This window comes from Mercurialis annua, linkage group LG7, assembly GCF_937616625.2.
Source record: "Mercurialis annua linkage group LG7, ddMerAnnu1.2, whole genome shotgun sequence".
Taxonomy (NCBI): domain Eukaryota; kingdom Viridiplantae; phylum Streptophyta; class Magnoliopsida; order Malpighiales; family Euphorbiaceae; genus Mercurialis; species Mercurialis annua.
The window spans coordinates 14,124,514-14,196,602 of NC_065576.1; the positions used below are offsets into that span (position 1 = coordinate 14,124,514).

The 72,089-nt window shown below is 33.5% G+C and overlaps 4 protein-coding genes and 2 long non-coding RNA genes across 11 annotated transcripts; 3 read left to right on the forward strand and 3 right to left on the reverse strand.

Moving 5' to 3' along the window:
• The first annotated feature begins 14,260 nt into the window (after nt 1-14,260).
• Nucleotides 14,261-25,287, forward strand: LOC126656360 (uncharacterized). Of its 3 annotated transcripts, none has more exons than XM_050350910.2 (8): nt 14,261-14,339; nt 21,109-22,906; nt 22,998-23,088; nt 23,191-23,348; nt 23,430-23,481; nt 23,568-23,647; nt 23,736-23,829; nt 24,473-25,287. In XM_050350910.2, the coding sequence occupies exons 2-8, from the start codon at nt 22,025-22,027 to the stop codon at nt 24,979-24,981; spliced, it is 1,866 nt and encodes a 621-aa protein (XP_050206867.1). In that variant the 5' UTR covers nt 14,261-14,339; nt 21,109-22,024; the 3' UTR covers nt 24,982-25,287. The 3 variants fall into 3 exon arrangements, with proteins under 3 accessions (XP_050206867.1, XP_050206868.1, XP_050206866.1); XM_050350911.2 differs by lacking the exon at nt 14,261-14,339 and adding an exon at nt 20,506-21,016; XM_050350909.2 differs by lacking the exon at nt 14,261-14,339 and having other exon boundaries at nt 20,506-22,906.
• Nucleotides 25,288-25,704: 417 nt separating this feature from the next.
• Nucleotides 25,705-26,755, reverse strand: LOC126656361 (ATP synthase subunit epsilon, mitochondrial-like). Its single transcript, XM_050350913.2, has 2 exons — nt 26,461-26,755; nt 25,705-25,795 (listed from the first exon to the last, which is right to left on the reverse strand). Exons 1-2 carry the CDS (start codon nt 26,642-26,644, stop codon nt 25,746-25,748), a joined length of 234 nt encoding a protein of 77 aa, XP_050206870.1. The 5' UTR covers nt 26,645-26,755; the 3' UTR covers nt 25,705-25,745.
• Nucleotides 26,756-34,370: 7,615 nt separating this feature from the next.
• On the forward strand, nt 34,371-38,215 carry LOC126654565 (uncharacterized). Of its 3 annotated transcripts, none has more exons than XM_050348471.2 (6): nt 34,371-34,635; nt 36,184-36,269; nt 36,560-37,147; nt 37,249-37,467; nt 37,560-37,684; nt 37,783-38,215. In XM_050348471.2, exons 1-6 carry the CDS (start codon nt 34,621-34,623, stop codon nt 37,866-37,868), a joined length of 1,119 nt encoding a protein of 372 aa, XP_050204428.1. In that variant the 5' UTR covers nt 34,371-34,620; the 3' UTR covers nt 37,869-38,215. The 3 variants fall into 3 exon arrangements, with proteins under 3 accessions (XP_050204428.1, XP_050204426.1, XP_050204427.1); XM_050348469.2 differs by having other exon boundaries at nt 34,373-34,635; nt 36,536-37,147; XM_050348470.2 differs by lacking the exon at nt 34,371-34,635 and adding an exon at nt 34,989-35,259 and having other exon boundaries at nt 36,536-37,147.
• Nucleotides 38,216-48,520: 10,305 nt separating this feature from the next.
• LOC126657565 (uncharacterized) lies at nt 48,521-51,847 on the reverse strand. The gene is made up of 2 exons (XR_007633371.2): nt 51,537-51,847; nt 48,521-48,847 (listed from the first exon to the last, which is right to left on the reverse strand). It is a non-coding gene; the product is annotated as an uncharacterized LOC126657565 (long non-coding RNA).
• Nucleotides 51,848-56,189: 4,342 nt separating this feature from the next.
• On the reverse strand, nt 56,190-59,595 carry LOC130014607 (uncharacterized). Its single transcript, XR_007633372.2, has 2 exons — nt 59,202-59,595; nt 56,190-56,512 (listed from the first exon to the last, which is right to left on the reverse strand). It is a non-coding gene; the product is annotated as an uncharacterized LOC130014607 (long non-coding RNA).
• Nucleotides 59,596-63,993: 4,398 nt separating this feature from the next.
• Nucleotides 63,994-69,006, forward strand: LOC126657653 (uridylate kinase PUMPKIN, chloroplastic). 2 transcript variants are annotated; one of them, XM_050352368.2, is made up of 7 exons: nt 63,994-64,281; nt 65,595-65,739; nt 65,836-65,889; nt 66,398-66,489; nt 67,887-68,113; nt 68,233-68,409; nt 68,621-69,006. In XM_050352368.2, the coding sequence occupies exons 1-7, from the start codon at nt 64,103-64,105 to the stop codon at nt 68,719-68,721; spliced, it is 975 nt and encodes a 324-aa protein (XP_050208325.1). In that variant the 5' UTR covers nt 63,994-64,102; the 3' UTR covers nt 68,722-69,006. The 2 variants fall into 2 exon arrangements, with proteins under 2 accessions (XP_050208325.1, XP_050208326.1); XM_050352369.2 differs by having other exon boundaries at nt 65,598-65,739.
• The last annotated feature ends 3,083 nt before the right edge of the window (nt 69,007-72,089 follow it).

The following is a 72,089-nucleotide window of genomic DNA, read 5'->3' on the forward strand; positions in this document are numbered from 1 at the left end:
TAGAGCTTAATTTGCATAAAAACGGTGCAATATGAAGAAATTTTTATTCTTATATATAATGATTAGACTTTGATATATATTTTTTAATCTTTAATACTTTCTCCGGTTTATAATAGTTTTTGCATTTGAAAAATAATTTCGGTTCATAATAATATTTGTCACTTGAAAAGTTTAAACTATCAAAAGAGTATTAATTTTCAAACTTACCCCTATTAATATATTTAAAAATATATACAAATATAAAAAAAAATGAATGCCAATAAATTTCAAGATAGAGTAGATCTAGTGAAAGTATTTATTAATTAAGAAATAATAATTATTATTCTTAATTTTTTATTTAAATTAAATACGATAATATTATAAACCGGAAAGAATAATATTTTATACTCATCCAAATTGTGTAAATTTTACAATACAGTAATATTTTATGCTGATTAATTTTCTTTATAAAGTCTAAGTGTCCAAGCATGTATTAAATACAAAGTGAAAAAACTAATAGTTAACCCAGAAATTTAGTCTGCTATAGTATATCTAACATTTTTCTTTTGGATGTGAGGTAGGGCCCAGGCCATACCTGGCCCTACCTTACATCCTTCCATGTTTATACGTTTGCATAAAGTCATTTCAAATGAAATGCCTGGTTTGAAATGCATACATCATGGATTTGATACCTGTATGAATCCGATGAAACGAGCTATCCTATTGAGCGACAATAGAAACTGTGTGATCACCAGTTAAGATTAAAGGTTCTATAAGCATCAGAAATTAGAATGTTAGAAGCCGGCAGAAATCTTCTTGAGAACACGACATGCATGGGTTGAACTCGGTGGATGTATCTTGGGCCCTATGTCTAGGGAGTTAAACTCGGTGGATTTATCTCGTGACTCGCCTCATGGATTGGACAAAAGATATAGCACTAGTTTAACTCGGTAGAGCTATCTCGGAACTGTTAAGGGAATTACATTGGATTTGGGATAAGACAAGTTAAGGTTTAAGGTTTCACTCGAAAAGTTATACGTGGATGCATTTAATTGTTTGATTTGAAAGCATTGATTTAAATGTTTTTAATAAATACTCATTTGTAAATTTATGAACTCACTCAGTTTCGACTGACCCCCAATAGTGTGTCTTTTTAGGTATATATAGTCTTTTGGTGTGACGGACTCATACCTCTGTTCTAGAAGTCTGCATTTGAAGTATGTACAGTAAGAGAAAGTCTATCAGTAGTGCTGCTGTAGTCAGGGTCCTAATGTATAATAGTAGTTTGTCAAACGGTTTCCAAAATGTTTTGCCTATATTTTGATATGTATATAAGGCTTTGAAATTCCGCTTCAACCGTTTGTTTTGAAAGTGAAACAGACTATGCTAATGAGAGACATCGCATAATAAGATCTAGGTTTCTATATAATGTTTTCAGACGTTTGTAAACGTTAAGTTTTGAAAAACTATTATGAAAACGTTTTATGTATAGTTGTATGATCGATTGTTTAAATGATTTGCAAAAAAAATTATAGTATTTTTAAGACTTGTTACAGGTTCGAGAACTACCATTCCAATTTTCTAGCGCCGGGCTCGGCTCGAGATTTCAGGTCATGACATATGTTTTAAATCGTTATAAGGTCTATTTACTAACCATTCATATGAGACGATTATTCATCATTTTAAATGATTGTATAGTCCTCTGTTTTCAAATCGCTCTGGTTAGTCTTTAGTTAATCTTCTTAGGAAGCCTTCTTTATATTTTTAATCTAAATCCAACATCTAGATTCAGGGAAACTGTTGTTTTCCAGATTACCCTAGTTTTGGGAGGCGTCCAAACCCTATCCTTAGTAACTCCTATAAGTGAATTAAAATGATCTCTATATAACTCTAATTTCTATACTCATCATACCATATCATATACTCTTTATATACCACTTTGATACTATATGGAATTAAATCTTGAGCAACGAGCTATTCGTTTTACAAAATGTAATCACATTTCATCTTTACACCTCAATTATCATATAACCTTTCAATTCTAATATAAATCCTCAAATCATATTCTCAGTAAATCAATCTATATATCAATACATATAACCCAAATGTCAATTACCACAAACATGATATGTGTCATGTCTGGATTTTGACGGATCACATATCACACGTCAAAAACTTACTTCACGAAGGTGCGAGGTATTGCACTAACTCTATAATTGACTAACCAATCATGTTATCACATATCATGATTTTATTCACTCATCATGTATCACATTTTCAAAACTTACACCTTTTTTCGTATATTTCTTTCGTTAACCGGTTATTGATTCTAACTTCAGTTTTTGAACAACACTTTATATCGAATCACTTTATATTTCATTTTCAATTTCATTATTCTCGATGGTCGAATTTAGGCTCGACGCTTAAATCTCAATTTCTGACATTGTTGGCCGAATTCAATAACTCAAGGTCAGACGTAAAAGTTTTAACTTTTCAGCACGCATCTCGGCAGCATATCAATACATAATTTATACATAATATATGATATATATAATTTTTAGGCCATATCGTTCTAAAACACATGTTTTTGTTTTAAAAATGTCCATACACTAATAGGGATACTTTTAAAAAGTTTGGATATAAGTGAAATTTTGGGTAAACGTTTAGTGTTCTTTGGTCATTTGACCTATAATTTGTATATTTTTAGATTATGCGACACATATTATTGATTTGAAATATGCTATAAATACATTTAAGATATAGATAAAACAATTATTATTTGAAAAAAGAATCTATCTAAACTGTGCATGATATGTATTTTTTGAGATGTATCATAGATGTAACAAATACATTGACTTGTTGACATGTTCTGACATGTATTTTGCTGCGAGTTGATGTTATCATCTATTTGGTAGAGTAAAAATGTATATTTTTTTGTTTATCTGTAGGAGCGTAATATATGGGGCTAACTGTGAGCGGAGCAGGGTTTGGGGGCTGCTCACCCAAGGGTTATGGCTGACTTCTCGATCTGGAAATGGTTTGAAAAATGGAGTCGCCGCCTAGTCCAACTAGGAAATGCCTTTTAACCGACTAGATAGCCTTACTCGTCTTCGGTAAGACTATCGTGCATCAGACCAAAGACTAGAGTTCGTGGACCTACCCAAGACTCTTGTGCTTGGCTTATCTGTTACCGGCTTTATTTTCTGGACACATTCGTATTATATCGCATCTCAAAAATATATGCAGTTCACAGGATATGAAAGTTATAAATAAACATGTATGAAAGCAGTAAACACGTTTGACGCGCATATGACTCGATCTGGACTGGCATTTGAGGCAAGTAGTAGGTACTCCTAATCATACATCTAACCTTAGAGGTTTCTAGCAAGTAACATAAGTCTGACTGGTCTGGATTGATTACATGTACAAAGCCTAAAACCGGAAGTATAAGCGTGATTTGGTTGATTTTATTAGGTGATCTTAAAAACCCTATACAACCATTACTACTTTTTCGTATTAGTCTTACGATGTCTAGGTGATGGGCTGAAATTGCATTAATGGGCCAATTTTAGGTGATTAGTCCTTTAACCGGTTCATTATTGGATTTGGATGCTTTTGGAAAGCGGTAAACAGCATCATCATGCTCAAGGGCATTTGGATATACATATAAGGTTAGAGATACTTTTAAACCTCGTTGACTGTGAGCGCCTGGCACTCGCGTGGGCTTTGATCATCGGTCTGATCATAATGGGCTTTTGGTCAGATCACGAAAGTTGTGCGTCTCGTCGATCCGGTTCTACTGGTTTGATCCGGAGTCGATTCCGAGTTCGGGTTAGCCAGGAATCAGCTCTGGAAGTTGCTGGTTTGCTGGACCTCGGGCTCATGGGCCCGATTTATACACTATGTTACATATTTGGACTTTTGAGTCCGTTTTACATCGGGTCTGAACCGTTATATTACAGAATATTAATCTACACTAAATTATATACGTCTAGGTTCAAATTGAGCCTGATTTGGAGTCCGGATGAGCTTGGAAACACGTTTTGAAGTTCGGATCACGTCTGGAAGGATCTGGGACGAAGCTGACGAAGGAGCACGGCGCCGGTTTGACTTCTGGCGCCGCCAAGATGACATGGCGGCGGTTTGATTTACAGCGGTTCTCTGGGATTTTGTTCCGCTTCGTTCTCACTCGTTTTAACTCCGTTTTTCATACAAAAGTAGTCAACATAGCATAAAGTCGAACAAGGAATCCGAAAAAACACATAATCAGAGTGTTTAAAACTCATATATGCAAAAAGTTATTTATTGGCAGCAACTCAAAAATAAGCTTTTTCATAGCAAAAATCACTCAAAAACACCTAAAAACATGCATTCTAAGGCGCCTAATTGATTATCTTCTGGGTTTGAACATTAAAACAGCTAATTATAGTGATTAACATGCTTTTTCATCGATTTCCATGGCAATTTCAATAAAACACATAATTTGGCAATTATTGCAAAAGTGATAAAAATAATCTAATTAGCATCCTAACTCACAAATATTCAGCAAATATGAACAGAATTCATAAAAAACAATACAGGAATAAAGAGGGTCTTCAGAATTACCGGTCTGAGTCCTTGGCTCGTTTGCCAACGAAGTGGATGTGAAATCCGGCTTCGAATCTAGTGTTTGTGCTGCGTTCTTGGAGAATTAACATGTACTAGGGTGTTTCAGGACTGGATTTATGTGTGTGTGTGTGTGTTGTGATTTCAGGTTTGCTATACTAAGATGGTGGCCGAATTTGATGTCTGTCTGTCTAGGGTTTGTGTGCCACCTCTAGCCAGACTGGCTTAAGGCTGTATTTATAGTGGTTAGGGATGCCCCAGGGTTTCCTAGAATCTTCTATAACATTTTAAAATATTTCAGGGTGAAAGTGTGTGAAGTGATAAGTTTTTAGGTGTTAAGATTAGTTTTAAACTCTATTTTTCTATTTAATTTCGTATTAAGATTTAGTGGCTAAGTAAAAGACTGCTAAAAGTGCGTTTTGCTGCCCGAAAGTGCTAAAAAAGGTTTCTCGGGCCTTATAGGTTTGGTTAAGGTCAATTTCAGTCCGTCAAACTTACAAATTGGCTCATAAATTTCTAAGATATGGCAATTAGTCCAATTTCTAGACTTTAGATTACAATCTCTTTGGATTTTTATGAGCTATTTACGCCTAATTGTGTTTTAATACTTTAAGTTTGCAGCTGTGCACAGATTATGCCTGCTTAGATTCCAGCAAGTAAGTCGAAAACTCGTCATCCTGACGGATTTTTCTGGAAATCACACTGGACGCTTCAGTTTTTTTATCACTTTTTACCTGTCCGAGAAATAGCTGTCTACACTAACATTTATTTTTATCCTGCATTTGATATTTAAACTATTTATAATGGTTTCTATATAAAATACAGGTATGTAATTTACTATAGATGGCCTCTCAAAAAAATTACTATAGATGAAATTACAAATGGTATTAATTGAACTTAACAATTTTACTAAAATAAAGTCCCAAATTTAATGAAATGGACTTAGTTAAATTTTATTTAAAATAAATTTTAATTAATGAAAAATAAGAAATATCTTCTAGAAAAGCATTCCTCGATAACCTACTAGGTAAAGTATTATAATATATATATATATATATATATATATATATATATATATATATATATATATATATATATATAAAAGCACGGATGGGGGGGACAGACAAATTTACCGAATAATCATTTTCAGTTTAGTATTAAATAAAGGTTTTATAGTCATTACCTAATTAGTTATTTGATTAATCACTATTGTAATTAAAGTCCTAATTAGAATAGGTAGCTAACTTATCTCCAATTTAGTTTTAATATGTAAAAAATAACTAAATTGTCTCCAAATTAGTAGGAATACCTATCTTTTAGTTTGATTGAACTACAAAATTAAAATATTGTATTTGGTCAGTATATTATTATTTAAATTTCTATCTTATTATTATTTTTAAAGATATTATTAATAAAATTAAATTAATTATTTAATTATGGTTATTATAAAACCAAAAGAAGAATAAATTCAGTATGGAACAAATTTGATAACCGAATATATTATATTTACTTTTACAAAAATTCTTAACTAATTTAATATTAATTATAAATAAAAAATTAATATAATTATAATAAATTTACTATTATGTTCATTAACGAGTTACGTTACGAGCCACGTGCATAGCACGTAATGCGAAACTAGTATATATAAAATGTGTGCGTGTTTTTTTTAAGGGAATAGTACAATAAGACTTAGATAGAAATAATATAAATGACAAAATTTCAAAGATAAAACAAAATTATTATTTATATTAAATATAAAATTATTTTTATATATGAAATGAGATGAGTATGTTTTGGTTTTAAAAATGTATTTCTATTGGGAAGAAAGAAACTTTAAATTATTTTTGTATATAAAATGAGATGAGCATGGTCTGATTTAGAAAATATATTTCTATTAGGATAAAAATAACTTTGAAAATGTATGTTCGAATTTAAAAAATATTTATGAAGTAGAAAAAAATACAGAAATCTTAAAGGGTATAATAAAAAGTATAAACACTAACGACTTATAACTCAAATGCTATAAGTGCTGGGTAGAAAATTGTTAAACTCGTGGGTTCAATTTCTTTTCCAAATACTTCATCCCCAATAATCACAAAAAAAAAATTATAATAAATTGAAATATAAATTTATAATACTACATAAAAAGGAATTAGAGTACGAATTTGTAGTAGATTTTTCAAAATAAAATTACAGGTACTAAATAGTGATATGTCAACTTAAGTTACTAGGAAAGAGAAGGAAAAAGGAAAGAAAGTGTAGGCTCAAGGATTGTTAGAATAATCAAAAAATAGGTAGGCCAAATATATGATCACATGGTCTCGCTGATCCTAGTTTAACTAATGCACTTTACTAGACAAATTTTAATTAACGTTGAGAATCTTCATATTGTTAAGACAGCCTTAAGTGATCTTCATTGATGTTCTTATTATTAGAATTAATACCTTAATTAATTTGAACTAATAGATCGCCACCAAAAAGACTAATTGCCAGTACAGCAAACATAATGAATTAAATATGAGTATGAATTTTTTTGAAAGTTAGACAAGCGGTCTGTAAATTTAATGTGTTCGATTTTGTTCAGTTATATGACAATCCATTGACCTGAACTGAAATGGAGTTTCTTCAAAAACTGAAATGGAGTCGCCTCTTAAAGTTAATAAAAATATATTTTGTACCGACTAGTATATGTCATTCACTCATGGACGTATAAATTAACGTGCATCAGATCAAAATAGCTAGATTCATGGACAATTAACTCTGATGGTTATCGATTTAGCGAAACATCTCAATTATAAATATCACGTTATAGAAGCAATCACATATATAATCTCTAATCACAGTATAATGATAAAAACTAAAAATTGTAAACTAGGAATGACTGGAAATAACTAAAAAGCTAGTATTTCAAAGAAATAATAGATAGCATATGATTCTCATTAACTGATCATGGAAAGCGAGGAACATGATGTGGAACTACGACTATTACCAATTCTCAAAGGAACTGAAGATATCATGATCTCGAGAAAGCTTTTGCAAGGTACAGAGTGAAAGGAAGAGTCTCTCTAGCAACGAAAGTCACTAGGCGTAGTGTCAGTTTTGGCTTCCTCAGGCCACAATCAATCAAGTCGATGTCGTGGGTTATTGATTGTCTCAATATGATCTCCATTAGGAAATTTAGGTTACGTGCTTTTGTCTCAAGTTTTCGGAGCCAAGAAGCAATTTCTTGCCGATCAATAAGGTGATTTCTACCCAATCCATAATGGTGTCTTCTCCTTCTTTCAGGGACAATAGATCATATAAAAAGGTAACTACACCATGCACTGTAGTTACGTATGCTGTTCCAGCTAGGGAAATTGAGAAACCATACACAATGCATTTCTCTATCCCGAATACATTGCTCCCGACAAACAACGAATGAATAGATAGATCTATTATGGTCAGGATTTCTGATATCATAAAGGTATTGCAAGTGAAGAGTTACCTTCAGAATAAAAAAAAAGTTCACTTTCAAAACGTCGCTTTCCTAGGGAGTAATTTGAGTGTTTACTAAAGGCGGGGGAGTTTTTGCTGTATACGGGGCCTTCTTTATTGAATTTTTTCCAATCATTCTCATGGGTATAGAATTTTAACCAAGCGTTTACGCGATTGATATGGGTTTCAATCTCTGAGGGCCTATGTCTTTATGGTCGAATGCAGTATTTATGGAAGTTGGAAATCAAATTGGAGAAACAGTCAAGGTTCATCAGGATGTTATGGAGAAGAAAAGGCTAGACTCAGGCCTTGTTTTTATTTCAACCACCTGCTCTTCCATTCAATGTTCGACAGAGGTGTCTTTTGGAGGATCATCAGCATTATTTCATGTCATGGAAATGACAAAACATGTTCTATTTGATGAAACTTTGGAGATGGTTGAGGAGAATGTTGTCAAGTCTCCTTTTGATGCCTCCTATAATCTTCAATAGAACTTGTAATTCTGATAATAGGACTGTGAAGGGTCTGTTATTTCAAAGGCTTTAAGTTTTATAGAAGTGGAAATTAGTTCTTCTAGCAAGAACACGACATTAGAGATTGATGGGTAAGCTTAGCAACAAGTTTTTAACGACCACATCATTACTCCATTGTCTATTACAGTAGTAAGCAGTCATGAGGAACAAGACACACATTTTCAGTATGTTTTACCTATAATAAGCAACAACTTGAGTGTGGGAGGGAGTATGAACCGTAGAAAGGCAGCAGCTGGACGTTCGACGAAGAAAATTGATTATTTAGGAATTATTCATTCGTGTTCATTAATCAAGTAAAAGGAGGTGAATGAATTACACGATGCGGACATTGCAAACCGAAACAGGCTATTTGACAATATAAAGGAGAATACAACTTCTTCAACACCTAAGAATGAAGTTACGAAAACTTGGAGGATTAGATATGACTTGGGGATTTTTACATTGGAGTCAAAAGAGGCAACATTGCAGGAATTGAACAAAAATATTTATGGCATGGGGGCAGTAAGCTTTCTTCAAGGTTTCAAGGTTTTTCTTTCTTTAATGTCAATGCCTCTTAGTTTTATTTCTTGGAGTTATCGAGGTGGTCTTTTGCATAGTAGGAAGTAGTTGTTTATTCATAAAAATAGTTTTTGATAATTTATTCTTCATTGGATTGGTGGAGTCTAAAAAGGATCTTATTGATGTTTTTTTAATCCAAAAGTTATGGCCTAATTTGGATTGTGATTTTGCTTGGGTTCCTTTGATTGGGGCTTCTAATGGTCTTTTAATTATTTGGAATACGGTTTTATTTGGCAATGATACTGTTTCTATGGGTAAAAAGTGGATTGCGATGGATTTTGTTTATGAAAATGCTTGTTTTCGGCATATCCTTGTTTACCCCTGTAATTTGGCATCTGAGAGACTTATTATGGCACGAATTAACCCATTTACTGAGATGTATGGGTACTGTTCTTATCAATGGTGATTTTAATGAAAATTTGGTTCCTAAGGAGAGGTTGAATGATTCAGGATTTTTTACTTCTATGTTGTTTTCACAATTTTGTTAACAACTCAGGGTTGCTAGATCTCCCTCTTCAAAGAAGGCTTTTACATGGAATTTTTTTTTTTCAAAATTGCGTATTGACAAGTGTTTGATATCTAGTTCTGCGAGTTCAACTTGGCCTAACATGTCTTTACTAGCGCTGCCTAGAGGTCGGTCGGATCATGTACCCATTTATTTTTGGTCGGCAGACAGATTTGATTGGGGACCAAAGTTGTTTTGCTCTGTGGATGCTTGGTGGGATCATAATGATTTTGGATCTTTTATGACTGAGAGCTGGAGTTCAGTGTATGCTAGTTCTCCTAATCTTGTTCAAAGATTAAAGGAGTTGTGCCAGAAGACAAAATATAGAATTTAGAGGTGTTTGGTGATCAAAACAAGAAAATTAAAGAGTTGGTTGATAAAATCCATATGAGGGATGTAGTTGCCGAAACTATTATGCTGACAGAAGAGGATAGAACTGAGACATCTATTTTAAAAGCTGAGTTATGGAAAGCGGAGAAGAGACTTGGGTCTCTTTGGATCCAGAAATTGAGGATAAATGGAATTTGGAAGGGGACATAAATACAAAGTATTTTCATAGTATTGCCTCAACTCACTTTAGAAACAATCACATTGCTTCTATTTCAATGGATGGTATTACCTATTCGGACCCAAAGGATATCAGATTCCATATTAGAGAGTTTTACAGTGCTCTTTTCAGTAAGAAAGTGGGAGTAAATTCTGATATCACAGGTATCGGCTTTGATAAAAAATTTGAAGTGCGGGCAAATTCTCTGATTATGCCTTATGAAGAGTCAGAGATTTTTAGTGCTATTTCTTCATGCGGCAATAAAAAAGCACCGGGTCCGGATGGTTTCAATTTCTACATTTACAAATGAGCTTGACCGATTTTGAAGTATGTTATTGTTGATTTCTTCTCGGTTTTCCACAGATTCAATACTCTTCCTAAGGGTATAAATTCTTCGTTTATGGTTTTGGTGCCTAAGATTGTTGGATCTTCGAATATCAAGAACTATCAACCAATTAGTCTTGTTGAGCGTAATTAGAGTTCAAGGAAAGGGTGGCTTCAGCCTTTACTTCCTTTCTACTCTCCCCTGTTCTTAAACAGGGGAAGGCCTGCTTCGGTGCAGCTCTGGTGCGTCGCACCAGAGCTGCCGAAGCTCAGCTCCAGCGTGCTTCAGCAAGGTGGTGCAGCAAGTCCGGCACCAAAACACCTCCGATCAGCCAACTTACAAAAATCACACCCTAATCATCACCTACCAAACACAACTTTCATGTCCTAACTCAAACCACCATTTAAATTCAACTTAAACTAAATAATCTCATGTCAAAAACATCAATTCTAGCATTAAAACTCATCATCACTAACAACTTCAAACAAAACAAAAATTTACAGCAGAAACCTTAACCTTATATAACAATTTTTACCTTGATTTTCTGGGCTTCATGAGTAGAGAATCTCACGCTCGTTCCGTGGCCCCAAAAATTGCATCAATCAGACTTAAAACAAAGAAGTTATGGCTAATTGAAAATTTGTTACATATTAAGCTTCCAATGAGGAAGATGGTGATATTTGGAGCTGAGATAATTATGCATTTGCTGATCTAAAATCAATTTCTTAGGCTATATATATTTATGGCAAAGATTCTACTTTAATCCTTGAAAATGCCACCTCCTTAAGTTTCAATTTCTAACTTTTCTTTCGTCCAATTTAGTCCGTCGATTGCTTAATCGTTCGAACTCGATAAATGTTGTATTATTTATATCCAAATAAATAATACTCTTCCGCCATCTAATTATTTATATTCCGCTAAATAGTTTCAATAATTTTCGGCTAAAAACGCTCAATTTCCAATTTGAGCGAAAATGACTATTTCCTTCATTTTTTCGTCCTTGTTTTTCTTTGACAATTATCAATATTCAAATAATCGATATTATTATCTTGAGTACCAATTCCCGTCAATAATTTATTTAAATTATATTTTTCGGACAATAAAATTCTATTTTCCAATTTCTTAAGGACTTTAACTTATTTTAAATTACAACTTTTCCTACAATTTTCTTTAGTCCCGCCAAACTATTTTAGGCATTATAAATATTGAAATTTATTCTTTAAATTTAAATATCAACCTATTCTCGTCCTTCTTTAAATATTTCCTTGCCTACTTTGGCAACGCTAGACATACGGGGTATTACACTTTCTGTTTACAGTAGTTCAAACTATTTTGATAAACTCTGATTTGAACTACTATATAGGATATATGCTTTGAAAAGCTGCGTGTTTACTAAAATGCTTAGACCAGTAGTTTGAGACACACACTGATTTTATTTTTATAGCATTTTAGCATTGTATTGAAAACAGAGCAGGTACATCATAAGAGATTGATGTTTGCGCTCTGGTTTCTTTAAATACAATAATGGTTTTGCAATCGCATTTTCAATAAAGGTTTTAAAGTATTTGTGAACGAGGTTGAAAACCTTTTTATATTTTAAACGCGAAAAATTTATAAAAGTTTTTAAGCTTGGTACGAATTTTGGAGCAATCACTCACATTCCCTAGCGCCGGTCTTGACTCGAGTTTCGGGTGGAAATCTGATCGTGACATATGCATTGCTATCTAGATACAAGTTGTAGTTTGTTGAACTACAACTAGCGTCGTACTTCTTAGTTATGACTATATTCTCCAACTTACATTCTTGTATTCTTATGTTGCTCCCTCGAGGATCACTTACAACTTGACCTCGAGTATTTACTTTTGTTACAGAGTCCTGGTCTAAAAATACTTACAATAAAAACAAATCTGTTTGAAAAAAAATTCAATCATCTTTAAAGCACTCTTAAAACAATTTGTTTAAAAACTCACTTTAAGCCCTTTAAAACATCTGCATAATTGTGTACTAGGATGATGATACCTCGCATCCCCAAAGAGTTGCCTCAACTTATTCTTGTCTGGGTGATGCATGTTCTACTGATACATGTATTCATTGATTATTCTCTTTGTTAATTATGTATGTAATGATGCATTACTATCAATGTCGTGACAGCTATACACGTTTATCTCGCGTCTAAGCACAAGTATGCTTGTAAAATCATTTAAATGAATAACCATAACATGTTATACCATTTGGTTTTGTAAGTTCTCCAGAGCTTAAATTTTATAACCAGTAAGATTTCTCTACAACTACTTCACTTTTTTGAATTCATACTTTTTTTGTCAGTCGTCCCTTGTTAGTACTATCGAATGCATCTTCACGTTATTCGATGCTTGATATTCAAGCATTGATATCGATTTGTCTTGATCACAGGCACGCGTATATTGCAGTCTTATATCCCTAGAGGTTAGGTTGAGAACCTATGAAACGTAAGAAAATGTACTGCATAAGACATGACTCGAATCCTATGTGTTGCGGTAGTTTTTATGAGTACCTATGACAGGTACCCCATACTCCAAAATCACGTATCAACAATTATTTCTTAGAACATTAAAGTTCTAGACCATTGCTCTGATACCAACTTTGTCACGGCCCAAATTTCACCCGATGTCTCGAGCCGAGACCGGCGCTATCTAATGGGAGTGGTTGCTCCAAAACCCATAGCAAGCATAAAACCTTTACAATTTTTTCGCATTTTAAAAACATAAAAATATTTTCAACTTGATTCGCAAGTACATTAAAACCTTCACAAACGCAATCATAATATGTGATTGTACCTTTAGACTTCAAGACATAATTGTCACTTCACATAACATATTAACCCTATATAAATACAATGCCAACAATATATGCAAATCAAGATCATATATCACATATGATCTATTTTTAAAAAATACCATTAAAATCTTTCTCTCATTTAACGGAAAATATTTCTGAAAACGGATTCGTAAAACCCTAATTGTATTTCAAAAAATCAGAGCGCAAACATCAGTTTTTTATGACACACTGCTATGTTTCTAATACAATGTTAAAATATTGTTAACATAAAACCAATGTACCTCATAACAACTGGACAAGCATTTTAGATAAACACGCAAATTTGAAAACATATATAATATACAGTAGTTCACTTCAATTTTTTGATTTCGTGGTTATAGTCGGTTTTTGCACACTTTTAGTTATGAAGGATGTTTTCTTACCACATTTAATAGGGTATTAGTGGGGATGTATCATCTTTGATTGAGCAATCTAAAAGCTAGCCCTTTGATGATAAAATAAAATAAATATATACTACTAATAAATTTCCTAATAAACATTGGTTGGTGAGAAAATCCCATAAAATAAGTTGATTTTTAGTAATAAATAAACATAAATGGAGATTCTCCAAATTATAAAGGATAAAACATGCAACTTTTAGAATTAAATGAGAAGATATCAAGAGAAGATTTGAGTGAAGATATGGCCCCTAAATCAATTACTAATACTCTAACTAATAGGGACCGTTTGGTACTTAATTAGGTGGCTAATTAGCTTACGTGGTTTCAAAAAGTTCCATACTTTTTTCTTCTTTAAATAATATATATATTTTTTTGCATTATTTAACAACATTAGAATATATAATCTCTTTATCGTTCCACATTACACATATCTTTTATATTTTCTTTCTTCTTTTTCCTCTCCATTATATATGAGCAAAACTACTTGCCAAGAATAATACTACTAAACAGAAGATTGTTGTTCTTTATCCAAAAAAATTCCAAATTGTTTGAGGTTAGTTGTTTTTTTCTTGCCCTCTAATTTTATTGTCTTTGCAATTTTCATTAATTAGTAGTCTTAACCTTTTAGAATACATATTTTGAATCTTTGAGTTCCCTTGTTAATTTTTATATATGATTTGCATACCGGTACTTGTTTCTTTGACGCATAAATTTTTTGAGCTTTGTTTGTGGAAAAAAGGGAGAAAATGGAAGAAAATAAAAATGCACATATGCTCTATCAATGTAGAAAAATTAATCAATAGATATTTATGACAATATTCTTTTTTCTTTCAGTTATTTGTCAATCAATCTCTTTTGTTTTTTTTTTTTTTGATAAAAGAGACACTAAAAACATTTTATTTCGATTTAAGTTCAATATAAACACTATAACATCTTTCTCGTTATGTTTATGATATCCTCTATTTTTATGGACAATACATTGCAATATTAATCTACGCAAATATAGAAATGATCTAGCTACAAGTGAATAATATTTATTTTTAATAATTATATTATTGAAAGCTAAAATAAGTATAATATCAAAAAGTTGTATAAGAAAACAAGATCCAATGAGATTTGAAGATGAAACTCAATAGGCACTAGAGAAATGCTAGCCACCTTCTCTCTTTTACCTTTGCCTTTTTCTTTTAAATTTTGTTGGCATCTACCATGTTCGATTACCACTAACTTAATTAATAGTTTAGATGTTACATTAATTTATTTAATATTACAATAATGTTTATTATAGGTAAAAAAATCTTATTTTACTAATCAATTTATAGACTAAAATGTTAAATTGCTATATTGGATTGTTTACTTATTATGAATTTGATATTTTTTCTCTTTTAATATAGAATCTTAACATTGATTTTTTAATAGATACTTAGGTATCATTTTAATATATAACTAAGAATAAAAAAAATGAATAATAAATTAGTTAATTGATACTAAACCAATATAGAAATAAAATAAAAATAGAATTTCATTATTACTATTTAACTTTTTCATTTTTATAAACTTAAATAGTATTTTATCAAATTGCTATTTAAATCTTCTTTTTTAAATTACTTTAAGGGAAACAATTATGTGTGTATTATTAGAGCTCGTGTGTGTTGCAGTATTAATGAAAAGCATTGGACACACTCTTCAATTTTTAATTAAATTTTGTAATTTGATAAAGATATGAAATCACTGTCAAGCATGATATGCCACATTAAACCAGCACATTGAGAGTCATTATCTTCAGGGTCTTTTCTTTATTTTTCACACAATTTATTAGTGGAACCACATGATGTCTAATTTCAAGATTATGTTACTATACTTTAGTCTTAAGGGATAAAAACTTTGTCCCTAACAATATACTTTTAATAAAACGGTCATCAATATATTAATAATTTAATGGGTGAATGTCATTTTACACCAATGAATGAGTGTCATTTTAAAATGTGCATAAATTTAAGAAAAAGTGGTAGTTCATGCATAAAAATGAGAAAATTTAACCTGCGTGATTAAAATGAGAAAGCGTATAAAATTTGTGTTTTTTTTACATTAATCCTAATTTAATTAATATTATTTTAAAATTATCAATTTATTTTATATAAATTTCTGCTTAAATGGCTGCTGACTTTTTGCTTCCCTTTTCAGTTTTTCATGTCATCTCATAAATCCATAGAAAACCCTGAACATTTTTTTTTGGATAATTGGGGAGGGAGAGCGCTTATGGGAGGATTTGAACCCACGATCTTAGCACTTGTTGTCCACTACCATTTAAGCTACAGCTCATTGGTAAAAAATCTTGAACATTTAATAACCAAACGATAATGTTATATGTACATATTTTAATATAAAATGAGCGAGTGATTTTCAATTTTTTTAAAAATTATTGAATAATAAATAATTAAAACGTTAATAATCCTTTCCTTAAATTATAATTCAAAACCATCATTTCATTAAAAGTATATAGTTCAGTAACTGCAAATATTTTTAATCCATATTTTTAATTTGCAATCATATAGAAAAAACCTAATTCAGAATAAATTAAAAGATACATGATGCTATTATATGAAATATATGATAATAGGAAAATTATTTCTTTCTAATCATTAGTTGATTATAGGATGGAATTGTTGTAAAGTACTTAAGTATTTAACTTATTTAATATATATTTTGAAATGGAAAAAATAGTCATATTTTTTCTTAACATTTGAGTTGAAAATCACATATATCCTCATATTCCGAAAAGATGTAAAAAGACTACAAATATTTTTAAATGTCTCTTTTAAGTCACTAACGTTTTTCTAAAAAAGAGTCATATATTACCCTAAGGGTCTTCAGTGTTAGAGCTTATAGGAGTCCATTTAAAAACATTAATGACTTATTTTAATTTTTCAAAACTATGAGGGTATAGGTGAATTTTTGCCCAAATATTATAGACATCTATGAAATTTATCCCTTTTAAAATTTTATATAAGAAAATGCTAATTTGTTTTGTTATCATAGCATAACTCATTTTTGAACTGTCATGGCATAACATAAATTATAAATAGATGTCCCAATTAATCAAATATAAAGTCATATTGATATTGGGGCCCTACAACACTTACTACTGTAGCACCATAATCATTTTCTTCCAAATCAACGGTTGAAAAGTAAGCAATAGCAGAGATTGTGACCACTGATTGAGATATTGGAAACTTCCAAGGATTTTATATAATACACACACATACAAATTAGCAATCGTCCATCAATTTAATCAGCCAATCATATAGGGATTATTATTCAAATCATGTGGTTTCGCCAAATTCCTCGGTAAAAAAATACCCCCTCCGTCCCAAATTAATAGGTAGTTTATGAGAAACACAAGTATTAAAAAATTTAGTAAAACTATGCAAAATGAATAATTTTATAAAAACATACCACATTTGCCCTTATTTAATGTGTGTTGACTTTGTTTATTAGTGGATTTTTCTCTCTAATATATACAATTAATGAATGCATATATGTCATTTAAGTATTTAAGTAATAAATTATTGCCTATAATTTAAGATAAAAAATTCAAAATATTGCTTATCAATTTAGGACGGAGGAAGTATGAATTACAAGTCTTTGTTTTTAGGCTAAATAAGTAACTACATCAATTACTTTGCTAATTTATGCTACTAATTTATCTTGATTAAAAGTACAATTAGATTCTTAAATTTATTTATTTTTGTCAAATAATATACTTTTTAAGATTTGAAAATAAACTCACTAGTGTATAATAGGCAGAGTACAAAAAGTGATTTCGAAATTTCATTTTTTTATGGACATCAATGATTGAATGAATACATTGAAATTTATCTATTCAATCATACTATTTTGATACAAAAATCAAATTTAAATTAACTCTATCATATTAAGATAAACCTTTGGTATTATTAGAGAAATAATAATTTACATTATGCTAATAAATTCTTGTGGAATAGGGAAATATTACTAACTATTAGGGTACAAAATAACTAAGGGGGTTGTTTGGGAAAGAGAACACAAATAGAAAATATAAATGGTTTTCTTCTCTTAATTGGATAGCAAAAAAAAGATAAGGGACAAATGAAAATAAATACTCCCTCCATTATTTTTTAGTTGTCCATTTACCCAAATGAATTTGTCTACATTTAGTTGTTCATTTAAAATTTCAAGATAATATTAGCTATTATCTTTCAAATTTAACTCTTTCTAATAAATGACTTTATAACTCAATTTACAAAGCATTTATTACATAATAGGCCTATATTAGTATTTACTCCTATTATTTAAGATAAAAATTCTACTATCTTAATATGTGCAATTTTGACTAAATGAACAACTAAAAATACGGAAGGAGTAATACTATTTCTGCGCGTAGAAAAGTAATTACAATAGAATGCAAAATTGCTAAATTACAAAATGAACAGAGGATCAATTCACTCCTTCAATTTGGCACGTAATATCAAATAAGCCATTTTGGACGATTTTGATACAATTTAACACGCAACTTAGCAAAACTGGATCATTTCAACCCGCAACTTAGCAAAACCGGCTCAAATTCACCCTTCTGATAAAAAAGAGAGAATGGATTTTCTATTTAAAAAAAATTAATCTTAATTAATACTAATTAAAATGTTAAATTAAACACTTAAGAAAAAAATTAGCCCTATAACTCTTTTCTTCTTCCCTTCCACCGCCTCCACCGTCCACCACCCTCTGACAACTGTCGGATCTGCTCCTGAGGAGCATATATGAAAAGACTCAAATATGCTCTTAAGGAGCAGATCTGGCGAGGAGCAGCAGCTCCTCGCCGGAAAAACGAGGAACATCAGCTCCTCTGCCGGAAAAACAAAGAGTTGCTGCTTCTCAGTTTCCAGTGAGAAATGGGTGCAAAAAGGGGAATAAAAGCCCCTCAATTTTAGTTTTTTAAAAAATTAATTTTTAAAGTTTAAAATATAAAGATAAAATATAAGATAAAAAAATTTATAGTGATTAATAAAAAATTTGCATTTAAGTTATCTTTTTCCTATTTAATTTGTACATATAGGGTCCTTTTAAGTGTAAAATGTCATTGTTTCATGCCAATTAGAACGATGTTTTTTTTTGAAATTCCGTCCATAGAAGAACCACATATATGCAATATACATTGTTAAAAGCCTATTCTAATGCAAAATATTTATTAAAGAACACGTGAATAAAAATTAATAGTATTGAGATTTCATATTGAGTTCAGTCCAAAATGAAAGAATATGAATAAATGAGGGACACATAGCTAAATTTAAATAATATAAATTTGATTAATAAGTCATTATTTACTACAAGTAATCCCTTAAAATAATATTTCTCCATAACCAAAAGAAATTTTTTAGTTTAGATTATCATTAATTGTGGATAACATTGGTAGACAGTGGGACATCATCCATCTTGTCAACTCCTTCACTTTAATACTCATTCGCAGCCGCCCATTCACAAATTTATCATCCCATTATGATAGACAGTTAATCATCTTATAATTTAAATCTTTAAAAAAAATATTAATATAGAATTGAATTTTATATTTTTATCACCTTAATATTTATAGTTTGTATATTTTAAATTTTTTCACGTTATGAAATTTTATGTACAGTTTATCTACTATTTTATAAAAAAATTTGAATCTGCCAGCGAATATAATTAATAAATTTGTATTTCTTCATACTATGTAAATATATATTCGCTATGTATCAGCTACGTATCAGCTATATAAATACTATATTCGCTGGCAGATTGAAGAAAAATAAATTTGAAATCACATTAAACCTTTATAATTTATGTATCAGCTATGTATCAGCGAACTTCACATTTATACTTTTTTAAAATTAGTGTGAAAAAAAATCATATTATTTGGAATCACATTAAACCTTTAAACTTTTTTTTAACTGCTTAATGGTAAAAAACCCTCAAATCTTTACGACTTGTTGCAATTTAAATCAAACCTTTTAATTTTTGTAATAATAGGCAAATTGCATTTTTTTTGTTGCAATAATAGCAAAATTGTAATTTTTATGTGAAATTTTTGAGTTTTTTTTTTTGCCACTTTTTGTGACTTTTATTATATTATTATACATCAAAAAATAGTAGTAGCCTAATGTTTTAATTGAAAACAACAAGTTTGACCACCAATTTGGCTATTATTGCAATAAAAAAATGCAATTTGACTATAATTGTAAAAATTAAAAGATTTGGTTTAAATTATAATAAATCGTAAAGGTTTGAGTTTTTTTTTTACCATTAAGCCTTTTTTGAATTAGTGTGAAAAAAATCATATTACTCCATATTATTTCAATTTGAATTAACTCATTTTGAGGTTTCTAAACTTTACATTTTTAATTTATCTAATCCCTGAACTTCCATTTAGTCTTATCTGGTCCCTAAACTTTATATTTTTAATTTATCTGGTCTTTGAACTTTCATTTAATTTTATCTTATCCCTAAACTTTGTTTTTTTTTACTTCCTCGAGTCCTCAAACGGAGAGACTAAATAAACTAAAAAATGTGAAGTTCAGAGACCAAATAAGCTCAAATGAAAATTCAAGGTTCAAATAAACTACAAACGTAAAGTTCAAAGACCCGATAAGACCAAATGGAAATTTAGAAACTAGATAAACTAAAATGGCAAAGTTGAGGGACCTCAAAAATGGGTTAGTCCTTTTATCAGAGGTACATCAGTTATCCCCCAGTTGGGAAGAATACTGAAATTTTTTTCGGCTTACAACACAGAAAAGCTCCTTTTACATGAAAAGAATCAGAAATGTCCGAACTGGATTGGATTTGAATCTTCACTTTCCGATCTCAGATAACAAAACCCATCACTTTTCTATTACAACATACAAACAGACAAAACTCAACCTTTTTTCATAATCAATCACACATCTCATCTCATCATCATTTTTTTTCATTTAATTTCCAACACTGAACATAATAAGAATCAGAACCAACAAAATCTAAAGAAACCCAGTAACAGATAATTAATGCAGTAACATCAATCTTTAATGCTTATTACAGTGTTTTTAATAAAGTAGTAGTAACTAGAAATGAGTAATCGCTGTCTGTTTGAAATATGTTTCTTGTTCTGGTAATGGCTATGGAGCTACATTATGGGTATCTGGTTCAGTAGCTGTTGCCTGTGTTTGTTGGCCGAGCCTTGTCTGTTTCAACTCCATTAATTTGAATTTAATCAGCGGAGACTTTGTTGCCTAATTTAGCTAACAAAATCGAAAACTTTTGGCTTTTTACAGACACAGAAAAAGACTGGTGGGTGGCCAAGACTCTGTCGGCTCTGCTACAGTATCATCATCATCATCAAACAGCAGCTGGGTGTGGCTAAGCTAAGCTAAGCTAAACTAAACTAAACCCACAATAAAAAACATTGAAAGCTACCATCTTTTTTCTTTAAATTGCTCCAGTTCATACATAATCCTGTTCTTGAATGTTGGGCCATTTGTATCAGCAGCCGCTCGTGTTGGTCGCTCGTGCGCTTATATTTGCTTCTTTTTCATCATAAATTAGCCCAATTAGACCACATCTCGAGGACCCTTTTACACCATTGCTGACTTGACATTGGTGACATTCATTTATTGGCTCAAATCTGTATCTACCTTTCCTTTCTCCGCCATTTTCTCTTCTCTACCTATAAGTTTTCAACTGGGTTCAATGCATACAGTAGTTGGTTAAAACTTAAAAAAAATAGTGAATTTGAGTCATTGAAACCGTTTACATAAGCCATAATCAAAGGAGGGTCGGTCATAGTTTTTGGTTTATTGTATTGCATTGTCTTTGCTTTGCATGGAAACCAAGGTACTACACAACCTTTAGTTTACTTCATTTTGATTATGATATTGTTAATTTCCGAGTTTTAGGTTTGTTTATTATAATATTATCGTCTGTTTTTGGGGTCTATTTTATTAATTTGGTGGGCGTGTCAAGTTTGGAGTTGGTTCCTAGTACCTGCCTGCCCTTTTTAAATTGTTTATTCACCAAGTTTTGTAGCTTTCAATAGTTTATTCATAGTATAAGAGAGCAAAACTCGGTCCATGAATTGTGCCATTTGGTGGGTTTATATACGAAGAGGCTTAGTTAATTGACTATAGAACAAGAGTTTAGTTTAGTTGAATGGTATTTGATATGGAATATTTGTCTTAATTGCCTCAAGACATGCTGAATATTGATGGAGAGGATGATTTGTTCTTTGATTCTCTCGATTCCTTGTCATTTCAAGAGTCTGTTGTGACCAAGGAGTATGAAATTTGGTTGAATGAGCCTAAAAGTGTTGAAGAGAGACGTCAACATTTTTTATGTGAAATGGGAATGAAAAAGTTGGCTTATGAGAGTGATCATGAGATTGTTAATGTCGAAAGAGTCGGTGAGTTCAGTGGGGCGGTATTGAGTTGTTCGGGTTTGAGTTCGTATGGAGAAGAAGAGGGGAATGTGGATTGTTGTGGCAGGGAATCAACTTCTGAAGCTATTTCTATGGTTGATGAGATGGAGCAAGATCAGTTTGGATCTTTTAGGTCTGCATTAGAATGTGAGAATAGTGAGCCAGAGGATTGCAGAAGTTGTGAAGCTGGAAAGCGGAATATGAAGAGTTGGTGGAGATCTTTTGTACAGAAAAGAAATAAAAGTGAATGTACATGTGTATCTAAGGTAACAAAGGTGGATTCTGATACACCGAAAACGAATAACATGAAAGTGAAACAGAACAAGAAGAAGTGCATGGAGTTGTCAGGTGTTTATATGGGGCAAAATCTTCAAGCTCACAAAGGGTATATTTGGACTATGAAGTTTAGTCCAGATGGTCAATACTTGGCAACTGGCGGGGAAGATGGAATTGTACGCATTTGGCGTGTTACGCCAACGAATGTCTCTCAGAAGTCATTTGCTTCTGCAATTGAAAAATTGAAAGGACAGTCTAAAAAGAAGATAAGCTGTGCTTCTGTTGTCATTCCTGAGAAGATATTTCACATTGAAGAGTCACCGGTGCATGAATTCTATGGCCATTCCTGTGATGTTTTAGACTTGGCATGGTCCGATTCCAATGTGAGTTTTGCTAGCCCTTCGTATACTTTAATTAAAGTATGAATGATTGTCATGAGTTTGGAGTTTTGACTGACCTGAAATTTACTCGCAGTTTCTTCTTTCGTCTTCCATGGATAAAACTGTTCGTCTGTGGCAAGTGGGCTACGATCATTGTCTTGATGTTTTTCGCCATACTAATTACGGTAGGAGACTACCCAATCGATTTCTGTCCTTACAGATTACTACGATGAATATATCTGTTATCTGAATTATTACTCAAACTATACTTTCTTTGAATGCCACAGTGACATGCATTCAATTTAATCCAATGGATGAAAACTATTTCATCAGCGGATCAGTTGATGGAAAAGTTCGAATATGGGGAGTATCCCAGAAGCGAGTTGTTGATTGGATTGATGCACATGATGTAATATCTGCTATATGTTACCAGCCTGATGGAAAAGTAAGTTTCTGGTTCCTGGCATTTCATAACATGGAAGTTTGTTGCATATTGCAAACTTACTAAATACTTCCACCTGTGCAGGGGTTCGTAGTTGGTTCCATCACAGGTGCTTGCCGCTTCTATGAAACCTCAGGTACTAATTTTTTTAATCATTTCCGATGAATTTCGTGATATTTTATTCCCTGGAGGAGTCCCTAAATTTGATATTGGTGGTATTAGGAAGTGATCTTCAGCTTGAAGCAGAAATACATGTTCGAGGCAGGAAGAAAACAGCAGGCAACAGAATAACTGGCATACAGGTTTGTTATCAGAAGCTGTTACCATTTGATTGTTTAAACTTGCTGTAACGTATTGAACGCTAACATATGTTTGCAATTCGACTTGCAGTTTTCCCAGGACAAATCTCAAAGAGTTTTGATATCTTCTGAAGATTCGAAACTTCGTATATTTGATGGGGCTGACATCGTTCATAAATATAAGGGTAAGTTTTATAGCATCTGCTTTTAACTTTTTCATAGTGATCAATTTTTTTGTTGCATCAAAAAATAATTGAATGCAGTTTTCATTTCTAGTTTATCCACTTTCTTAGTTCATTGGCAGGCATATCAAAATGAATTTTTGATGTCTTGGATCGAAATTTTCATGCAAATAAGATTGAACTTCATGTTGGATCATTAACAGATAATTTTTATGCAAAGCGAAACTTCAAAAAGATACATTTATAACTTATCAGTAAAAATACTAAAAAACCACAATGTCAAATTAAAGAATTAGTGAAATTGGACTTAAATTATTTTTCACTTATTAAATTGGGCTAAAATTGCTAAAAGTAAAAGTTTTACTTAGATTTGCAAGATGTAAAAGTCAAGATTTTTTGGACTATTAGGGGTAATTTCAAATGCATCTTCATCTTATTCCCTATGCATGTATTGGTTAGGGAAGGTGCATCTTCTCCATGGATTAAGCACTTTCTTTCTTTATTCATTGGGATTGTTATTATTGATCTTAAAGGTGTTCATACTAACCTTTTGACTCATTTGACACATACATTGCATCCAACTGCCTTATCCTCAATAATATAGTAATCATGTATCCTAAAAGCTTGATTTTAATATTAATTACAGGTCTGCCGAAGTCCGGGAGTCAAATGTCGGCTTCATTTACCTCAACTGGGAGACATATCATCTCGGTGGGAGAGGATTGTCGTGTTTACGTGTGGGATTATGATACCCCGTTATCTAAACACAAAAAGTCCGTGAGATCCTGCGAACATTTCTTCTCTCAAGGTGTATCTGTTGCTGTTCCTTGGTCAGGAATGAGAACAGAATTAAAAGACATGGACAGTGGTAGGTTTAAATCAGAGGAAGGCGGTTCTCGGAGGAGAGATTCGGAACGTTTCTCTCTTGGAAATTGGTTATTTGCCGATGGTCCTTGCAGAGGGAGCTCTGCAACATGGCCTGAAGAGAAACTTCCTCTCTGGGACATACCAATTGCAGAAGAGGAATGCCAACAGCCGCAGTATGAAAACACAACGAATGCTCTATCGGATGCATGGGGACTCGTGATTGTTACAGCAGGGCGAGATGGACGTATCAGGACTTTCCATAACTACGGATTGCCCGTCAGGCTTTAGTGTTGATTTGAAATTAACCAAAACAAAATATTCAAGCTGCCTATATAATGAAGGAGATCTGACATGTTATCATTGTAGAATGATCATATATCCGGGATTGGGTCGTCGGCGGCTAGCTTAGTGTTCGAATGTAATTAGGTTTGCCAGATAATATACTAAAAGAATATGTTGTAGGAGTTAGTCTCTTGACATGCTTTGTAAGTTGGTATATTTTTTTGACTTCTTTCCATGTCATTAGACTTGTGAAGTAATACTTGATTTGTGAATAATAATAGACTTGATATAGCACCCTATTGACAACTTGTATTTATGTATGCATTATTGAACTGTGTTCGGATTTTAGGAAATAGAGCAAGATTAAGAGTAACACTATTCTCATACACTGTTTTTTGTCATGCCTGAACTTTAGTCTCCCTGAATCGGCCTATTCAATACATGCATTTCGCTTAAAATTGAGACCGAGCCACAAACTGAAAAAACAGTTTTCCAATCGGTTGTCTGTAGAACAGAATTACTTTCATAAATGATCACTGTATTTCAAGGGAAAAAAAGCAGGGTTCGTAATTTTCCGTTTAAGTTTTTCATGAAAGAGTATCGGTTACATTATTAAGAGATTAAAATCCCACCAAACAGTCAAACAGATTTAAAAAAGAAAACTCTATTCTATGCAACGTTCATCCAGGAATGCAAAAAATAAGCTTGATACCTTCACTCTTCATGTGTATCCGAGCGAACAGCTGTTACAAAACCAGCAATACAATATATCAGGATTCCAGCACTTGTAGCAATACATCAGGCTCTTGAGCAAGCCGAACTTCCAAAATTATGATCGCATAATAAACAATGAAGTGTTAAGTTTAGAGAGACTGTTTGCAATTGCTACCACACAAAACAAAATGTGACAGAAGCTGAGATAACTGGAATAGTCTGTTGGATATACCAAATTGTCTTGAAGAGAAACTTTCTTACAGGGACATACCAATTGCAGAAGAGGAATGCCAACATCAACACAACAAATGTTCTACCAGATGCATGGGGACTCGGTTATCGTTGCAGCAGGATGATGGAAGTATCAGGACTTTCCGTACTACGGATTGCCCCGCCAGGCTTTATCATTGCAATCAACCAAAAAAATATATTCATGCTGCCTTTATAATGTTATTAGGTGTTGAAACTTGAATGAATGACCATATATCCGAGATTGGGTCATCGGCAGCTTATGACTTGTATTTGTATTATTGAATTGTGTTCGGATAATATGAAAACAGAACAAATTTAATGTTCTCATCCATTTTGTGTTTTGTCATGCCTATACTATAATCTCATCACTCTGAATCCGCCTATAAATTACATGCATTTCGCTTATACTTTAAAGATCTATTTATGGTGATACAGTACATAGTAAACAATTAACTTTTTAATCGGACCCATGCGACTAAAATAAACAACAGGTAGGAGATGAAGGGGATAGAATAATACTGGGTTTTTGGGGCTTGGCGTCGACCCAATTGGAGATGGAGAAATGAACCTTCTCGCGACCGATACCTTCAGTTCTGTGAGGTTCTTTGAGGCAATTCCTGACAAGACTAGCACAGATGTTGGAGTAGCTTATGTATGTCATCCCTGCTGCTCTCCAAAACGGTACTGCTGCGTTTGACGCCATTTTTCTCTTCTTTCTCCTCCTCCTTTTCGATTTCGTAGTCTTTTTTTTTTCACTTTGTCAAATGATGGGCTATTAATCACCCATGGCCGCTAACCTTGAGGGGTACGTGCACAAAAACCTTTGAAGTTTAAAAACGGGCACAAAACCCTTTGTGGCGGCGCTCACAAAACCTCATAAATCCCAAATATGACAAAAATATTTCTGACGCTGTCTTTTTCACTCAGCTGTCAGTCTTGAAAAAAAATTGACGGCGCCACATCAGCTGCCACGTCATCAAAACACCTTAAAAATTCCAAACACCCAAAATACCCCTAATTTAATTTAAAAAAGACAAAAAAAATCAACCCAATCTAATCTAAATCAGTCGATTAACCAAACAACCAACCTAACCACTACCACCACCCAACCATCGCCGCCACCCCAACCACCGCCGAAAAATTTTCCGGTCATCTTCTCCAAATGAATGATGATCGGAAAATTTTCTGGTCATCAAACTTTTGGATCTGTTCTTGAAACAGATCCATCAAGAATCTGTTCCAAGAACAGATCCACAACTTGGGTGATTCTGTTCTTGAAACAAATCCATGGTGGATCTGTTTCAAGAACAGATCCACGAGCTTTGGATGACCGGAAAATTTTCCAGTCATCATTCACTCATTAGAGAAGATGATTGGAAAATATTCCGGCGGCGGTGGGGTGGCGACAGTGGTTAGATCGGTGGCGGTTTGGATTTGAATGGGTGGTTGGATTTTGGGTTGGATTTTTTGATTTAATCAGATATTCTATTTAAGGGGTGTTTTGGGTATTTTTATTTTTTTTGTCTTTTGATGACGTGTCAACTGACACATGGCGCTGTCACTTTTTTTTTGTTTTAAAAGACAGCCGCCAAACAAAAGACGGCACCGGGGGTATTTTTGTCTATAAGGGCCATGGTGAGCGCTGCCATAAATGCACGTACCCCTAAAGATCAGGGGCCATGGGTGATTAATAACCCAAATGATGACAAGTTTATAAAAACACACTTTAATTTTTTTTTTTAAATTCTCCATTTGATTATTTTATATATATTTAATAGTTTGAAAACAATTTTTATTTAAAAATATTTAAAATATTTTATGTTTTTACTTCTATGGTTTTTTTTATAAAATTACATAGCTTTCTATTATAAAATATCCAAATTTTTTTAGTAGAGATATAATCTAATTAGTGTTAGTAGTTAATAGTTAATAGTTAGATTTTTATTATTTATATCGGCCTTAAATCACTAGTTCTACTGAAAATTCAAAGCCGAAATCTCAAAAATGCACTGGAGTGCCTTAGACACTTGAGGTAGGTCTCATTGGCAAAATCCAAATTCAATACATCAAGAATGAGTAATTGTTTTTAGAGAAAAAGGTGATTTTATTGAAAATCAAATAGAAAAAACAAGTTCATTGACCGGGAAAGAAATTTCACTGTCAAAAATACAATCTTTTTCAAAGAACACACCCCACTTAGCAAGGGCATAGGCATGGGCATCTTGGTTGCATTCTCTACGAACATGTTGAAAAACAATGTTACGATCCTTGGTAGCGCTAAGCAATCTTCCACAATCAGGTGGACATTATCTATAGCTCTACTCGGATGCTGAAGGCGCAGGATGACTGCAAGCGCTTTAGACTCGATGATCACATCATGACCCAGAACTGCAGCAGCCAATTGCAAATCCAAACGAACAACATATGTCTCAGCTAGCTCGACATCTACCACACCGTGCAGAATAGACACTCCACACTTCATAACTGCTCCAGACTGGTCCCCACGAACCCCACTGATGATAGAAAGATTCTTATGGACAGCGATAGCCGCATCAATGTTAGTCTTGATCGAGTTGGTAGGAAGGGCCTGCCACTCAAATGAGACGTTTGCTCAAGTGTGGACCTGCTGAATAGAAGCATAGTCGCACATAGAAGTGACGGTACACAACAAGAGTTGAGCCGACAAATGAGGATTCGCAAATAAAATGAGTAGACACCTATTTTTTGGACAGGTAAAAAGTGATAAGGGACTGAAGCGTCTAATAATAATTTTCAGAAAAATTCGTCCAAGTGACGAGCTTATGATCCGCTTGTTTGGATTCAAGCTAGTTAGATCTGAGCGCAGTTACAAGTTTAAAGGATTGAAACGTAATTAGCCTCAAGTAGCCTATAAATATCCAAAAAGATTGTGATCTTAGTCTAAGAAATTAGATGTTTATGGGCCAATTTTGCAACTTTGATGGACTAAATTGACCATACCCAAACCCTTAGGGTCTTATAAGTCGTTCTTATACTTTCGGGCACCAAAATAAACTTTTAAACCCTTTTTAATTTACTTAGCTTGCAAGATTTATTATGAATTTAATTAATTAAATGGTAATTTTACCTAATCCTAACTAACTAGCCTATCACTTCACACACTTTCATAACCCTTGTTCATCTATAACTCTGACTAACAGAATTTAAACGTAACTTAAACTCTAAGAACCCTAACCCTAAATTGACCATTATAAATAGGACCCCTAACCAGTCTAGCTACGGGTCGGCAAAATTTACCACCTAAAAGCATAATCAAACCCTATGAATCATAGCCACAGCTGAACATTAGTGCGCGCACCCACACAATTCGATCAAACAAAGCTAAAACGCTTCAATTATTCAAGAACACATTACAACACATCGATCTGAAGTTGGAATCCATGTCCAAATCACTAGAAAATGAGCCAGAGACTCATAACGGTACTTCTGAGGACCCAGTATATTCTTTAATCACTATTTAATCATAACTGTCAATTAATGTATATTAGGATGCATGTTTAGCTTAATTTGACTGTTTTTTCTATTAACTGCCATTATTTGCCATAACTGCTCTTCGTTATATTTTTTCCATGATTGCCATGAAAATAATTTAGAGGTATGTTTAGGGCTATTTTAACAAGTTTTATACATCATATGTCAAATGTGATTCATTCCGGTGCTTAGTTTATATGCCGTGTTCGATTTACCATGATTGTCATGTTTTTCGTTTTGACATGTTTGCCATGCTTTTAAGCTTTATAACATGTCTGCCATGATTTTAACATCTTGATATGATTGCCATGATATTGGTTTAGAAACGTGCTCATATGATGTTTGTATAGGTTTTAACCATCATATGTTGAAATTGCTTAGTTTGAATGGTTTGAATGCATGCTTGTAGCTCAAACTACCATGATTGTCATGCTTTTTGTGTTCTTAGTTGTTTTTCCATGATTTCCATGAGATCATCTTATAAACATGTGTTTTAGGATGTTTAATTCAAGTTTAAATATTGTTTATCAATTCCAGTGCGTTCCAGAATGTTTTTCTTGTGTATTTTGATCGTTTTTAGTGTTTTTGCATGAAACTGAGTCAAACAGTGAATTCCCTCGACCCATAGAGAAGTGGTTCCACTGCCACTTTCTACTGGCGCCATTTTTCTTCTTGTCAGCCCATTCCAGATCATCGATTCGCAGTTTAGCACTATTTTTGTGTTACCGGGCTCGTTTGAGCTCAGAATTGGGCTCGGTTTGAGGCCACGATTTTGTAATCAGTTGTAGGATCTATTCATATATTGTAAGGGTCAGACCCAATTTGTATTAGGCTTCAAAGCCAATTCTGTATGCTGCCATGTCAACTGAGCTTCGTGCCCAAGCCCGCTAGAGACCAGCCACTTCCAACAGCTATTCCGGGTTTGTTTGAACTCGGAATCGACCCAATTTGAATCATTGGAATCGTATCAACAAGACTAGTAACTTTCGTGTTCTGACCGAGTTCAGATTCAAATCATACGGACTTCCAGATGACAGACGAGTGTTAGACATTTCGGGTTTACAAGGTCAAAAAGTATTCATAACCTTATATGTATATCCCCTGCACGTGTGTATGTTTATATTGTTTATTTATTTACAAACGCATGTCTAATCCAAATATTAACAGGCTAATAAACCTAATCAAATTAACTTAGCAAATCCAGTAAGTCCAGCAAATCACCTAAAAATCATAGGATTGTCATGAAAACGTAAATAATGGTTGTATAGGCATTCAAGATGACTTAAATAAAATGAATCTCACTTAAACATCCAGTTTAAGCTTTGTGCATGCAAACTGGTAAAGACTCATCATTGTCTGTTATATGATAGAAACCACCAAGATTAGATGAATGCTTAGGAGTATATGCTACATGTTTCACATGCCAGTCCAGATCGAGTCATATGCGCGTCTTACTTGTTTACTACTTTCAAACATGTTTACATTTCCAGTACTATATCCTTTGGCATGCTATGGATTATTGAGATGAGAAAATCAGATATGTCACGCAAATATACGATGTGTTCGATAAGCCAAGTATATGAGTTTCCACGAACTCAGTCTTTTGGTCCGGCGTACGATAATCTCACCCATAAGCGAGTGAGGTTATCCAGTCGGTAGAAAAGGCATTTCCTAGCTGAGCTAGGTGGCGACTCGACATTTTTCAAACCTTTCTAGAATAGAGGTCTGTCATGAGTCTGGGCGAGCGGCCCCTGAACTCCGCTCCGCTCATAATGACGGCTCCACTGGGGATTAGTAAACTATTTTTGAAACATCCAACTCAAAAAAATTTCATAATTATTTTCAAAAATATTGCCTTGGACACAACCACGTGATTTGTGTCTTATCAAACACTCTTATTTGTTCGACATATCTGAACATGCTGCATTGTATTAGATTTTTCTCTTCTCACCCATTCTCTAGGAGTTCCTATATCAGTCTCGATGCTCATAGCCGATCTCACTTTCTGGTTGCATTACAACGTCTAAAATGTCTTATGCGGAGTAGCATCACTCACAACCCAGTACCTTCATTGCTTCTACTCGTGATTGAGGAGACCTATCAAAGGTATATTTTCATGTGGGGACCTTAAACCGGTTACTATCAATATCCATCGACTCAACCTACATGCATTCAAGCTTAGTCACTACCATCTAGGAAAATAAGCATTATAATGTTTGTATATGTCAATGTAAGGATTTTGAATCCATTGTTTCAAAATTCCCATTTCAATCTTAGTTTTAGGTCAGGCCTAACAATTTTTTCCAGTTTTCAAAACCATACTTTCACAAACATCCCGTTAGGCCAGAGCTCCTATATGCTCCAGTTCTTGAGCCATTGTTGTCCAGTTAATTCACCTGCGTCGTGGCCAATAACAATTTGTATAGCACCAAACTAACAACCCACTAAATTCATTAATTCCACACTAATGTAAACGTCTATTATAGATAATTCTATTTTTTGTAACAAATCAATTGATTAACACACTGTTATAATAAAATTCAACATAGCGGCTGAAATTGCTCCTTTCAAGAATCTAATTTTCTAATCTTCCCATAAGATCTCCAAAATTTGTAAATTTGATGACCTAAATTTAAAATTGTTAATAACAGAAAGGTTGTGAATGAAAAATATTACTAATCCAAATAAAAAATTAAAAGAGATTCTCCTCTGTAAAGACGATCGAGGCGACAATTAATTTAATCATCGGACTTAAATACTACATTTGCGACAGTCTTGTTGTCGTCGATTGTTGGAGCAGAAGCAACCCTGTTTAGCGGTCGCCGGAGCACAGACTATGAATGACAAGTTGAGTTTGAATGGAGTGAGATTAATTGAGAATAAACGGAAGGTTGGACCATTTGATTTAGAGTGCAGGTCTCAGTTTAATGAAAGTGAGGGTAGAAAAGGATTATAATTATATTGAGATACACATGAAAACAATTTTTTAAAAAAGAGAGATTATCGCAAATAAAATTCTTGAGTCGACAATATAAAGATTTCATAAATTGAGTCATATGGTGTAATTTTTCCAAGAATTTCTCATTTATGTCAAGCAGACCCAACTACTATTTTTGCGACATCAGCATCATTTACTTTCCTCATTTTTTGCTAACACGTCTTCTTTTTAAATAACAAATAATAACTTCGTTTTGATTATGGCAAGAGTCTTCCCTATTCATAAACTCTTAATTTTCATCCAGATAACTCCACGATTGTCTTCCAATTTCCTTGCGTACTCTGACGATTTTAAAATTTATCTTATGTATTCTTGTTGACGGTCTCTAAAGCCATTTCCACTAATAGTGATAAAATTTAAGGTTAATGTCAAAGAAAATCACGAACTTAACACGTTTTCTCATTTTAATCACGTAGTTTAAATTTTCATGCACGAATTACCACTCTTTCTCAAATTCATGCACGGTGCTGAAGTGGAATTCATTTATTGGTGTAAAATGACATCCACCTCAGCGAATTACACCAATGGAGCCGTGATACCTCAGCACCGTGATGAATTTGAGAAAAAGTGATAGTTCGTGCATGAAAATGAGAAAATTTAAACTATGTGATTAATATGAGAAAATGTGTAAAGTTGATGAATTTTTATGACATTAACCCTAAAATTTATATCGACATATATTAATTTGATTATCATATTCTATGAAAATCATATTGATTTTTTGGCGTTTAATTGATTTGGAATTTGTTAAGTGATTGCTAACACTTAATGGCAATTGTTGGTTTAGTTTGATAACTTTAGTTCGGTTTATATTAGAACTTAAATAAAAACATTAATGTCAAAAACCGAAATGAACGGTAAATATTAATTTTTTAAAACATCAAAGTAAACTAAAATGTTTTTTATCGAGCCGAACAAAAATACTAAAAATATTCAAATTGAACCGGACCTGTCAGTTCGTTTGATTATTTTAGTCCGGTTTATTTTAGAACTTTTAAAAATATTATGCCTAAAAACTAACTGAACTGAACACCCAAATTGTTTATATATCAAAATGAACAATTTCGTTCGATTTTTTTATCTGTTTCAATTATTTTGAGTTGGTTTATATTATTAGAAATTAACTGAAAGAATTATGTTCAAAACCGAATCAAATAAAAACTGATTTTTTATATAATATTAAACTGACCAAATCTAATCAAATCAAGATTTGCTATTATTATTAGGACCGAATTGAATCGAACTAAATTTATTTGTTTTGTTTAATAACGGACCAAACCAAAAATTTTTTTTTTTTTCTATACCGAACAAAACTCATGAGTCCAATCAGATCTTTTGGTTTGATTGTTTCAATTCAATTTATCATAATTTTGCTAAAAACATTACGCCTAAAATCATTCAAACCAAAAAACTAATTATTTTAAGATATCAAACTGAACCAAATTTGGTTCGAGTTTTGCATACACATATTCGTTCTTATTCCTACACTAAGTGACTGAACCAAACGACGTATTAAAAACAACCATTCTTATTCCATTTCTTTCTCATTCCTCATTCCAATTCCAATCTCTGATTTTAAACCAAACACCCCCCTTAAATTCACAATAAATCCACTCATATATGCTAAATGTTAATAGTTGGTCAATAGTCACTGATCAACCATCAACCGTCGACCACCGTCGGCCGGCTAAAATTCTAACCATCGAACCCTGACGACTGCCCGCCGCTTTCTAACCACCACCTATTGTCCTAGAACCACCACTCTCTCATTTCCAATAGATGTATAACTAAAAATAACAATAAGTTAAAAAAATTAATTGATACAATAAAAAGTATAATTTTTGAAAGTTATTTTTATAAATAAATTTGTAAAATAAATGAAATATTATATGTTTTCTTCTATTAAATATAAATTTTCAAAATAGAAGTGGTAATTAATTTTAGCAGAAACAAATTTTTGAAAAATTAGAAGCTTGATTGGGTGTGTCAAATGGAGGGAATACTGCACACCCATTGGTAGCGTCTGAACTCGCCTAATTTCGAAAATTCACTCAACTTTACATTAATGACTGCACTGCTTGCATCCTCCATCCACCATTAACAAATTATTCGAAACATAAAGCAAAAAACAAAGAGAATACTCTCAGACTGGTTCCGCTCAGTGGTTAACAATGTCTACTCGAAAGGTATGTAACATGGGGTTACTATTTCGGTTGAAAAATTATGGGTTTGGCCCTACGGGTTTGGTGAAGTGGTCTAAGTCTCTGTCATTTAAGTGTCATAGTCGCAGTTCAAACCCCGACTACGCTCTTTCCAATAAATAGGGTGGTTGGGACTGCGCTGCTAGCTATTATAGTCCGGAATTGCTAGGCATGCGGACTTGTGGGCGGTCCATATTACGGGATTTGATGGTGATCGTGGGTTTTCGAGTCGTTGTCGAAATAAAGGAAAATCTGGGTTTTGGGTTTCTTTTTTAATTCATTTAAAAATCTGAACTTCAACATTTGGTTGTTTGAATGTGCAAAGTTGGTAAGTGGTCGTTTTAAAATAATGCAGAAATTTTTAGATGGATTTTAGCAGTGCATGCATTTGGGATGCTTAAATTAGGTCGAGTCGAGTTGGTAGAAGAGAATTTATCTTGCCTAGAAGAGAAAAATTGTGGAGCAGGGTGATTGAAATGTATTTAGCACCGAGTTATGTATTTGAAGCAGCCTCGGTTATAGGATTGTTTCAGATTTTTGTACTCAGTTTAAATCATGTTTAGTTGTGTTTAGCATAGTTGCATTGGCCAAAGATAAACTTAGACTAATGTAATCTCTGTATTTCCTGTGTTTCTTTTGAACTGAATTAGATTTGTAGATATGTTTAATGAAGAATTTGCAGATTAATCAAGTTTGCTGTGATAATGAACTGATGCGATACTACATGTGCCGATAAATTTGACCATAATGAATAATTTTTGCAGTTTAGGGATCTGATTTACTTGCCATTTATGATTTTTTGTTGGCTTATTCCAGCACAGATGCATGTAGTAATGCTTGAATATATTTAAGATTGACCCTGTAAACATTAGACATTATTACCAGTGTGATTTCGAACTAAACTAAAATATAAACACTTCTGTTCCATTGATTATGCTAGATTTTGTATTGGCTACTTGATTTAGATGCAAACTTGGCTGTTTCTAGTATTGCAAGTTGAGTTGCAATCACCTTGGATGCGTTCTGTCAAGTATCATTTTTTAAATCCGGGTTTACATGCTTCATATTTTCAATACCTTTATGCAATTGGTGGTCAAGTTCATATGAATATGTGGTGAGGTTTCTTCGATGTATAGTTGAATAAGCTAGTTTGATGTGAGTTGCTATGTTTGTTGGACAAGATTCCATTTGAAGTAGCTAAAGCTGCTTCAGAATTCATGCTTCTGATGATTATCTTTTCGGTACTGAATAAATGCTTCAATCATGCGGCATGCCTGATTTGTTGCTCATACTCACTATATTTGAATCAGTATTCACTATAAAATTTAACTCATATTCTTGTAATTGAACTCATAATAAGAAAGCAGCACAAATTCATTGGTTTGCATTACTCATAGTCTCTTACACAAATTTAAGCATAATTATTTATTTGATCCTACTAATATTTTCTTAATAACTGTAGTTATCTATATCCATTTACAATACTATTGCATGCACTCATAGCCCTTCTTTTTCCTTCTCTATATTTCATAGATGGAAGTTTGCCAGAAATGTGGCGATAGAGGCAGTATAAAACAGCTAGTATACTGTGTCAAATGTGAGGTTTCTGCAGAGCATAGGTATGAATAATTATTGGATCTTATCATGTTTGTTTTATGTGAAACCAGTAGTTTCTTTTAATATCTGCTAGACTGGCTTAGATATGATAATGAGAAATATCTTATTGCCTCAAAATTCTCATAGAAAATATTTTCTCTCTTTTGTTTCTTGAAGTATGTAGAAACAATTACATTGTTTATTTTGATGAAAATTTAGGCTTACTTTGCTTCACTTGTCTAATTTCTTAAATGGATTTTGATAGTTATTTGATTCTTGTGTATGTTAGCTATTGTTTGGACATGTTACCCAGTGAAGGTGATGAAAATGCTCCCTGGAAATGTGAGGAATGTTGTCCAAGATATGTGAAGCGTAGTCCTACTCGGTTTCTTAAAAGTGCACGCATTAGTCAAGCTGTTGAAATTAGGTTGAATAGGATCAAGATGCGGAAGCAAGCCAGTTTTTCCAAAGTATATGCACATGTTAACAAGGGTGCAGATGTGGAAGAGCCGACAGGTGATTGTTTCCCCCAAAAAAAGATCGAGATGCTTCCCCATGTTAACAAGGATGCAGATGTGAGAGAGCCGACAGGTGATTGTTCCCCCAATAAAGAGATCGTAATGCTTCCCTCTTCTCGTGATGGTTCCCCATTAAAAGAGTTTGAAAGGCATCCCGCTTCTTCTCCTAGTCTTGGAAAGGAAGAGTTCAAAAAGCGAAAAAGGAGGTTGGTCCTTGATGATGGCAACTCTGATGAGGAATTTGAACTGATAAAACAGTCTGAAGTTTCTCCTCCTCATTTGAATCCTTCCGTTGGTGATCATTCACCAGAAATTGTACACATGTCCTATTCCGAAGCAAGCAATTATCTCCATGCTGAACCTAGAAGTGATCCAATTTGGAGGTAACAGATTATTATTTTAGTTCTCTAGCATAATGCTCTCGGCCAAACTTTCTATCAGTTGCGAATTGCTGATTTTTTTTTTCTTTTCTCCTACAATAAAGGGGAGGCTTGAGTATCAGAAATGAGAAAAGTCCTGCTATTGAACTTGTGGCCCATTTATCAAGTAAAGCTTGCGGAAAAGCAGGTGATGCAGCAAAACAACTGCCGTTGCAGCTGAACATGTCATTTTTTTCCAAGTCTGATGTATGGCCTCAGCAGTTTGAGAGAGCACCACCCTCCGATGATCATATTGCTCTTTATTTTTTTCCTGCAAATGAAAGGTTTCCTGCCTTTTCTTGGATATAACTACTGGATTATGCTTCTTTGCCCAGTGTCTTGTCTTTTTAATCATATTCTTTTCCTCATTTAATAGGGATGAAAAAGTTTTCGACAACCTCATAAATCATATAATCACCCATGACCAAGCTCTCCAGACAACAGCAAACAAGGTGGAGCTGTTGATCTTCTCTTCTCGCGAACTGCCCCCAGATCACTGGCGTAAGCGACTTTTCTGTTTTAGAGCTTCATTTGTGAATATTAAATTACTCGGATTTTGTTTTATCAAGTTTTAATGATCCTAAGTAATTGGTTTGCAGGATTCTGCTTGAAGTATTACCTATGGGGCGTGTTTAAACCAACAAAAAAAGCTTTGCCAGATATTTCTGTTCCAAATTTTCAATGACCCTCGGCCTTAAAGCAGCCTTCTAATTCAACAAGGACCTAACTTGGCAATCGGCAATCGGCATCCACATTTTGTCTGTAAGTACTAGTTACTAGTTTTGTGTCTAATCCATGAGGCTTTTGATAGCATGGATTGGTGTGACGATGAGCTATATGTAGTTAGGTTTGGAAGAAGTATAGCATGATAACAAATATAGGAAATCTCATTTTGTTAGACATGCTAAATATAGTTTACTATTGTAGCAAAAGCAGAATGAAGCGACCCTTATGAAATTATTAAAGGGTCAGTCTTTAGGATAATTACTATCACCCATTGAGGTTAATGTTAAAATTAATGTTTTTATATCACTTTATTCTTCTATGGCATTTTCATTTCATGTACTTGAAATCTAGGTAGCACGAACGTATGGGGAAAACGGGACACTTGAACACGAGTACGGTGAAACGGTATTTGTTTTGAGGTTTTCTATGTTAAAAATGAAGTTTCGTGTCCGAAACGTCAACTGTCCGAAACGTTTCCAAAAAGAGACATGTTGATTTAATGAATTGTTCATGCTACCTAAATTGAAACCTTAAAAGAAGAAGGAAAGTTTACATATTTACCTAAAAAATAAAAATATTTGTATATTTTACCTCAATACGGAAAAATTAAAAAAAAAATCTCACGTTTATTCTAACTTTATGTTTTTACTCTCCGAGTCTGAAAGTTGATAATTTTACTACATTATCATAACATTATTATAACTTTATCATATAATATTACCATATAAGATTATCAATACCTTTTCATTTCATTATTATAACGTTATCATAATCTTATCATAGTGAAAACCTTATTCGAAAAAACCTTGCACGAAAAGGACCGTTGCATTGCATTAATTGATGTAGTTTGTTTGCTATCATAATAATAGGAACATTTTTTTTAGCTTTTGCATAATTTATTTTACATAATTTATGCAGAATTAAATAATATTTTCATAAACAGTATTATAATATTATCATAAAATTATACTCCTTTGAAGATAGGCCGCCTTATTATTTTTGGCGTTCTGAATTATAGGTCATTTTCTATATTTGGAAGATAATTTTAAAATTAAAAATCTTACTTACCCCTAATAAATATGTATAGTTATCTTCAAATGAGTTAGATGCTCCATATTCCAATATAGATTAAATGTCACTATTAATACTAATGTAAAATATACCAATAAAAGAATTAGTTATTAAAATATTATTTATATTTTTAAAAAAATTAACGTATAAAAATGAAAATTTAGATAAAATAACAACTTTTAACCAATTTAACCATATTTTTTAATTACCGTATTTGTCCAAATGCCAATCTTTTTGGGACAGAGGGATTATATCATTATCGTAATCATACATGCATAATTATTTTACGTACTTTATCATAATTTTATCACAATCGTATAATGCTAAATTATTTTACATATTTTATCATAACATTTATTATAACTATATCATAATATTATCATAACAGTATAATGCAAAAAAAAAATTACGTACTTTATCATAACCTTATCATAAATATTAGAGGTAATGTTAAATAAATTTATAAACTATACATGTTTTTTCAATTTAATTACGAATTTTGTGTTGAGTTTTATAGGTTCATAACGCAGCGGAATTTTAATTTTTTTTTATCAGAAACCTAAAATAAGATCCATATAATTGACAAATAAACATGGTTGTATAAATAAAACTTACTGAATGTCGAACACAAAAACAATACAGGAAGAAAGAGAGGTGGTTCACTTTGTGATACCTAGCCTCATATCAATACTCCTGCAAAAAAATGTGTCCTCTACAAGCATCCACATGACTAGACTATTCTAAGACAAGTGCTTGTGTGCTAGCATTTTTTCTTCTCAAAGCAATTTCGAGTTATGTGATTTTTGACTAATTTTGAATTATGTGTATTGTGATTTATTTCGAAAACACATACCTCGAACCCTAGATTTAATTGTGTACTTATAGACATACAACACTTTTAGAGTTTGAGTCAAATACGTGTGTTTTAATCCTATTGAAACACTACATATTTGATAACTCTATAAGTTTTTATCTATCAATTTTTTTTCATAGATATACTTAATTAATTATCTTCGAAAGATAATACCTTAAAGATAACTCTTATTTTTAATTTCGACATTCATTTAATTAATAGTTATTTATATATTAAATAATATTTATTTTTAAATAATAACTAATAATTATATATATATATATATATATCACATTATTTTATTAGGTTTACAAAACTCATATTTATTTTGTGCTTATTCTTAGTGTGCAATCTTATAAATTTATATAACATTAGCAGTGGAGCTGAAATTCCTATTTTTGCATGCAAGTCATAAGTGGCCTCTAAAAAGACATTATAACTACTCAAGTCATATAAATATCAATTAACCTTTTTTAATAAATATTTTAATCACTTTGTCTCACAATATCCAGATTAAATATAAAGTATTGTATTGTCATCTTTACATTTCAAGCATTTATTTCCTGATTTCAAGTTTGAAAATGATAACTCTTTATCAATTCATTTAGTATGGCCATGCATTTCCTTCAGTCTATCTTTTCAAAGGGCCTACAGATATTTAACTCAAATAAATAAAGGACAAATTCCTTCTCAACCACTCACATTTCTCACATGGGTACTTTCATATCCAAAAACAATTTATTCCATTATCCTATTAAATGTCGAAATTCATGGTGATTTTAAGATCAAAGGATTAGATTAATATCACTGTGATGAGAATTACTTATGACAGTTATCGATGTAGTATTCTCATGATGGGTCATCCAGTACATCATTTCACAAATAACACCTATTATTTGACTTAATAACTCGTATTCATAATTAGTAAAACATAATCATTAGTTAATATCATACTAGTCTTAATGTTCTATTAAGATTAATGGATAGTTTGAATATAATTTTTTTATTAAATCCAAGGGTTATACTATAGATCTTGATGCCTAATATATAAGCAGCATCGCCCAAATCTTTCATTGAAAAACAATTCCCTAACAATGATTTGACATTTTATAGTATATGGACATCATTTACAATGAGTAGTATGTCATCAACATAAACCACTAAGAAAACAATCGCACTCCCATTAACCTTCTTGTATACGCAAGGTTCATCTTCATTCTTGATGAAGCCAAACTCTTTGACAACTTTAATCAAAACAAAGATTCCAACTCTGAGATGCTTGCTTCAATCCATAAATGGATTTTTGAAGCTTGCAAACCTTTCTAAAGTTCTTAGGACTGGAAAAATCCTAAGGCAATGTCATGTATACATACTCAAGTAAGTATCCATTAAAAAACGTTGTTTTGACATCCATCGCCATATCTCATAGTCAAATTATGCACCCATAACAAGGAGAATCCGAATGGATTTAAGCATATCAACTAGTGAAAATGTTTCATCATAGTATATACCATGTATTTGTCTGAAACCTTTTGCAACTAGTCTTGCTTTATAGGTATGTATTTTTCCATTTATGTCAGTCTTCATTTTAAAGACCCATTTGCACCTCATGGTTTATCATACATGGATTGCATTTCAAATCTCATGGCATCTAGCCATTTTTCAAAATCAGGACGATTTATGGCCTTTTAATAGGATGTGGGCTCATTTTGGTCCACAAGCATCACATCATTGTTCTCAGTAATGAGAAATCCATATCTCATAGGATTATGATGTGTCCCATCAGACTTCCTTTGGCCTTGTGGTACTTGTTCTTATTCAATAATTGCATGTTGATTTGAAGTTCCATACTTGGTACAGTGCTACTTTGTGGTTTTTGAATTTATTTAATTTGTACTGTACTCCCGCTGGTTCATTTGGAAATACTTGTTTTTTAAAACACACAATTTTAAGCATCAAACACTATTCTCATAAGTCTATTTAATATCCTCTGGTTTTCTTAGGATATCTTACAAAAAGGCATTTATCAGATTTGGGTGCTAGTTTATCTGAAATTAGCTGCTTCACATAAGCTTAACATCCCCAATCTTAAGAAAAGACAAACAATGTTTTTTTTTCTAGTCCATATCTCATATGGTGTCTTTTTAACTATTTTTGATGGAACTCTATTTAAAATTAATGCATCGGTTTTAAACCATAATATAAAAAAAAGAGATTGGAAGATCAGTTTGACTCATTATTGATCGAACCATATCCAATAGAGTTCGATTTCTTAGTTTAGACACATCGTTCCATTGTGGCGTTTCTGGTTGAGTCAATATAGAAATGATCTTACAATCTCTTAGATGATCTACAAATTCTTGGGTTAATATTCACCACCTTGATTAGATATTAGTGTTTTAATAATTATACCAAGTTAATTTAGTATTTCATTTTTAAAAATTCTGAACTTTTCAAAAGATTCAGATTTATGTTTCATCAGATAGACAAAACCATATCTACTGATATCATCAGTAAAAGAAAGGAAGTACTGAAAAGCACCTCTAGCATCTGTATTTGATAACAAATCACAGTGGCGGCGCCAAGTCAATCAGGCGCAGAAATCAAAATTCAACCAAAAATTCACGCGTTGCCTGAGAATCGGCGCTTTGACCATGGCGCCAGATCACTATGGAAGCAGCGTCATGTCAATCTAGCTCTGGCGCCAATACTTTTTATTCTTCGGGAAAACCAATTTTTGATAACCGGGTTTATTTTCGAACAAATCCGCGCGACATTTCAACCATTCAAGCAATTGAATATTTACCAAGAGACAAATTTTGTAAAACTTACCTCAGATCGAAATCCGGTACCGATATGTCACTCTAAGTGCAGCAGAAGCGGGACCTCCTCGTCCATCTCTAGAGACATTGTGTCTTGTACAACATGTCGGACGAGATCCATGCAAAGCTTCTTGAATGGCCACCGATGCGCCATAATGCAAGTAGAAACATAAAGAACTTGCGAATTGAGAGAAAAGTAAGTAGGAAAGAGAAATAACAAGTAGAAAGTGAGTAAGGAACTCCACTTCTCAAGGTATTTATGGCATAAGCCTGCAAGAAGACAAAGCTGCTCAGGGCTATTTTTCAACCCGAAAAAGGTTATACCAGACAAATGTTTTAAATTCTCGGACCTCATCAGATTTCATCCTCTGTAGAGCAGGAGAAGCAGCTATCTCCGTTAAATCAGAACAGACCCCAGGCTACATTGCCAAACAGTTATTCCAAAGAACAAAATTAACTTCGAGCATCTAGTGGTACAAGACACCAAGATATCCAAATTCCGCAAGAAGCATAATAATGGTCTAACCCTACATGTAAGACTCTTGAAAGAGGAGAACTTTATTGTCAAGAAGACATCATAGATATTATTTGCAATAGTTTTAATAAGCTTTAAACAATTCTGATAACTATGAAAAAATTACAGAATTCGGGCATCCATGCAATAGGATGGCCAAGGGGACATTGTCCCTTCTACAAATCTAGAAGGCACGGACATGATAATTACTAGGCATCCATGCAATATGATGGCCATTGGGACGACCAATACAAACTTAAGAAGTACCAGACATGATAATTACCAGGGGATCAAGCCATTGGACCACCCCTCAGGACGTACGAAGGTTTATAGCTTCATTTTACGGGGCACACTACGGTAGTCCAAGCTAGTAAAGAAGTATTACTTTCGAGCAAGTGCAGAGTAAATCAGAAACAGGGGACATGGAATCAGAACCATGCACCTCAACTAGTAATGCTCAGGCTAGGGCATTAACAAACCACCGGCGAGCGATTATCTCCAATGGTGGGCAATATCCTTATTGCTTATTGTAGACACCTATTTTTCGGACATGTAAAAAGTGATAAGGAACTGAAGCGTCCAATGATGATTTCCAGAGAAATCCGTCCGGGTGACGAGCTTTCGATTTTTTTATTGGAATCTAAACATGCATAATTTGTGCACAGCTGCAAACTTGGAGGATTAAAACGCAATTAGGCGTAAATAGCCCATAAAAATCCAAAGAGATTGTAATCTAAGTTCAGAAATTGGACTAATTGCAATGTCTTAGAAGTTTATGAGCCAATTTGCAAGTTTTATGGACTGGAATTGACCATGACCAAACTCATAGGATTTTAGTAGCCTTTTTTTTGACACTTTTAGGCACCAAAGTAGACTTTTAGCACCTTTTTACTTAGCTAGCAAGCCAAAATCCGAAAATTAGAATTAATTAATTAAAACCTAATCCTAAATACATATACACTTATGACTAAACACTTCTTCAACCCCTAACCAAACTCTAACTAGGACGAACCTGTAAATAAACATAAGCTAACCCTAGACCTAATTAGACTCTATAAATACAGCCTTAAGCCAGACTGGGGCACACAAACCCTAAATTAGACTAAGAAAATTCGGCCATCACCATTAGCCTAGCCATAGCCGAATTTTACATCACACACACAAAGATTCGATTCAATCCAGTCTTAAAAACACTGATACGTATTAGTTTTCGAAGAACGCAGCATCCGCACGGATTCGAAGCTAAATTTCGGATCCACTTCGCCAACAAACGAGCTAAGGACTCAAACCGGTAATTCTGAGGATCCTCTTATTATATTCTTTTCATTTTCCATAAATATGTGTATAATTGCCATGATTTCTATGATTTCTGTGCTTAGGATGCATGTTTAGCTTATAATTTCTTGTTTTCCATCAAAATCGATATGTTAATCAATTCGGTGCTTTCAATAAATTTTCATTAAATTCGATGATAGACATGTTAAATTGATGTAATTAATCATATTTAAGCTCAAATATATAAATCCATCTAATCTAGAGCTCTTAGAATGCATGTTTCTAGGAGATTTTAGCTCTTTTTGCCATGAAAAGTCAAATTTCGTACTTGTTGTCCAGAAATAAATTTGTTTAAATGAGCTTTAAACACTTCGATTATGTCATATTTGGATTCCTTGTTCAATTTTATGCAGTTTTGACTACTTTAGCATGAGAAACGGACTTAAAACGAGTGAGAACGAAGTAAAACAAAATCCCGGAACTATTGTCAAAATCCCCCGCCGCCGCCACTGTAATCGGCGGCGCCGCCATAACAAACCGGCGTCATTGCCACCTTATCCTGCCGGCGCCGCCAGCTTAAGCTGGCTCCGTGTTCTTCGCTCCTCAGCTCTCCAGATTCGTTTTCATATCCTTTTTGATCCATACTTCCAAACGCGTTTTCGGGCTCATCCGAACTCTGAATTGGGCTCAGTTTGATTCCATAAATATTGTTTTAGCTGTAGGACTTGTTTGTAATAGTAAATGGTCTTAAATAGATATTTTTAGGGCCCTGAAGTCCGCTAGTTTAATCTGTCCAGTCAACCGGGCCCATCAAACTAGATCTGATCTAATCAGCAACTTCCAGACCAATTTTTGGGTCCAACCGAACTCTGAATCAACTCCGTTTTGAACCAATGGATCCGTATTGACGAGCCGGTCAACTTCTGTGGTTTGACCGAAAGCTAGATCCGACCGGACCGATGGTCAAATCGAGCCGAGTGCCAGCAACTCCGAGTCGATGAGGTTTAAAAGTATTCCTAATCTTATATGTATATCCAACTGCCCTTGTGTATGCTAATACTGTTTATAGCTTTCCAAAAGCATTCCAAATCAAGTAATAACCGGTTAAAGGACTAATCACCTAAAATTGGCCCATTAATGCAATTTGATCCCATCACATAAACATCGTAGGACTAATACGAAAATGTAGTAAACGGTGATATAGGTTTTTCAAGACTCACCTAATAAAATCAATCAATCACACTTATACATCCAGTTTTAGGATTTGTGCATATAAAATATCCAGACCAGCCAGACTTATGCTATTTGTTAGAAACCTTTAAGATTAGATGTATGTTTAAGAGTACCTGCTACTTGCCTTAAATGCCAGTCTAGATCGAGTCATATGCGTGTCAAACGTGTTTACTACGTTCATACATGTTTATTTACAACTTTCATATCCTGTGAACTGAATATACTGTTGAGAAGAGATATAAAACGTATATTTCCAGTAAATAAAGCCGGTAACAGATAAGCCAAGCATAAGAGTCTCGGGGAGGCCCACGATCGCTAGTCTTTGTTCTGATGCACAATAGTCTTACTGGAGGCACGTAAGGCTATCTAGTCTGTTAAAAGGCATTTCCTAGTTGAACTAGGTGGTGACTCTATTTTTCAAACCATTTCTAGATCGAGAAGTCAGCCATAAGCCTTGGGCGAGCGGCCCACGAACCCCGCTTCGCTCACACTTATCTAACGTCGAGTCTCATTCTTTGACAAGAATTGACCTACTTTGTTAATTTCAGTCAAAGATGGGGCAAACTGTAGACACATATTTTCTGGAAAGGTAAAAGTGATCATGAGGGACTGAAGCATCCGATAATGATTTATAGAGAAACTCGTCCATATGACGAGCTAGCTATCCGCATATTTGAATTTAAGCTGGCTAGATCAGTGCGCGACAAACTTGAGGTATTGAAGCGTAATTACCCATAAATAGCCCAAAATATCTAAAAGGGTTATAATAATGTAATACCCCAAAATAATTAATTAGCTAATTGGACCACGTGTCCAATTTTGATTCGCCAGAGTGGCAATATTAGAAGAATTTCTGAAAAGATAAAGTAAATAAGTTTCAAGTAGGTCGGTTTTGGGATATTAGTTATGCGGAAATCAAGGTTATATTTCAATTCTAAAGTTAGAATTGGAATTAGAAGGAAAAATGTCAAGGAAAGCCCAAAATGAAGTTCAGGGACTAAAGTGGTAATTTAGCCACTACGTCTCAAAAATGGAAATTTATAAGTTTTGACGGGAAAATATTAATATTGGGATTCATATTGTTTATCGGATATAGATAATACGTATAAGTTATGATTAAAGAGTTAATTGATTTAGTTATGGACTAAATCGAACAAAAGAAAAGTTCAAAGGTTAATTTGTAACAAATAAAGAAAATAAGGATTGAAGGATTGAAGGGATGATTTAACCAAATATATATAAGGAATTGATTATGAATGATGAATCAGAGAAGGATCCAGAAGCTAACATTTCATTTCGATCGATAACTTCGTTTCTTCGCCGTTTCGCCGTTCGGCGTCCGTTTCGGACGATTCTCGCGGCAATCGCTTCGGAATTGGAATATCTATCAATCATAAGCTTCAAATTAAGGTAAATATCTCGAAATTTGGTGTTAAACTCGAAGAATAGGGGCTGTTTTGTATAGAAAGTTACGTTCGAATCGTACGGTTAGGAATCGAGTTGTTTTTGACGTTTTTGAGTTGCAAAATGATAAGATAAGTGTTTAAATGAATTGGGAATGAAGTGGTATGAGTTTTGGGAGTTTTGGAGCCCCGGAAATGGTCCAGAGGCGCTGGAAAAACGTCGCACACGTCGGTGCACGACGTGCTGCACTTCAGCACGTCGTGTAGGCGCACGACGTGCACCACAAGGGTGCACGACGTGCACCAAGGGGTGCACGACGTGCACCATGAAGGGCACGACGTGCCCTTCACAAAAATTAAGGGCACGACGTGCCAAGGTGACACGACGTGCCCTAACTCGACCCGGATCTCCGTGGGACTTCCGGGAGCGAAAAAGGACCTCCGATACCTTGATTTGAGTGTGAAACTCAGCGAAATGTTTTAAAATAGATATAAAACATTATATAAATTAACATTAACATAATAAATAGTCAAGATAAGTACATCGATTAAGTAAGAATCCGATTAAGAAGTTATCAAAATCAAGAGAAACGAATACGAAACGAAAGGGGTGATAACTTAAATCTATAACCTAGGGTTTTAGGTTTATAAGGTTCACGTTTATGTATTAAGCGTGTATTTGATCTATATATGTATCAGACGTGTCAGCAAACGGTGGGGTCAGCCGACGTGGTCTAGCACGGGCATATTATCATATTGACTTCGTTATTGATTGGATAGCGGTCACAGTGAGTTGCACTTTACTTTCGTGTATTATCGATTAATATTATTTTGATATCATATCATATATATATACTGTTTATATGCATCGCACTATATATATATATATATATATATATATATATATATATATATGAATTGTTGATATGCTACATGTTTTGATTAAGTTTTATGTACGAGAACCTAGTATACGATCCAACGAAACTAGCTACCTATTGGGTGTCAATAGGCTGTGTGATCACCAGTAATTGAGTCAGTCTAGCGTGTCTGACTATGAGATATGATTTAAGATGCATGCATGATTTGATTATGAAAGCTATGATATGGATGCGATACGAGAGTGAACTCGGTTACAGTGTAACCTGAGCCCCGTATCTAGTAGGTTGGACCTTCCGGTGGGTTGGACCCACCATTTTGGGATTAAGAAATATGTCCTGACTGACGTGGTAGAGTGTGAGCATTCCCGGGTCGGACTATTGGAATCAGTATGATTTGAACAATAGAGAATTATGTTATGTTTCAGGATTTTAGTTTCGAAAGGATCGAGTACTTGTTGTCACGACCCAAAAATTAGGGCCGCGACCGGCGCTAGGGAATGGGAGTGGTAGCTCCGAAACCCGTAGCAAGCCTAAAATTTCACTATAAATTTTTCGCGAAACATTCTCAAAACGTTTTTATAAAACTTCTTTAAACGATACAAAACGATCTTTAGAAATCAGGGTCTTACAAAGCGATATCTCATATCAAGCAATGCCCTGTTTCTCACATATATATATATATATATAAACGGTTTAAAAGCGCAGTTTAAAACCTTTATACATGTCAGAGTATAAACAACATATATAAAACCGTTTGACAAAACATAATTACACTCTAGGACTCGACTACTGCAGCACTACTGATTTATTCCTTCTTTCTGTATTCGCGGACTTCTGGAACAAGGATAGAAGTCCGTTACATCTGATACTATACACCTGAAACATAACACTATTGGGGGGTCAGACAACGCTGAGTGAGTTCGCATTTACTTAAGATATTATAAATATAAATTGCATAAACATATATTAAAACAAACAGCAATATTTGATCCGATGAAACCCTAATCTTAAATTAATACTATTTCCTATTCGTATCCTACTCATATTGTATCCATTAATATTATATCAAATCATTTTAATCCAAGTGGTACGGTCCCGAGATAGTTCAACCGAGTTACTCGTTACCACGTGACATAGTCCCGAGATAGTTCAACCGAGTTACATCATGTCACTGCTTAATCCCAAAGTGTGAGTCCCGAGATAATTCAACCGAGTTACTCACTAGATACGGGTCCCGAGATAGTTCAACCGAGTTACATCATGTCACTGCTTAATCCCAAAGTGTGAGTCCCGAGATAATTCAACCGAGTTACTCACTAGATACGGGTCCCGAGATAGTTCAACCGAGTTACTCACGTATCTACCAAAAACATAATCCTTCTTATTCCCATACATAATCATCATTTAACGAGATCATATCAAACATTTTTAAATACAAGCATCTATCTATACTAATTCTATGACTGACCCGGACACTGGTGATCACACAGCCTATTGACGCCCAATAGGTAGCTCGTTTCCTCGGATCATTAAAGCAAACATCACAACTTACAAATAACAACAATATGTCAAATAATGCATCCAAGCGATATGAACAAAGCATTCACATGAATTGCCCAAGTATGAAGTAATAATGTATATGCAATGCAATTAATGGATTACCACACAATTAACAACTTATAGTAATAATATACGAAAGTAAATTGCAAAACTCACAGTTTTCTATCCAAAAGCTACGGTCATATCAAAGCGATGTCGCGTTCTTTAAATACCGTGTTCCGTTGGTAGTCGCCTCGCCGAGTCTACGAAAATACGATAATAAATCGTAATTAAAATGGATCCTAATCCAAAGGTGTTCTAGCTATAGACTACTTAGCGAATAAATCAATTTATTTTGCCTTGGAATAAATTGATAACCTTTTAAAATATAACTCCTTTTAATAAATAACGTTAGTCCAAATGTTATTTATTAACTATTCAATTTAGCTAAATGAAATTAATTATCGAGCTAAATCGATAATTAATTTAATAAGTCACTTTTCCATAATTTATAATTAATCTTAGCTCAAAACGTCAATTTATGACTCAATTAATTAACGACTTTACATTTCGTTAATTAAAACTAGTTTTCCCAAAACTAGCTAACTAGCCGACTTTGAACCATTAAAACGTTTATTTAAAACGGCCTGACTCTCAAACAAATTTGACATTCTTATAGTTTGTAACCTCGTCTACAACTTCTGTTTAGATTCTAATCTGAAATTATCGTCCTAAGGTGTCTGAAATGTGTCTTGAAGTTGGTACCTCAAATCTGAAATTTTATTGCTGTATAAACAGCCTTAATGCTGCTGTATCGGACTTAAAAACAGAGCATGTACGGTAGTCAAAACCTTAAACAAATTTGATATTCTTATAGTCCACAACGTCCTCTACAACTTTCGTTTAGACCTCGGACTCAAAATAAAACCCGAAAAGGTCGGATATTAGCCTGGAAGTTGGTTCCCTGATTTAAACATTCCTAGGCTGCAAAACAGTCCACTAAGCTGCTGTTTCGGACAGCGGAACAGGGTATCTACAGCGGATATTTTCCAAAAACAATCTGACATTCTTAAAATTCACACATCCCACTACAATATCCGTGAAGATTTCAACTGATTCCGACTTACCATTTGTTCACAATTTAATTCCAAAGTTTTCTTTTTATTATGTTTTAACACTTAATTTATTTTTCTAACTTATATTTTCAGTTTTTGACTTAACTTTAAACACGGATAATTTTTGATCCGACTTAACAATAATACTATTATTTTACCCATATCTCATCTACGTAACATCCTCTATGTATTCTACTCAATTTCGGGTTAAGATTATTATAGTTCGAGGTCCGTTTTTATAGGCTGAGTAGCCTTCATGGCTTGATTTACAAATTTTCAGATTTCATAATTTTGAACGCCCCATCTATTTCAATCATCACAGCCCTATTCAATCATTCAAATTCTAATCCGACTATCGCGTATCACTCTCTGTATATCCCTTACGATATACTACTCAAGATTTCTCAAAAATCATCGCTCAACGGCCTCCGTATCTTAATCCAAACATAGCATCATAAACAGTTTTTAGCTTTCATTTTCTGCATTTTACCAAATCAGTTTTAACCCACTTTAAACCATTATTTTAACTCCAATTCAACACGTCATGATTTAGACTCGATGTATATTCGAAATATAACATCCTAGAGGGGTCGGGGACTGCCCAAACAGTCCCCATGGGCTGCTGAACTGCTGCGGGTTGCAGCAGTTTTGCAGCGGTGTTGCTGCAAAATTGCAGCAGCAACACGCTGCAATTACGGCAGCAAAACGCTGCTGTTCCGACCCCTAATCCTCACTCCGACATGCTACCTTCTATTCCTAACCATAAACGAACCTTAAACTCCATTAATCAATCATAAAAAAAACCAAATCATAGCCCAAAACTCAAATTAAATAACAACTAAAAACAGGGCAGCAACTACACCTTATTTTAACTAAGCAAAACACCATCAAACTCACAATCAAATCCAAAACTAAAGAGGTTACCTTATTCGTGTGTGTGTTAGCTCTCCAACCGAGCTTGAATCGCTGGATTTGGTGGCCGGATTGTGAAGATATTGATGCCACCGTGGTGAGAGCTCCAAGTTGATGAAGATGGTGATGGGGTTTTCGGTGGAGGAGAAGAAGATGGGTTTTGTTTCTATTTTCCAATTCTAATCTTATTTGAGCTAGAGTATTCTTGAAGAGGTGGAGGTTTAGGTGCCTTTTTCCTATTGGTTTTATGGGGAAAAAATCTATATAAATACTTAGATTTGGCACCTCTTCCCACTAAATCCTTCAACTTTTAAATTTTTCAATTAAAGTCTAAAATGTTGTCGTGATTAAAAAGAACCTTGACGATTATTCTTTATTGATAAATAATGGCTCCATCACATTATTTATTTATCTAGGTCCAAATAATTTATTTTACGAACTTTATCGTAAAATTTATTAGCTCGGGACTTATCATTTATTTATTTACTTTTCTTAGTCCCGCTAAATTCCAATTTATCAAATAATAAATTCCACTTAATTTATTATTTTACGATAATTTTAATAGACCCGCTTCGGTCTAAATTCTTATTTCTCGAACTTAATTCCGATGTCCTTGATTAAATTCTCGTACTTATGCTTCGTGGCACATTACTTGGTACTTTAAAAGTACGGGGTATTACATTCTTCCCCCCTTATAAAAATTCGTCCTCGAATTTTCATAATTATAGTAATACTCTTATCCATCAAGTATTACACTTCTTAGCAATTCTTATTGCTTCTTATAAAGACTTAATGTCCTACTTTTTATATTATCGTTACCCGGATCATAAAGTTCTAACAACTTCGCCTTTGTACTCCATTGTGTTCCTTAAAGTTTCTTACATCGTCATTTCTTGACGGTTTTCTAGTTACTCGTCTTTATTATCAAGTGTTTGATTTATCTTACAATAATTGCTAACATCCTTAAAGATAGTTGGTCTTGTCTTTACGTTCTTCTGTATCATACTTAATCGTATGGTGATGCTTAATGTCTGTTATAAAAGAGATGACTAATCTCTTCACAAATTTCCTTCGTTCGCGCGTAGCTGCTCTTTATACAATTCCCATTGAGATGTTAATCTCATCGTCTACCAACTTCTTGCCTTGATAGGTTCACATCTTTTCAATTCTTAACGTTGGTATTCGCCAACCTTTGTCTATTGTTCGCTCCTTAATACCATAAGGGTAGTGTTATTCTGGATATCAACCTTGAACTTTCTTTGTTCCCCACTTTATGATATCAACTTTGACTTACTCTTTTTAAGTCATTTAAACTTATCCAAAATTTACTCTTCTATCTTACTTTGGTTGTCCTAATCGCTTATTCATAAGTGTTTGTTTACTAAACCAAACTGGTATTCGTGTAGTTCACAATATCTTTTACCATTTCCTTTTGTACTTCGGGTTGAAATTAAAACCCGAAAACTTCAAAAATTGGCCCGGAAGTCACTTCCTAGGGCTATAGTTAATTACTTGTATAGGCTGTAGTTTGAGCCTATGAACTAAGCAACCAATCAATCCTTTCTTGAAATACATTTAGTTTTCTTATACCTTATCATTCTGTCTATATTTTTCGTTTGAAGTCGAACTTCTTTCGATATTTTCTTAATCTCCTTAAGTGTTCACTTATGCTTTTCTTTTGTTGTTGAGTATAAGGTTAATCCTTTACCTTATCTCAAATCACATTCTTCCGTAGATTTCTTATTTTGTAATGTGTTATTACTTAACACATATTCCTTGCCCTGAGCTAGGGTGTTTCTTTATCTTATGTCCTTTAGTCCTTTGCTTCTTTCTATTATTCATCATGAACTATATTTTTTTTTCCATAGTAGTTTAATCGATCCTCTTTCGATTGTTTTATGAAACCTTAACCTTAGTCTTAACTCTTATTCGTTAGGTTGTACTATTTCTCGATGAATCTCTATTCCATTTTTACGATTTTATTGACTTTCGAGTTCATCGAAGTTCGACGTCATGGTTCTTGAAGTTTCTTGTCTTTCTCGTATTCGATCACGTACATGATTATCTCTTTCTACTTTTGCTTTCGCTGTGACACTCTGATTATCCATTTACTAACCATTGTCTTTATAGTTAGACTTATAAGGCCTTTCGTCCAATACCCTTATCCATGCCTTATGGTAGTTAGGAATGCCCTTTCCTTTACTATCAGTCAACTACTTCATGGCTTTCTGGATTCATGAAGTTGAATACCTACTTAGCAGTACCTTACATGTATCGCGTCCTTATTCACGATATATCTTAGCTCTCAATCCTTTAACCTCAACTATCTATATTAAATTTGTAGTATCCTTTACCAGTATCCAATGAGGTCCTTATCTTTTCTTTACTAAGTTTCTTGACCACTTTATACTTCTCGTTTTCATGTACACATTGCTTCCCGATCCTTTTTATTCATCTTATTCCGTTGTACATATTACCTTTGGATCTTTTAATCTTAGTGAATATAGGACTGATATCTCCTTTAGCATTGTCCAGTGAAGTTCTTAGCTTTGTCTTAACTTACCTCCCGATCATCTTATACTTCTTGCTTCAACATTTTTCACCGCTCCTATAACTAGAAGGTCAAAAGTTACTCCTTTATACTTGTCAATGTGTTACACTCTTGGTCGTTTGCAGATCCATATGTCATATTCTTACTGATATTTCGTCTATCAGTGAAATTGATCTTATCCCTAGATCAATTTTATACTTCTTGACCCTATATAGAGTTCAATTGTTCCTTATTTTCTTGTTACTTTCCATGTAACGTCTTTAATTCTTTTCCTCGATTACCTTTATGGAGTGTCACACCATATACGTAGGTTGTTTAAGCCATATCTGTGTCGGTCATGTTAATCGATCTCTTCGTATTCTTTTGTCCATTTTTAATTTTGTTATACTTCCTTATATATAAATACCTCTTATAGGTGTCCTTCTTTACTGTCTCTTGTTTTAGTTTATCCGATAACACCATCGTGTTATAGCTCAACCCCTTTGTTGAGTCTTTCCTTCCTATTTCATTACATCCCTTGATGTCTATATAGCTTATTAGTATTATCGATCATTTACTTGTTCGCTTCTTTAAGCGTCATCGATCTATATCCTTGTTCCCCTTAGTGCGTATGTATTCGCACATCACCACTTCACATCATCGTGTCCATTATCTATATCAATCATATCTCTTGGTATCGATGTTTTCGATCATACACCTAGATGTCGTTACTCTCGATCGTCATTGCACCTCTTACTCTCGAGGTGACTTACTTTTCTCATACGATTACTGCCTTCATAGGTCCTATCTATGAGGTGTGAACTGTGTTCACTATTAAACTATCTCAATACAATCTTTTATATTTGTTATTGCTCTTTGTTAAAGTTTATATATTGGTGTCACAGGAAATTCCATCCGGTTTTCTTACGTTTCAAATCAATTTGACTTTGCCCGCGGGACTTTCAAAATAATTTCTTTTCAAATCGAACACCATTTCAATCATATAGTTTCAAAACTTTTAGTATAATTGTGCATCAGAGTGATGACACCTCTCATCACTAAAGAGTTGCTATTTAAAATTCTTTGAATTGCTCGTATCAGCGAATGCATGATGGAGAGTAAAATTATGGTTTTATATCAAAATATTTATACATATATGCTGATACTGCAATGTGTTTTCAATCATGTCTTTCATGCTTCCTATGGCATACTACATGTTGGGTCTGTGCACAATTATACTTTTAAAGGAAATCTCAAAACTTTATTTCTTTTGTAAACACCATAAGTCAACTCAGATCGGAACTTCTGTGACATTTTAACTTTTCTTTATATGGCTTTTTATCTGTCTTATTGGTGTATTTTATTCTCGTTCTCTATCTTTCTATCACATACTATCAAGCTATGTTCAGGGCATAGCTAAGGTTATTTGTGCATATTTGACATTTTGTAGAGTATGTCGAACTCTTTCAATGTATGTTCTCTACGTTTTATTTCCTTCCTAAAGGAATATCTTAGGTTATGCACCTAGGTTCTCATTATTTCTAGTGCATCGTCTATTCGATAACGATCTATATCTGATACGATACATCTATGCCATAATGGCTTGCCTTATTGGCCAAACCATAGCTACTAAAAGAAATGTGGTAGGACAAGGCATACGAGGACCAATACACGTGGCTGAGCCTCCTCTTGCCCATACATGCTTGTGAGAGTCCATTTGTCACATGTCCTTCTCCGTATGCACATTGCGTATGCGTACTCTATCATAAATGAAACATGCATCCTTATCGCATACACATATCCCATATAGAACAAACAACGTTTCATAAAGAAATCGATCATACAGACTCGTATCCTATCGAGGAGAGTTGGAAGTTTAGAAAACAAACGAGGACCTATCAATGACATGACTCGAGTCCTATAGCTGCAGTAGTTCCTAACTTAACCTAGTGACAATGTCAAACTTAGGTACAGACGATCACATATAAGCAATGGCTTATGAATCTAACCATTGCTCTGATACCACCTTTGTCACGACCCAAAAATTAGGGCCGCGACCGGCGCTAGGGAATGGGAGTGGTAGCTCCGAAACCCGTAGCAAGCCTAAAATTTCACTATAAATTTTTCGCGAAACATTCTCAAAACGTTTTTATAAAACTTCTTTAAACGATACAAAACGATCTTTAGAAATCAGGGTCTTACAAAGCGATATCTCATATCAAGCAATGCCCTGTTTCTCACATATATATATATATAAACGGTTTAAAAGCGCAGTTTAAAACCTTTATACATGTCAGAGTATAAACAACATATATAAAACCGTTTGACAAAACATAATTACACTCTAGGACTCGACTACTGCAGCACTACTGATTTATTCCTTCTTTCTGTATTCGCGGACTTCTGGAACAAGGATAGAAGTCCGTTACATCTGATACTATACACCTGAAACATAACACTATTGGGGGGGTCAGACAACGCTGAGTGAGTTCGCATTTACTTAAGATATTATAAATATAAATTGCATAAACATATATTAAAACAAACAGCAATATTTGATCCGATGAAACCCTAATCTTAAATTAATACTATTTCCTATTCGTATCCTACTCATATTGTATCCATTAATATTATATCAAATCATTTTAATCCAAGTGGTACGGTCCCGAGATAGTTCAACCGAGTTACTCGTTACCACGTGACATAGTCCCGAGATAGTTCAACCGAGTTACATCATGTCACTGCTTAATCCCAAAGTGTGAGTCCCGAGATAATTCAACCGAGTTACTCACTAGATACGGGTCCCGAGATAGTTCAACCGAGTTACATCATGTCACTGCTTAATCCCAAAGTGTGAGTCCCGAGATAATTCAACCGAGTTACTCACTAGATACGGGTCCCGAGATAGTTCAACCGAGTTACTCACGTATCTACCAAAAACATAATCCTTCTTATTCCCATACATAATCATCATTTAACGAGATCATATCAAACATTTTTAAATACAAGCATCTATCTATACTAATTCTATGACTGACCCGGACACTGGTGATCACACAGCCTATTGACGCCCAATAGGTAGCTCGTTTCCTCGGATCATTAAAGCAAACATCACAACTTACAAATAACAACAATATGTCAAATAATGCATCCAAGCGATATGAACAAAGCATTCACATGAATTGCCCAAGTATGAAGTAATAATGTATATGCAATGCAATTAATGGATTACCACACAATTAACAACTTATAGTAATAATATACGAAAGTAAATTGCAAAACTCACAGTTTTCTATCCAAAATCTACGGTCATATCAAAGCGATGTCGCGTTCTTTAAATACCGTGTTCCGTTGGTAGTCGCCTCGCCGAGTCTACGAAAATACGATAATAAATCGTAATTAAAATGGATCCTAATCCAAAGGTGTTCTAGCTATAGACTACTTAGCGAATAAATCAATTTATTTTGCCTTGGAATAAATTGATAACCTTTTAAAATATAACTCCTTTTAATAAATAACGTTAGTCCAAATGTTATTTATTAACTATTCAATTTAGCTAAATGAAATTAATTATCGAGCTAAATCGATAATTAATTTAATAAGTCACTTTTCCATAATTTATAATTAATCTTAGCTCAAAACGTCAATTTATGACTCAATTAATTAACGACTTTACATTTCGTTAATTAAAACTAGTTTTCCCAAAACTAGCTAACTAGCCGACTTTGAACCATTAAAACGTTTATTTAAAACGGCCTGACTCTCAAACAAATTTGACATTCTTATAGTTTGTAACCTCGTCTACAACTTTTGTTTAGATTCTAATCTGAAATTATCGTCCTAAGGTGTCTGAAATGTGTCTTGAAGTTGGTACCTCAAATCTGAAATTTTATTGCTGTATAAACAGCCTTAATGCTGCTGTATCGGACTTAAAAACAGAGCATGTACGGTAGTCAAAACCTTAAACAAATTTGATATTCTTATAGTCCACAACGTCCTCTACAACTTTCGTTTAGACATCGGACTCAAAATAAAACCCGAAAAGGTCGGATATTAGCCTGGAAGTTGGTTCCCTGATTTAAACATTCCTAGGCTGCAAAACAGTCCACTAAGCTGCTGTTTCGGACAGCGGAACAGGGTATCTACAGCGGATATTTTCCAAAAACAATCTGACATTCTTAAAATTCACACATCCCACTACAATATCCGTGAAGATTTCAACTGATTCCGACTTACCATTTGTTCACAATTTAATTCCAAAGTTTTCTTTTTATTATGTTTTAACACTTAATTTATTTTTCTAACTTATATTTTCAGTTTTTGACTTAACTTTAAACACGGATAATTTTTAATCCGACTTAACAATAATACTATTATTTTACCCATATCTCATCTACGTAACATCCTCTATGTATTCTACTCAATTTCGGGTTAAGATTATTATAGTTCGAGGTCCGTTTTTATAGGCTGAGTAGCCTTCATGGCTTGATTTACAAATTTTCAGATTTCATAATTTTGAACGCCCCATCTATTTCAATCATCACAGCCCTATTCAATCATTCAAATTCTAATCCGACTATCGCGTATCACTCTCTGTATATCCCTTACGATATACTACTCAAGATTTCTCAAAAATCATCGCTCAACGGCCTCCGTATCTTAATCCAAACATAGCATCATAAACAGTTTTTAGCTTTCATTTTCTGCATTTTACCAAATCAGTTTTAACCCACTTTAAACCATTATTTTAACTCCAATTCAACACGTCATGATTTAGACTCGATGTATATTCGAAATATAACATCCTAGAGGGGTCGGGGACTGCCCAAACAGTCCCCATGGGCTGCTGAACTGCTGCGGGTTGCAGCAGTTTTGCAGCGGTGTTGCTGCAAAATTGCAGCAGCAACACGCTGCAATTACGGCAGCAAAACGCTGCTGTTCCGACCCCTAATCCTCACTCCGACATGCTACCTTCTATTCCTAACCATAAACGAACCTTAAACTCCATTAATCAATCATAAACAACCCAAATCATAGCCCAAAACTCAAATTAAATAACAACTAAAAACAGGGCAGCAACTACACCTTATTTTAACTAAGCAAAACACCATCAAACTCACAATCAAATCCAAAACTAAAGAGGTTACCTTATTCGTGTGTGTGTTAGCTCTCCAACCGAGCTTGAATCGCTGGATTTGGTGGCCGGATTGTGAAGATATTGATGCCACCGTGGTGAGAGCTCCAAGTTGATGAAGATGGTGATGGGGTTTTCGGTGGAGGAGAAGAAGATGGGTTTTGTTTCTATTTTCCAATTCTAATCTTATTTGAGCTAGAGTATTCTTGAAGAGGTGGAGGTTTAGGTGCCTTTTTCCTATTGGTTTTATGGGGAAAAAATCTATATAAATACTTAGATTTGGCACCTCTTCCCACTAAATCCTTCAACTTTTAAATTTTTCAATTAAAGTCTAAAATGTTGTCGTAATTAAAAAGAACCTTGACGATTATTCTTTATTGATAAATAATGGCTCCATCACATTATTTATTTATCTAGGTCCAAATAATTTATTTTACGAACTTTATCGTAAAATTTATTAGCTCGGGACTTATCATTTATTTATTTACTTTTCTTAGTCCCGCTAAATTCCAATTTATCAAATAATAAATTCCACTTAATTTATTATTTTACGATAATTTTAATAGACCCGCTTCGGTCTAAATTCTTATTTCTCGAACTTAATTCTGATGTCCTTGATTAAATTCTCGTACTTATGCTTCGTGGCACATTACTTGGTACTTTAAAAGTACGGGGTATTACACTTGTTCATATGTATTTTTATATTGATATTGATTTGAAATGCGATGCTATGTTTTTATAATAATACCGTTAGTAAACTGTGAACTCACTCAGTATTTTCCCAAATACTGACCCCTCACCTTTGATGTCTTTCAGGTGCTTAGTTTGTGGACCTAGCTAGAGGCCAATTTTTGAAGTCCAGAAGTCAGCTGTATATGTTAGTTTCTGAATTTTGTGAACGCTGCAGTAGTGGTCCTTCGTCGATAGTATAGTAGCCTAGACAGCAGTTCATTTTGATTGTATATATTAACTGCTGTTATTGTTTTATATGCATTTTGATAGGCTACGTGTTTAGTATATGATCCACGGCCCCAGATGCTGGTGAGATGTTTGAAACACTAACTGATGTATATAGTACCGCGAGGCCAGTTCGTACAGGGTACGGTAATTAGAGCCCGCGAGGTTTTGAAACAGTTAGTGTAAATGTATAATTATATGTTATGTATGTATATTTGCTTCCGTTGGTTGATATTGTTTATTTTATATTATATTTGCGAAAAATTAATTGTGATTTTAGGCTTGCTACGGGTTCCGGAGCTATCACTCCCGTTCCCTAGCGCCGGTTGCGGCTCAATATTTTGGGTCGTGACAAATAAAAGTCAAAAAAGTGGACTAATTGCAATGCCTTAGAAGTTTATGGGCCAATTTGTAGATTTGACGGATGAAATTGACCATACCCAAACCCTTATTGCTCTAGAAGTCCTTTTTGATACTTTCAGGGACCAAAAAATCCTTTTTACCACCCTTTTCATGGCAAACACTGATTATTAAGAATTTAATTTTTTAATTATGTAAGATAGACATCTAAGCTAATCCTAAAACTTAACAAGACAATCCTAATCTAACTTAGACACTAGAAAACCCTAAACCCTAACTGAACCTTATAAAAACTACTCTTAGCTCACTAATTAGAGGGTGGCATCAAAGGGGAACAAATTTTAAGACAAGAAAGAAAAACATAAACCATACCGACATAACCGAACAACACCACACAACCACACAAAAACCATAGTCAATCCCACTCTAGAAATCAAGCTAATACTCTTTAATCTATCAAGAATGAACAATTGCACTTCGATCTAGAGCAGGATTCTTCATCCGGAATGCCAAAAAACAAATTAAGGAATCAGAACGGTACTTCTGAGGACCCAATATTCATCTGTCATTTTTTACATTATATGTCCATTCTGTTTCAATTTTGTTTCAATTTTGTCATTTAGGATGCATGTTTAGCCATACTGTTTCGCCAAATATTTGTCATAAACTGTTCAAACTGCTATTTTGCCATGCTCTTGATCGTACAAACATGTTTAGGTTAGTTTTTTTGCTATTTTTATACACATATTTCAATTATATGCTTTTCTAGACTTCTGATTATGTATTTTCGACCTATTTTGCACGTTTTTTGATGAATCTCGAACCACCAAGAAGCTGCTCCGGACCAGGAATTGGTGGTGCCGCAGCCACAAAAATGTTTAAGCGCCACCAATCCATCTGGATCGGTTCCAGTTTGTCTGGCTTCGGCGTTCTTCGTTTCCAGACCCTCCAAATCTTCAATTTTAGTTGTAGCTTTGTTTTTGTGTTTCTGGGTTCGTTTATGCTTAGAATTGGGCCCCATTTGAGCCCACAAACTTGTAATAGTTGTAGGATTTTATTTCTGTAACATCTTGGATCCGTCCCAGTCACTATCAACCTGCCATGTCAGCTTAAGTCACTATCAACCCGGTTTTGACAAGCAGACTCGTATCGACCAGAGGAAGAATTTCTTAGTTTTGCCTGGATCCCAAATCTGACCGTACAGATAGACAGACAACAGACAACTGCCAGACACTCAAGAGCTTTAAGGTTGAAAAGTATTTCTTACCTTGTATGTATATCACCTGTAAATGGGCATGTTTAAATTGTTTATCGCTTTTCCAAGAATGTCCAAATCTATCATTTAACATGCTTAACCAGATAATCACATTAATTAACTTTAAGTCCAACAAATTACCTAGAAATCTCAGAACTGCCATGAAAATGTAATTAGAGGTTGTATAGGCTTTCAAGACGGTAATAATTGAAATCAATCTAATATATACATCAGGTTTAGGCTTTTGTGCATGGAAAATGGAATTAAATCTGCCCATATATGTTTGTAATACGATAAAAATACTAGGATTGTATGCTTGTTTAGGAGTAATTATTACATGCTGACACGCCAGTCCTAATCGAGTCATAGTGTCATGCATGCTTTCCAGTTTTTCATTTTTAATTTTTCAGATTTATTTATTTTCTAGCACTTTATCATATGGACTACTTATATATTGATATGAGATATTCCTGATATGTCTTTTAAATTGATTATAAGTTAAGTACAAGAGTTTTGGTAGTGTCATGAACCTGGTCTTTTGTTCCGATGCACGATGATCTCACCCATAAGCGTGTGAGATTTTCTAATCGGTATAAAAGGCATTTTCTAGCCGAGCTAGGTAGCGACTCTATTATTTTCAAAATCCACTAGGTCTAAAACCATCCATAAGCCTAAAAAAACCACTCCGCTCACACTTCCATTTTCAGAAGTATGTGGTTTTTGTAAAGATTAATCAAATAAAGGGGAAAACGTTTCCCAGAAACGGTGCCAAATGATGAATCATTAAAAACGAGAGAGTGATCTAATGAAACTATGAGATATGAAAACAAAGAGCACGGTCAAAAGAGAACGACAAAAAGAGTTTCCAGATGTTCATTCCGACGCTCAATTTAGTATTTGGTGAAGAAGAAGAGTAAAGTAAGAAGAGAAATATTAGAGAGCAAAAAAGGAATATCTTAGAATTTAAAGATAAAGTGATTTTCATAGTATATTTTTTTCTGTACTCGTGCTTTCATGCTGAGGTGTCCCTCTATATTATAGATTGAGTTGACAATTTTAGTTATTTTGATAGAAGATATGTATGTTGAGCGCGGATGATACGGTGTGTAAATGTTCTCTTGTCAGAGAATTTTATGTGGTCCCTTTAATTAATGTGGCCTTCTGAACTTTCTTTGCAAGCAATGTGCTTTATACTTTTAATCTCGACAGTTCTGTTAGTGAATTTGAGGGGGGATGAGCCAATCCTATATTTAAAATATCTTTATCTGAGATTCATTTTCTCATGGGCCTATGGGCATAACTGGTCTATTTTGCTAGCGTTGGTCACATCTATATTTTTGGAGATTGTTTCACCCATACTGAATTATCACTAAATAATTATAAGATTTTTTTTTTTGTAAATTAAAAAATATTCAAAGTTATTATATATAATTTTTCCTAGTAAAATAAATAAAAAAATATTCAAATAAATAAAAGTTATAAAAATTAGCATAAAATTTATTGAAATAATGAATTTTTTCACTATTAACTAAGATATAAAAATAAAAAATCTCTAAATTTAATTTATAAAACTGATTTTTATTAATTTAGAATAAGTTTTTAATAATTTAATCAATTAAAATAATTATCTTATTAGAAAAAAATTGAAATCATTTTAAACTATACGGGGCTATAAGTTATGGTTTTTGACCATAGTGACTTATCTACATTTTATACTTTTTAAAAAAAGGCTTAATCTATCTAGAGGTTTTTGTACTTTTTTTTTTCCGTAGGTCCTTATACTTCATTTTTATATTATGTGGTGCTTCTACTTATATATTTTTGATTTTCGGGTCTTTTTTGAGTTTTTTCCAATCCTTATACTTACAATTTTTTTTTCCTCCAGTCTCTCTACTTACAATCTTTTTTTCCTCCAGTCACACAAAAAGACTGAAATAAACTCAAAAAGAATCTAAAATTAAGAAACAGATAAATAGAGGTATCAGATAATACAAAAATGAACTATAAGGACCTACGAAAAAAAATGTAAAGTACAGGAGCCTCTAGATGGGTATGGCCTTTAAAAAATGAATTTTTAACTTGAGTTAACGATGAGGTCTTTTGTGCCTTTTTCAATAAGTACAGGGGTTTAAATGAGACGCAATGTACAACATGAGTCTGAATATTTAAGGGAGGGGGCAATTTGTACCTTTTGCCAAGAATAAGGAAGGAAAGAAGCAGAACAAATTAATAGCAAAAAATATAAAAAAAAAAGCGGAGAAAGAAGAAGACTTATCCGTTGGAAGCAGAAACGTAAACAGAAAAATTGAAAGGCAAAGCGCGGCGTTGGGTGGCGCTACGTTATGGCAATTTCCACTTCATTGAACACTCTCAATGCTATCTCTGCTTCTTCTTCTTCTTCTTTGTTTCCTTTTAAAATTCAGCAACGCCCTTTCATAAGGACTCATAACACCTCCAATGGGCGGCTGATGATTCACTGCTGCTCTGACATGACCCCAATCTCAGAACCCATGAGTGCCAGGTGCTTTATAATTCCTTTTAGCTTTATGCTTTTGCTATGTATTCTAGGTGTTTGTTAAAATGCCTCTTTGAACTTGTAAACTTTTTGTGTTGTTTCTTTTTGGCCAAATTAGTGCAGGAGTTGGTAACCGAAAGTTTGTTAATGGACATGATATGAATTACAATACTATACAAAACTTACATGGTTGCCGCAATTTTCCGGGCAGGGCATTTTCCGTAAATTTGCTGCAATTTTCATAGTTTAGAATGTTATGGCAAAGATATAGCTTTTAATGCATAGGTGTGCTACATTTTCCATACTCTACAAAGCTTCAGCTAGGTAATTTAATTTTCCGGGCAGGGCATTTTCCGTAATTTTGCCGCAATTTTCATAGTTTGGAATGTTATGGCAAAGATATAGCCTTTAATGCATAGGTGTGCTACATTTTCCATATGCTGCAAAGCTTCTGCTAGCTAATTAAATTTTTTCACCTTTGCATTGGGATTAAGTTGATAATGATCTTAGAACATGTAAATTTTCTTTGTTTATATTGTTCAGGTTCAATTCTCTGACCATCTTGCCACAAGAATGTTCATTTTAGGCCATAATAATGTTTTTCTTCAAGGACCGATTTTCATCAATGTATATAGTGGTCCAGTTGGATCATTGTCCCTATGCTTAGGTGCAGGAAGTGTTGGCGGGCTACAGTGGGGTCAGATGAATTCGGTAGATAAAAAAAATAAATTGAACCAGTTAATATTTTGTTGAGTTTTTCTATTCTTAAAACCTTTTTAAGTCTTTAAGTTTTTTGTGATGCTTACACTACCATTTTGTCACTTTGGATTGTCTAAAGATACCTTATTATACATTTAAGGTGGTCAATTCTGCGTCTTTATGATCCTTCGTACACGTGGTTAGTCGCTTGGTTCTTAGTATTGTTTCTTCTCTCTCTGTCCTTTCGAGTAAATATTTCTGCAAAGCTGTGTGGTATTTCTTCTTCAATCTGCATGTTTAGTTGTTGTCGTGGAATATTGTATACATGGTCTTGGTTAATACGTGACAACTTATTTGACTTGCAAGTTCGGTATCTAATTTAAATATTTCCATCCACTGAAGCTATTTTTTTTTTTTAAATATGAGCTTGCTAAAGCATAGGATATGACAATTTTTTTTTGTCTTGCATGAATCTATGATTATGATATGCGTTCACTACACCATCTAAGAATTTTGTTTGTTTATTTAAATTTCTCTTATTATTAGTGTTCTCAAATTGGGTGATGTTAGATTAATTTTTGGTTTCTCATCTTTTGATTATTTTTTTCTACTGATTTTAGCAGGCAGGGCCAGATGACATCTGTTGCTACCCTCGGAATGAATCAATCTGGCTTATCTAGACCATCTATTAAATGGCAAAGGGTATTGCTTAAAGTTAGTGGAGAAGCACTTGCAGGAGATCATGCACAAAATATTGATCCGAAGGTGAGCAAGAGCAACACAAATGGCTATCTTCTTAAAAAAATTCTACTATTTTTGATTTAATGTTTGCTGACATATGAATTTCTTGTTACAATATAGGTTACAATGGAAATTGCAAGGGAGGTTGCATCTGTGGCCCGTCTAGGAGTTGAGGTTAACTTTTGACACTTTACTACAAAAGCATATATTTTATATCTAATTGCTCTTATACCTTTTATTTTGTGGTAAATGGTTGTGCTTATAGTTGCTTTGTGTTATCTTAGAAATATCATTGTTGTAGTATCATGCATGTGGGGATTGCCTGTATATTTGCTGTATAAAGTCTATTTATGTTTTCTTAGTAAAACTCATCTTTGTTTTATCATGCATATGGTCATGGCTGAATAATTGCTCTATGAATCATGAGCAGGATCCTTATTTTGGATCAAAATTTAACTTCAGTTTTATTCCTTATTCCAAAATTGTGAATCTGATTCTATAACTGTAATCCAGCTTAGGATTTTAGAAATACAAAAATTGTTTGAAATGTGAAATAAATTTGAGCACTAGTGAATAGGTCTTACAGGTTTGGCAAATGCTACTATAAACTGCTTATCAATCTAATGTTTAAAATATACTTCTTGCTTCCTTGTATCTAAATTTTCTTCTACAAAATTTTCAGGTGGCTATTGTGGTTGGCGGGGGAAATATCTTCCGGGGATCCTCTTGGGCAGGAAGTAGTGGCCTTGATCGTTCATCTGCTGACTACATTGGGTACTTTTTTTTATTTCTTTTGATACATATAATAGCCTACCTATTCTTTTAATACAAAAAGGCCCTTGAACTAGTTATTTCATCTATATACATCTGCTGACAACATTGTTTTGTTACAGATAACTTATATCTAGTTTTTTTCATGATACTATTACTTTGTAATGATCTGAATCCAACTATTTCAAAGAAAAAATAATGAGAATAAGATGTAACATGCGGCTACTTCACTTTGCCTATTTTGTTATTTTTATTCTTCTATTTTATTAGTGGATTTTGAATTAGAACCTTCATAATCTTGTAGTCACTATCCTAGTACTAGAAGAACCTTCTGCGGCTACATATGGCTATGTCAGTTTGCATATTATTCTATTTATGTAATTTTTTTTTGGTAGTGGATCTTGATTTGAATTTGAAACCTTCACAATCTTGCAGTCGCTATGTTATTGGAACCTTCTGTTAGATATACATGCAATAGTCTTTATCATCAGATGGAGGTTGGAAGTAGGTGTTATTGGAATTTTGATAAGCTGCCCTCCAGGTAGATGTGCTTGATAATAAACTCTGCTAAAAATGCAATTGAAAGCAATTTAAGCCCATTTTTTATTCCTAAATTAATAGCAAAAGGGTGAAGTGTCCTTGTTAAGTTAATAAAATTATTGTTGAAGTCTCACCTAATTGTTTGAGATTTTGAGTGAATTGGTTAATTAACATGGTATCCAAGCTGCTGTGATAAAAAGGTTCAGAGTCTGATCATTCGTAACCCCCTTTTGATTAATCAAATATTCCAACTTAGTAAAATGGTCATGTGTGCTTGTTTGTTCAGGCTTCAAGTCTAATGGAAACTCATCTAACAACTTTAGGTTGTGGGTAAATTGGTTATAATCCTTAATTCCATGACATTGTGGATACAGTTTACTCATGCTTTAGGCCCTTGAATAAATGATATTAGGTCTCTGCTTCTAATTTTACCAAATAAATTGTCCACAAAAGCCTTAGCTCCTTTAAGTTCCTTCCTTCTGCAATCCTCAAACTCTCATCTCATCTCATCTCATATCTTCTGCAATATAGGAAAAAGGTATACACTTATTATCGCATAACCAACCAAAAGAAAATAAACACTTTCTTTCTCATTTTTCTGATAATTGAAACATTGAAGCATGTTCAAATGAGCTCCGGTGTCAAATGTGTGGGATCTGTTACTGTTAACACTGGCTGTAGATTGTAATTTATTCTTCTAGAAAGGCACCCTGTTTATCCTTGATATTCCTTCACCTCTCAAACAACGGAAAATGACTTGGCCACATTATTTTTCCTCTTCTAAAACACACCCTAAGAGGCTGTTTAAGTTTTATCCTTCTGTTTTTTGATGTTCTAATACTTGCCTTGCTGTTTGAAAGGATGCTGGCAACAGTTATGAATGCCATATTTCTTCAAGCAACGATGGAGAGCATTGGCATCCCAACTAGGGTTCAGACTGCATTTCGTATGTCAGAGGTTGCAGAGCCGTATATACGCCGAAGGGCTGTAAGGCATTTAGAGAAAGGAAGAGTTGTGATTTTCGCAGCTGGAACTGGGAATCCTTTCTTTACCACTGATACTGCTGCAGCCCTACGTTGTGCAGAAAGTATAATTTCAACTTTTTGACGCTCCCGTACATTTCCATAACTTTATGTCTCAAATTATGCACAAATATTCTTACTGGAACTTAGCGCCCGTAATACTGACTTTGAATTGTTTTCTTAGTTAATGCAGAGGTTGTTTTGAAAGCTACAAATGTCGATGGGGTCTATGATGATGATCCTAGGCGTAACCCAAATGCTCGTCTTCTTGAAACTCTAACTTACCATGAAGTGACATCAAAGGATCTTTCAGTGATGGACATGACGGCCATTACCTTGTGCCAAGAAAATGATATCCCTGGTATGGTTCGTATGATCTTTATAAACTAACAGATTCAACACTTGTTTAAATAAAAAAAGTGTCGTTTCCCTTCTTATCGAGTCCTTATCATTATAGCTCCAGATCTTTGTAAAACTTATACTGCAAAAATGGAACTAACAGCGTTTATTAATTGGTAGCTTCGGCCAGCTGATATAAGAGGCACTGATTGCACTTAATATTTATGTTGCAGTTGTTGTCTTTAATCTATCAAAACCTGGTAATATCTCAAAAGCAATTCTGGGAGAAAGAGTTGGCACATTGATTGGAGGGACAACCGTGGCAAGGACATGATGTTAAATTACTGCGATTTGCTTGGTGGCTTCTATTCGTACCAGTATAGCAGTCGACAGATTCAAGGTTATTCAATTGCTTGATATCAACAGCGTCATCACTAGATGCATCCTGGTGTCTGAATTTGGAATTTGGAGATATAAGAATCTAGGTCGATGCCCGCACGCCGCACTGACGAAATTAAATATTTGTAAAATTTGAGAATTTTGAACTATTTAATATTACCTTGAAAGTTTAGTTAAATATGATAGTTTAAAAGCAATTTAAAGTAGGTAATTGATATAATTAATAACTTGCAAAAGATTATTATATTATAAAAGTTGGGATTATTTTCAAAATATTTGTTTTTTCAACATATTTACAACAAATTTGAGCATCTTCAAGTAATTTTTGTCGCTACACTATTCAGTAACTTATTTACAAAAATTATACAATTAACGGACACGGCAAACAGCGTTGCTCATTTTGTTAAAATTTGTTAAAATTACAGAAAATTGAAATTGAAGAACAGACGAAGATTTTGGAAAGCTCCCAAAATAGAAAAGGCTTAACCCCTGAAAAACCCCCCACCTTTCAACCCCCCTTCGTTTGCACCCTCACCTTTCAAAATCTCCAATTTTATCCAAATTATCACCTTTTATTTTCAATTGCACCCTAAAAATATTAAATTGGGCTTTTGTCACTAAAAAAAGTTGAAATCGATACTTTATATTTTAATTCATGTTCTAAATAGTCCTTAATGTTTAAATTTCAACAACAAAACCATATTTAATGATATTTTTAATTGATTTATATTTTATATAAAAAAATTTACCTTTTAAAATTTTAGGAAATATGGTTTTATTGTTGAAATTTAAACATTAAGGACTATTTAGAATATGTATTAAAGTATAGATTATCGATTTGAACTTTTTTATAGTGAAAAAGAGCTAATTTAATATTTTTAGGGTGCAATTGAAAATGAAAGGTGGAAATTTGGGTAAAATTGAAGATTTTGAAAGGTGAGGGTGCAAATGAAGGGGGGTTGAAAGGTGGGGGGTTTTTCAAGGGATTAGCCAATATGAAGAAACAGAGCACTATTTTGAATTCCTAATTCAATACAAATTTTTTTAGAGATTGATTGAAATCGCGCTAATTTAGTTCGAGATAATTGATTGAAGTCGCGATTTATAGATTGAAATCGCACTGCTTTTGTTCGAGGTAATTTTTTCAATTCGCGATTCATAGATTGAGCTCAAATAAGATTTGATTGAAGTCGCACTAGTTTTGTTCGAGGTAATTCATTGATTTGATTTTATTTACTGTCAAATTTCATTTAATATTTGATAAACTAAAAAAATTAAGAAAAAAATAATTTATACAAAATGGAGATAACAAAAATACTAGTTTTGATTCAATATATAGGTCATTGGAATGATGACATGGAATATAGAGATTTCAAAATTAAAGGAGCTTCAATTGATATGTTGAAAAAACTACTGAAACTTGAAGATAATGATTATAAAATTGAAATACGATATCAGGTATTCTTAATGTAATGTTATTAGCATATTGTTAGTGTATAATTATTGAGTTTTTTTTTTATATATAGATGATGCTGTCTTTGTTTCTCAATTGATGCATTGTCAGCTAGATATAGCTATATTTCCTATTTAGTGCAGGTGTAATGTTAGTGAATAATTGGTGTATTATTGGTATATTTTTGTTTTTAAGTATGTATGATGTTTACTATCAATTATCTTTATACATATAGCTTCCTTACTTGAAGTTAAAAGTCTTTCTCAATGCTTTATAACCGCTACTGTATCTGATTAACTGATTATCAACTTCTCGCTCCGTTTTCAAAACATTTTGTATTAAAATAAAACGTCTATTTCTCATTTTCAACTTTTGGTCTGCCATACTTTACACTTTTCTGGCTCGACTTTCAAATACATGTACTCTACATGTACATTCCGCACCAGCCAGCCAAGATTTTACAGTTACTAGACCCGGTTATCAGAATTTTGCACTATTTGAAATCACTGTTTAATAATATTTTTCAATTTCATCTAAATATATGGAGTTTATATTGATAATCCTTAGTTAATTAACTATATTTTTCATATTCTCGTCACTTGTACTTTTGGCTTACTGCTGAAATTCACACAAATCTTCTATCATTACTTTTGAAAATAGCCATTAAATATTAAGGATTGCATATTAAAGTTTAAACATTACGTGTTTTAAACGTGAAATATGTTATTGATTTCAAGTACGGTTACTTGAACATTGGATTTTAAGATAGTAATTAAGAATTATCGAGTTAAAAAACTGTGTTAAGAATAGAAATTGACGACCTAAGTTCGTAACTTAGGATTTTAATATTTGAGTTTACGTTTATAAATTAAACGTATATATGGTTTGAATATGTGACAGACGTATCGAAAAGTTACGAGATTGACGAATTTGGCTTAGCAGGGTTCGATCAACATATAAATATCGTACATATTGGATAGCGGTTTATGTGAGTTGTACTTTACTTTTGCGTATTATTATATAAAAGCTATTTGATATAGTATAATTATTAGTATCAAATGCATCGTATATTACATGATTTGTTTGTATCGTATATTATTTTGTGATTGTTCTTAAGTATGAAAACTGGTGTATGATCCGAGGAAACAAACTACCTATTGGGTGTCAATGGGCTGTGTGATCACCAGTGTCGGGTAAGTCTTAACAAATAGAAATAGACTAACTCCTTTGTGTTAGGCACGAGGTTAAACTCGATGGAACTATCTTGGGAACTTTGTTCAGTGAGTTGAACTCGATGGCACTATCTCGGGACTCACACCTCGATCGTTTGGTTATAAGTAATGATACTAGTTTAACTTGGTCGAACTATTCTGGGACAATAGCACTTGGTATAGGTTGAACTCGGTCGAATTATCTCGGGACCGTACCAAAAGGATTTGAGAAACAAAATCGCTCGTTAATACTAGGAAATAACTAGTTCATGATCGTTTATAAGATTAGGGTTTCGATTGGATCAAATACTTGGCTCCTATTATATGTTTGTATACATGTTTTGTTTTACAATGCGATGTTATTTTTATAATACCTTGGGTAACGTATAATCTCACTCAGCATAGTCTGACCCCGTTGTTGTTAAACCTTTTCAGGTGCTTAGAGTTTGGACTTGACTAGTATCCACCTTTTGATCCGGAAGTCGACTTTTGACATGTATAGTTTTTGACTTAAGTAGTGCTGCAGTAGTAGGTTTCTTTTGACAAAGTCGTAGCCTGAGACAACAATGTATTGTGATAGTTGTTTATACTTGCTGTTATATGCGTATATCTTTTTCTAGGCTACATCTGACGTCGTTT

Coding starts and splice junctions, on each gene's coding strand:
- LOC126656360 (XM_050350910.2), top strand. CDS start 22,025: ATGCTGAATATTGATGGAGAGGATGATTTGTTCTTTGATTCTCTCGAT. Junction 22,907..22,997: donor TGGCATGGTCCGATTCCAAT/GTGAGTTTTGCT, acceptor ATTTACTCGCAG/TTTCTTCTTTCGTCTTCCAT. Junction 23,648..23,735: donor ACAGAATAACTGGCATACAG/GTTTGTTATCAG, acceptor TTCGACTTGCAG/TTTTCCCAGGACAAATCTCA.
- LOC126656361 (XM_050350913.2), bottom strand. CDS start 26,644: ATGGCGTCAAACGCAGCAGTACCGTTTTGGAGAGCAGCAGGGATGACA. Junction 25,796..26,460: donor CGCCAAGCCCCAAAAACCCA/GTATTATTCTAT, acceptor TAATTTTGGAAG/TTCGGCTTGCTCAAGAGCCT.
- LOC126654565 (XM_050348469.2), top strand. Junction 36,270..36,535: donor GAGGTTTCTGCAGAGCATAG/GTATGAATAATT, acceptor TGTGTATGTTAG/CTATTGTTTGGACATGTTAC. Junction 37,685..37,782: donor ACTGCCCCCAGATCACTGGC/GTAAGCGACTTT, acceptor ATTGGTTTGCAG/GATTCTGCTTGAAGTATTAC.
- LOC126657653 (XM_050352368.2), top strand. CDS start 64,103: ATGGCAATTTCCACTTCATTGAACACTCTCAATGCTATCTCTGCTTCT. Junction 64,282..65,594: donor TCAGAACCCATGAGTGCCAG/GTGCTTTATAAT, acceptor TACTGATTTTAG/CAGGCAGGGCCAGATGACAT. Junction 68,410..68,620: donor CCAAGAAAATGATATCCCTG/GTATGGTTCGTA, acceptor TTTATGTTGCAG/TTGTTGTCTTTAATCTATCA.